The sequence below is a fragment of the Molossus molossus genome, unplaced genomic scaffold, assembly GCF_014108415.1.
Source record: "Molossus molossus isolate mMolMol1 unplaced genomic scaffold, mMolMol1.p scaffold_m16_p_10, whole genome shotgun sequence".
Classification (NCBI taxonomy): Eukaryota; Metazoa; Chordata; class Mammalia; order Chiroptera; family Molossidae; genus Molossus; species Molossus molossus.
Window position 1 is genome coordinate 63,730,336 of NW_023425345.1, and position 72,089 is coordinate 63,802,424.

General features: G+C 42.4%; 1 long non-coding RNA gene and 1 pseudogene across 3 annotated transcripts; both read right to left on the reverse strand.

The window, feature by feature from the left end:
* Positions 1–53,265: 53,265 nt before the first annotated feature.
* On the reverse strand, positions 53,266–56,734 carry LOC118623727 (annotated as a pseudogene).
* A 2,523-nt stretch (positions 56,735–59,257) lies between these two features.
* LOC118624717 lies at positions 59,258–65,957 on the reverse strand. 3 transcript variants are annotated; one of them, XR_004958420.1, is made up of 3 exons: positions 65,879–65,957; positions 60,383–60,506; positions 59,258–59,491 (listed from the first exon to the last, which is right to left on the reverse strand). It is a non-coding gene; the product is annotated as an uncharacterized LOC118624717 (long non-coding RNA). The 3 variants fall into 3 exon arrangements; XR_004958421.1 differs by lacking the exon at positions 65,879–65,957 and adding an exon at positions 64,800–65,077; XR_004958419.1 differs by lacking the exon at positions 65,879–65,957 and adding an exon at positions 64,325–64,535.
* Between the last annotated feature and the right edge of the window lie 6,132 nt (positions 65,958–72,089).

Genomic DNA, 72,089 nt, shown 5'->3' on the forward strand with positions numbered 1-72,089 from the left:
TGTGCTGCTGCAGAAGAGGGAGGAGGCGGAGCTGGGGCATAGTTCGAGCTCCACCATGTATTACTATCAGGACTAGAAGCTGGGCCAGTAGCTAGCTTCCTCCCAGCCCTAGTTTCCTCACCTGTACTATAATGATAAGTGAAAGCACTATTTTTTTTTTTTTTTACTACAATAAGACACTATATACATATGAGGCATAATTGGGGTATTAACATACTCTTCTGTCTAGGTTTTAAGATTCCCCATAAACTGAACCCCAGGCATTTGGGAGATTTCCCCAAAATCTCGGTCTTGAAATTCTCAAGGCAGAGGCTCCCAGGACAGAGCTGGAGCGCATGGAATTGCTTCCAGATATTCAATTTTCCAATTGTGACATTTCCCTATTGGTCTTATTCTGGGTTAGTAAAGTGTCTGTAGTCTGGGGAGAGGGGTCTTTGGGGTCAGAGAGAGGACCTTTGTGATCCTTACCTACAAAGGGGGCGGCCAGAGCGGCTGCACAGGATGAGCTCGCCCAGAGAGAGAAGAGGACGGAGCACAGAGCCCAGGCAGGTCATTCATTAGCATTCTAGAGCCCAGCTCAGTGCCTGCAGTGCAGTAGATGCTTGATGAACATTTTTAAAGTTGTATACCACCACATAGCATGTGTAATTCATTCATTCATTGATTTCTTCACTCCGTAGATATTTGTTAAATACCCAGCAAAGGTCAGCTTATGTGCTGCATATTGAGAGTACATTGACGATCAAGATAAACAGTGTCCTGGGAGCTTACAGTTGGGGGGAGGGAGGTGGGAGACAGACCTTAATCAAAGAACCTCAGCAATATAATCACCAACATGATAACATATAAACTAGTCTAGAGTGTCAGAGAATGGTTTCTAAAAAAGTGACATTTACATTAAATATCTAAAGAGTGGCTGAGTCGGGAAATATTCAATGAATTCTTATCAGCAATGACTGCCGGCCTCTGCTAGCTGCCCCGGAGAAGAGACTCTGATGTGGAATTCTGGGGCAAGAGGAAGCAGGGTGGCGCCAGATATGGGACGCTGGGCAGCCACGTCCTCTTCTGCAAGTGAGTCTAGTAGAGTTTTTTAAATGACCCTGAGCAGGCTTTTTTCTGGGTATGGAAAGTTGCCTTACTTAACGGGTAGTATTGAAAACCCAAGGCTGAAAATTACTTGGAAAAATATTGCAGAGGCACGTGCAAAGTGTCAGCCCCATTTACACAGAGTTGCTCTCCTAAGTCACAGATGTGGGCATGTCTTTGGCACAGTCTCAGTGGAGACCCCTGTGCTTAGAGCCTCTCCAACCCAGCACCTGGCTCCGTCCTGTCTGGGAGAATAGCACACACATCTGGCATTGGGCTAGAGACTTCAGCCCGTAGCTAATGCCTCCCCTTCATATAACTCAACTGTTTCAATGGCTGGTTTTTTACAACCTAGAATGTTATTAATTCTCTTTGCCACTTGAAAGGACACAAGGCTAAGTAAGTTAAGGATTAAAGAGAGTACATGAGCCCTGGCCGGTTGCTCAGTGGTTAGAGCGTTGGCCCACGGACCAGAAAGACCCAGGTTCGGTTCCCGCTTAGGGCACGTACCTCGGTTGCAGTTTGTCCCTGGCCCCGGTGGCAACCACTCGATGTGTCTCTCTCACATCTATGTTTCTCTCTGTCTCTTTCTCCTGCTCTATCTGAAGATAAATGGGAAAAAAAAAAAAATGTCCTCGGGTGAGGATAAAAAAAAACAAAAAACAAATGAGAAAAGCATTTTCTTGTTTCACTTTTGTAATTTTAAAAGAAGCCCTGGCCAGTTTGGCTCAGCGGTTAGAGCGTCGGCCTGCGGTCCGGAGAGACCCGGGTTCGGTTCCCGCTAAGGGCACGTACTTCGGTTGCAGTTTGTCCCCGGCCCTGGTTGGTCGTGCGGGTGGCAGCCACTCGATGTGTCCCTTCACGTCGATGTTTCTCTCTCTCTCTCCTTCCTCTCTCTCCCTCCCACTCTATCTGTACAATAAAATGGAAAAATATCCTTGGGTGAGGATAAAAAAAAAAAAAAGAAAATGCTGCTGAGGAAGATGGGATGGGATTTCCCAGCAGAAATTGTAGGATCATGTTGCAAGGTAGTTGAGTGTCATGGAAAACAAAAGCTATGCACTTTAGTCGGTGCTCACCCGGTCCATCCATTCAAAGGAGCCTTCTCATGGATGCCAGAACTTGCCAAGGCTTTTCTCAGGCTCACTGTGAGGCTACACCTTCCAGGTATGTTTGCCTCCTCTCCTTTAATATCCTGCATAAAAGAATGTTCTATCATAAAGCAGTATGTAGTCCTGGCCAGTTTGGTTCAGTGGTTGGAGCGTGGGCCCATGATCCAAAGGGTGGTAGGTTCGATTCTGGTCAAGGGCGTGTACCTGGGTTGCAGGTTCAATCCCCAGTCCCAATCTGTGTCGTGTGGGAGGCAAGTAATCCATGTGTCTCTCTCACATTGATGTTTCTCTCTCAACCTCCCTCGTTTCCTTCCACTCTCTCTGGAAATCAATGGAAAAATATCCTTGGGTGAGGATTAACAAAAAAATTTTTAAAAATTAAAAAAAAAATAGCCCTGGCCGATTTGGCTCAGTGGTTAGAACGTCAGCCTGCGGTTCAGAGAGACCCGGGTTCGGTTCCTGCTAAGGGCATGTACCTCGGTTGCGGTTTGTCCCCGGCCCCGGTTGGTCATGCGGGTGGCAGCCACTCGATGTGTACCTTTCACTTCGATGTTTCTCTCTCTCTCTCCCTCTCTCTCCCTCCCACTCTGTCTGAACAAAAAAAAAGGAAAAAGAAAAAATGTCCTTGGGTGAGGATAAAAAAATAAATTAATTAACTAAAATAAATAAAGCAGTATGTACATGGGAATTAAAAAATGAATTATGGCCCTGGCTGGTGGGGCTCAGTTGGTTGAGCATCGTCCCATGCACCGAAAGGTCACTAAGGGGCATGCAGGAGGCAGCCCATCAATGTTTCTCTCTCTCTCTCTCAGTTGGAATGCTCTCTCTAAAATCAATAAAAACATATTTAAAAAAATAAATTATGGAAGCAAATATGATACATATGAGAAAAACAGACCATGGTGTTTTATGCTTATGTTTACCATCCTGTATTTTCATCTTGCTTCTTTTTTAATTAATTGTTTTTCTCATCTGTCTTTGAACATATCACAGACCTTTTGGGAATTTGTTTCTTCATATTTCATACTGTTTCTTAGAGAAATTTCATATCTGATACTTTGACATTTTATAACATTGAAGGGGACAGTTGTGTAAAATATTAATTACTTCACATAATACAGAGCTGTGGTGTCTTCTAAATAAATATTTGGGTCACAGCTAGATTACTAAACTACTCAAATAGTTTGAAAGGGTACTTTATTAATATTTGAAATTATTATTCTATTTATCTGCCTTTGTCTCCTGCTCTTTTAATGACCAAATTCTTCCTTTTATTTAGCAAAAAGATGTGTTCCTCCTGTTTTTTTGTTTTTTTGTGTGTGTTTTTTTTTCTGTGTGTGTTTGCAAGTCTGTGAAATCTCTGTCCAGTTGGAATGCTCTGAAAACTGGGCTGGACTCATACAGGGTCTGGCTTGTCCTTGATCTACACAGTTATGACCTCTCATTCCAGGCACTGTTTTTCTTTATTCGATAGTTTTTTGTGTGCCCAAAAGTCTCATAAGGATACTCAAGGAAACAAAAATATAGCACCCCAGGGTTTGGAGAACATCATCCCCAAAGCAAAACACTTTTGTTTTATGACTGCCCTGGCTCTGAAAACAGCCTGTTTTCAAAAGGCAAGAGGCTGAAGGAAGGAAATAAAAGAAGACAATCGTTAAAGTATAAAGAAGACAAAACTGGCTATGATCAGAGAAGAAAGTAGGGAAAGGAAAAAGGCCACTGAGGCTAAAATTTAGCAGGAGATCCCACAGTCTCCTATTTTTAGAGCTTTCCCGTTATTTTCTGTGGTTAGTATTTACACATCTAGCACTTGCAGGGTCAGCCTCATGGAGGTGCTTGGATGAGCAGGTACAGAGCACACGGAGTTAGCCTCCTCTCAGGAACCGACATGAATCCCATTACTCTACGACTTCGGTGGGCAAGTAACAAAAATGCATTCAAACCAGCTTTTCCAAACATGGGAAATGCACTTGAATAGATATTAAGATGTCTCACACAACCCAAGGCAGGGAGTGGGCTGAATGTCTGTAAAGATGCAACCAGAAATCAAGGACCACGGTAGTTATTCTCACTTAGTTGCACTCTCTCTGCATCTGGATCTCTGTGCACTGTGCTTTCTCAGTTCCAAGGCCCCTCGTAATCTGACTAGCGTGTCTCAGTAGCCAGACTGCAAATGTTCAGGACAGAAAAGCTTTTGGCTCATGCCAGCCAATGAATCTCTTCCCTGTGGATCAGGTGTTCCCTCTTATCCAATCAGCTGAAGCCCAGTCAAAGGGGTGGGGCCACATGGTACAAACTCAACTTCAGGGACCCACACCTACATATGTGCAATTTTTTTTTTTTTTTTCAGAAAAGAAGGATTTGGTGAGGTAAAGTCTCTGAAAGCTATTCATTGCATCTCAATGCTTTATTTTTCATGTAATGTGTCAGCTTTGAGAACTATACAGGAGAGAAGGGAAGCAAGAAAGTCCTGGCTTGTCCACTGAAATTCTTGGCACGTAGATTCAGACACCGGCAAGTACAATAGAAAGGCAGCATCAATGTAGGAGAGGAAAAGCCCAAGGGCTGATCGCATTTGATTTCATAGTCATTTTTTCCCCATGGTCTTTAAAAATTATTCTCATTTGGAAATTATTCCAAAGAGATGGCTGTACCCACACACAAAAATATCTACATTGAACATTGTTAGACTTCAGGGATATACACACTTAAGCCACGCTGAATATTATTTTACACTGGTAGAATGGCTAAAATTAAGAGAACCAGCAATTCTAAGTGAGGGTGAGAATGTGGAGAAACAGGAACTCGTACATTTCTGGTGGGAGTATAAAATGGTCCAACTTTGAGAAACTGTTTGGTTACATATAAATCTACCCTATGATTGAACAATTTCACTCCTACATACTGGGAGGGGGCAAAAGTAAGTTTACAGTTTTGGGATAGTGAGATAATACAATAATTAATAAATAATAATATAAGAATAAAATTAGTGTTTCACATACAACTGTAAACCTTTTTGCCTCACCCTGTATATACCCAAAAGAAATGAGTGCCTATATTCACCAAAACACATGTACAAGAATATTTATAGAAGCTTTATTTTTAATAACTCCAAACTAAACAACCCAAGTGTTCGATCATAGTAAAATGGGTAAACAAACTGTGGAATATTTCTATAATGGAATACTACACAGCAATAAAAAGGAATAAACTACTGCTACATGTAATGCTGATGAAGCTCATAGATATATTCTTTTTAAAAAATCCTCACCCGAGGATATTTTTTTCCATTTAGCTTCAGATAGAGTGGGAGGGGGGGAGAGAGAGAGAGAGTGAGAGAGACATTGGCTGATTGCCTCCTGCATGACCCTTACTAGGGCCTTGGACCGAACCGCAACCAAGGCACTTGCCCTTGACTGGAATCGAACCTACAACTCCTTGGTCTGTGGGCCGACACTCTAACCGCTGAGCCAAACCGGCCAGGGCTCAAAGTTATATTCTTGACTGAAAAAAGTAAAAAACAAGAGTATATAGTATAAATAAATACTGATGATTCTATTTATATGAAGTTCAAGAATTATAGTTATTTTATTTCATTTATTTATTTAAAGAATAGTTTCTTGATTTTAGAGAGAGAGGAAAGGAGAGGGAGAGAGAGCGAAACATCAATGTGAGAGCAAAACATTGATCTACTGCCTCCTACACCCCCTCCCGAACTGGGGATCAAGTCCACAACCCAGGCATGTACTCTGACCGGGAATCGAACCAGAAACCTTTCAGTGCATGGGACAACACTCAATCAACTGAGCCACACTGGCCACAGCAGATTATAGTTATTTTTGAGGGGTTATTGACTGATGGGACATTAGGGAATTTCATGGGGTGATTGAAATAATCTATATCTCGATCTGTGTGGTCAATATACAGGTGTAGACGTGTAAAAATTAATCGAATTGCAGACAAGAAAATGAGAGCTTTTCACTGTGTCATACTTAATTTTTTTTTTTTTTTTTTCAAATATCCACTTGTTCTCTTTACACAGAAAGACCTGGTAGGATTTCTCCAGGGCCATAGAGAACGGTACTTGAGCATTAATCTGATGCCTTGACTTTTTTCAAAATACTGCTTCTAAATGTTTTGGATTGATGAGACCATGTGAACAAATAACAGGACTCCCCCTTCAGTGCGGTCTGGAGGGGCAGACGAGACAGGGAGGAGGGTTGGGTGTTTGGCAGCGGGTGTGCGGAGGACAGGGCAGATAAGGGCATGGCACACGTGGCACACATTCCACTCTGGGCCTCGGGGGCGATTCAGGGACAGAAAACAGATTTCCACTGGCATGTTAGTGCAGAGCCTGTCCTGGCTAGAAATACTGGCATCCCCTACCATTCTCCTCCTCTGTGTTTTGACAGGAGCGTGCTTTGTGGCAGGAGGTGATCACGGGGCCGGGGAGGACAGCGGGGCTCTTCCTCATCTTCAGTGACTTTCCCCAAGGAGACAAGTGCATAGCACCCCTTGAGGCACAATCACCAAGCACACCAGAAGTCCACAATCTCCCCTCATGTCCACCTCTGCTGGGGTGTTCCTCAGTGCCATGCCATGTCCTTGACAGGCACTTAATATGAGTGTCCAGGCCCTGGCAAGACTCAGCCTTTCTTTGTGAACCTCAGGGTGGGCCCGTTGAACTAATCTGCAAAGCGTCTGGATCCTGTTTCCGGACACAGGTTAGGTAACTAAGCTTCTTGAGCCCCTCCATCTAAGCTCCATGAGAATGAGGGAGTGAGTTACTCCCTGAGGGATTTGCCTCAGTTCCACAGTATCTTCCTTATGTGAGCTGACAAGGTGCTGTGCTCCATGCCCAGGAGGGGAGGTCACCACAGAGTGGGGATCCTTTTAATTTCTGAAATGGGAGCAGCACATTGTGGACTCAAACAGAAGCTTTTGTGAGATTTCTCTGAGAGGAACTGGGAGCTTTTCTTCTATTTTTGATGGCCTTGTTTTTGCCACTCCCTACATTCTTCCGGGCTTCTCTCTCATTTTCTCTGGGTCCTTCCTACTTTCTCACTGACCTTCGCTAATGATTCTGTTCCACTGGTCGTATCTCCTAATGTCCTTCCCACCGGCACCACTGTTTCTAATAGGAGAACTAGACGCGACCACCCCGCACAATCTCGCCTCTTTTATTCTCCCTCCTCCTCTACCCTACCTCCATTTAGCAGTTTGACTAAACACAGTACATAGAATTCTGAGAGCCATTCACCAATGTATTTGTTAGAAACACACAATCTGTTTTTTTAATTTTTAATTTTAACCAAAATATACCAGCAAGGTAGATTAGATGACCTTGTTTTGTATGCCTTCTAATTTGTCTAAAGAGCATTTTAATCTAATTCTTCTCTTGGTCATAGTCAAAAGGCTGAGAAGTGATTTTTATCTAATTCTTTATCACTGAAAAATTTTCATATCTTTGACTTTTTTTTAAATCTTTACTCGAGGGTATTTTTCCATTTATCTTCAGATAGAGCAGGAAGGAGGGAGAGAGAGAGAGAGAAACATCAATGTGAGACAGACACAACAATTGGTTGCCACCCACACCACCCTAACAGGGGCCAGGGACGAACCGCAACCAAGGTATGGCTGGAATCAAACCTGGGACTCTTTGGTCCGTTGGCTGACACTGTAACCGCTGAGCCAAACCGGCCAAGGCTGACATTTTGTTTTTATTTTGGAAATTTCTAACAAGGACAAAAGGATGACGAACTGCCATGTCCCTACCACCAACTTTAACAATTATCTATGGTTTGTCCATCTTGTTTCATGTATCCACCACACACATGTCCTTTACTTCAATGTTTTAAAGCAAATCTCAGATACCATTTTATTTCTTTGTCCATACTTCAATGTATTCACTGACCTTTAACAATTCACAAACAAACGCAAAGGTAAAAGGTATTAAAAATCATTAAAACTTTTCGTAAAACTGTCCATTTTTATGGGTAAATTTGTTTGGAAATGTAAAGAGCCAATTTATTTATAGGATAGTTCAGTTGTGTTTGTAGTATTCCAGAGCCTCAGAGATAGAAATTCATAACAAAAGGCACCTCTTTTTCAACTAACATTTATTCTTAGTGTTTCCCAGATATATCCACTTACCACAGGGTTTTTACCCTTCTTGAAACCCATGGACTGGAACCAAAAATGACACTTTAAATAATAACTGAAAGGAAAGATGGCCATCACACACTGTACTCTGTGGTTTACAACCAGCAGGGCAACTTATTAGAAGTCTAAAATATCTTTGTTTTTTTAAACATCAAGCTCACCCAGTGCCAAATAGTTATTTGATGTTATAACGTGCAAACAGCCAGAGACAATGGAAGGCACCATGCATCAGTAGGTCAGGACCAAAGAATAACAACGGCAGCTTTCTGTCGGGTGTGTGCTCATTCCCAAGCTCTTCTGGGCTTCCTTCTCTGACTGAGCGGAACTGTTTACTGAGCAGGTCTGGTGTCCCAGAGTGACAGCCTTGTTACACTTAGATAAGAGAGGTCGCAATGGTTTCTACCGTAAAAATGTTTTACTCTGTGCATTCTTTCCTCTTTGAATAAACCTGTTGGCTGGAAGCTGGAAAAGTGGCCTTTGGCTTGCCCGTGTTAACTTCTCTTCCTTTGAGGGTCGGGGGAATAGAGAATGGCCCATTTTCATAATAAGCCTCAGGCCAATGGAGGAGGGTTGAGGGTTCAGCTTGCAATTTGAGACTGTGGCAGCTCCTGATATTTCTATATGAGAGGGATTTATTTTCTTTTTCTTTTCTTTTTAATCTTCACCTGAGGCTATTTTTCCATACATTTTTTTTTTTAATCAAAGAGTGGAAGGGAGGGAGAGAGAGAGACAGAGAGAGACACACACACACCGATGTGAAAGAGATACATTGATTGGTTGACCCTGACTGGGATTGGGGATCGAACCTGTAACCCAGGTACATGCCCTTGACTGGAATTGAACCGGTGACCTTTCAGCCCACAGGATGACACTCTAACTGCTGAGCCAAACCGGCCAGGGCTGTATGAAAGGGATTTGAAAGGCAGTAATCTGAGGGTTTGTTTCAAAATTGTATTCTTCTAGTACTTTATGTAAAATGCCGAAAATGTCAGCTACCTCTATCAAAGACCAGGGGTGTGCCAGATCACTGTAGGGGGAGGGAGCTCAGAGCCTGCCACTGATTCATGTCTGCACACAGTTGAAATCCCATCACCTCTTCTCTCCACCTGGATTTCTGTAGCAAACTGGTCTTACTTCTAGTTCAGGAGAATTTTACCCAAACATTCTAGATCAGACTTTCTTTTTAGGGCTTGTTTCCATGATGATTTTAAATCTAGTGGGTAACTACTGGAATTCCATAAGTTTGACTTCCAAAGGGGCCTTCAGTTCTGCTTGGCAATCCTCTTGCATTTCTTTTATTCTCTCTGAGATGTCTGCCACCTTCTCCTCTTGTCTCAACCACCCTTCCCAATCCTTACAACAAGAAGTATTAGAGGTTACCATAGTTAATATTTTTATATAGCCGTTTAGCTTTATCTTTAAAAAAAAAAATCCTCACCCGAGGATATGTTTTTATAGATTTTGAGAAAGAGAGAGAGAGAAGAGGGAGAAACATCGATGTGAGAGAGAAAGATTGGATGCCTCCCGACTAAGGATCGAACCTGCAACTTAGGTATGTGCCCTGACCAGGAATTGAACCTGAAACCTTTTGGTGCACAGGACGTTGTTCCAACCAACTGAGCCAGTTGGACAGGCCCTACCTTTTTCTATATGGATATACAGACTTTGATTTTATATGAGATCATAATATATGAAAGTTGCTCTTATTAAAATGCAAGATATTATTTGTAATTCTTTATTAAATAATAATAGCTAATATTTATTGAATAAGTGCTTTATGCCTACCACTACTGTGTGTAAGTAATAGAAAGTCAGTTTGAAATGACTGAGGCATGAACATATTGGCTCACCTAACTTGCACTGTGGGTGCTCAGTGTTGTCATGCAAAGGCCAGGTCCTCTCTGTTTCCACGTGCTACTTGACACAGAGGTGGCTTCATTCTTTGAGTGGTTTCTCCCTTGCTTGTGGCCGCGGCATCAATCAGTCATGTTTCTTTGTTCACATCCAGCCAGGGTAAAGAGAGTGCTTCTTTCCAGAAGACCCCAGAAGGCTCTCCTCGTGTCTCATTAGCCCAAACGGGCTGAGGCCTGCCTATCCTTGAGTCACCGTGATGTGTGGGGCGGGATTCCATGACCAGCTGAGACTAACAGCAAGGGGAGACTGGATGTGGTGGAGGCACCCAGCGCCTCTCCATGGCACGCAGGGTATTTTTTTTTTTTTTTTTTATCCTCACCCGAGGATATTTTTCCATTTTTTGTACAGATAGAGTGGGAGGGAGAGAGAGGAAGGAGAGAGAGAGAGAAACATCGACGTGAAGGGACACATCGAGTGGCTGCCACCCGCACGACCAACCAGGGCCGGGGACAAACTGCAACCGAAGTACGTGCCCTTAGCGGGAACCGAACCCGGGTCTCTCCGGACCGCAGGCCGGCGCTCTAACCGCTGAGCCAAACTGGCCAGGGCACGCAGGGTATTTTTATATCCTGCGTTGTCACCTACTTTTCTTATTTACATCTTGTGAACATTTTTTAATTCTTCTTCTAAAATGTGGTTTGTATTAAGTTTCTTTCTCCTTTCTTTCTTTCTTTCTTTCTTTCTTTCTTTCTTTCTTTCTTTCTTTCTTTCTTTCTTTCTTTCTTTCTTTCTTTCTTTCTTATTCTCACCTGAGGATATTTTTCTATTTATCTTCAGATAGAGTGAGAGGGAGAAAGAGGAAGAGAGAGAAACATTGATGTGAGAGGGACACATCAATTGGTTGCCTCCCGCACGACCCCAGCCAGGGCTGGGGACGAACCACAACCAAGGTTCATGTCCTTGACCAGAATTGAACTGGAGACTTTTTGGTCTGTGGGCTGATGCTCTAATCTCTGAGCCAAACCGGCCAGGGATATGTGTGTATGTATGTATGTATGTATGTATGTATTTAATATGCTGTATAACTAGCATCCTAACTCTTACTATCTCATGGAACCTAATAGGTGTGTGACTATGTTGCATATTTAAAATAAATAATTTTTAAACAATAATATTGGCTAATATTTTATGAGCATTTACTATTTGACAAGTATTATGCCAGTAATATCATGTACATTATTGTCAGTAACTTCCCTATTTCCCAAATCCTGTCTTTAATCCCCAGTTCTCAGGAACACTTGAACTCACTCCGGTCCAGCTCCGCTCCACCCCTCCATAGTGCAGTGGTTGACCAGTCAGACTTCATATTGCTAAATCCAGTGGTCACTGCTCTGTCCCCACTGTCCTCCCTCTTTCAGCCCAATTCGGCAGTCTACTCTTTCATAAAACACGTAACTCTTTTCTCTTTCAAGATCCCACACACTTCTGATTTTTCTCTTATTCATACCATCTCAGTTCCATCTCAAAATGTCGCAGTATCCCAGGGCTTGGTTTTAGGCAATCTTCATTGTCCTTCTACACTCTCTCCCTTGGTGACTTTACATACCATCTATTTGCCTCCCAAAGTCATAGTCACATGGGACATGTATCTTCATCAGTAGATTGTCTAACAGCCATGTCAGCATCTCTGCTGGGACATCTAGCAGGCAACGCCCAGTGTTGGGGTGAAAGTAGAACTGTGGGCTCCTCTCCCTCACTCTCCCAACTCTTCCTTCCCCAGCTGTCCTAATCTTGTTCACGGGAACCCCAAATGCTCACTGAAAGTCCTGTCTGAAGACAAAAGTCACATCAGCTATTTCAACAGAAAACTATTGAACTGGTATAAAGTTGTGTTAAACAAAAAGTTTTTCTGGGGAAAAAAAAAGTTTTATTGAGCCAAATGTTAGTCGGGAAAGAACCAGATTCGGGGGCATGCAGTGTGACCCCCCAGCAGGGCTGCGTGGATAAGCAGCTGACATGGGCTCTCATACGTTGTGTTTCAGGGAAGAAGATAGATGTACGTTGTTTTGGAAGAATTTACATTGGGTATTGATGAGGCAGCAAAAAGTGAGGTGAGGGCAGTTCTATAATGGGTGTATGGTCTGTAAAAAAATTTTTTTTAATGACTTTTGATTGGATACAGGCAACAGCCCTGTAAGTTCATGTGTATGCGCGATTCGGTCGGTGGGGTCTGGTTGCTACAGAAGTTGAGTCAAAGCTGCAACATACATTCATTCAGGCGTGTGAGCAGTGTTTCTCTAGTGGGCCCTCACTATTAACTACTTAATTCTTTTTCTTTTTTTCTCTTACTCTCTGGCCCTCTGTAAGGTAATTTAGAACATCTCAGAATTTTTCTCTTGTCAATTGTTAACTAGAAACTAGGACTAAAGTTGCTAACCGAGAGGATAAAAAGAGAACTCGAAGGTGTGGAGGAGATAATTACTGTGGGAAGCAGCTATGGACCTCATGGCTGAGGGAACTAAGGGAAGAGACTGGAATGATTAACAGTTAGAGATGTACAGGACGGGCCCTGGCCGGGTATGGCATTGAGTTGAGAGTCATCCTGATATGCCAAGGTTGTGGGTTCAATCCCCAACCAGGGCACATACAAGAATCTACCAATGAATGCATAAATAAGTGGAATAGCAAATTGGTATTTCGATCTCTCTCTCTCTCTCCTTCTCCCTCTTGCTCAAACTAATAAATAATAATAATAAAAAAAAGTAAAATGAAATAAAAAAGAAATGTATAGAAGGGGCCCCTGCAGAGCTGAACGTCTGACCTCTGAGTTAGGGGCTCTGCCTGGCTGGCACTGCTGTCTCTCCAAAGAGGGCCCTATGAAGTTAGTTCTGCAAGTGTTAAAAACAAAACAAAACAGAACTGACCTAGATTCAACCGCTGCTACCAGAGGAACAGCTGCTGCTCATGGAAGACCCTTTGCTAGGATGACATGCTCCAAAACAGGAAGCAGGTTGGAGGAGCAAATCCTTCTTCCTCCCCAGGCCTCGCATCTTCCTCTGGCACCTGCAACTGGCAGGGCCTAACAGAGAGCCAGCTGGCAAAGCAGAAAAGTGGTTTGCAGAGTTTCAGCCCCAGCATCACAAAGCAGAGTACAGAAGGGAGAGTTTGGACCTAAAGACAATAAATAACCTACAAATTGTCCCAGGGATCTGCCTGGTTGATCGAGCCAAAAACCTAGGGGCAAATGTTGTTTCTTCTTTGTATTCCTCATATCCAATTCATCAGCAGCACATCCTGAAAGTTCTGCCTCCAAAATATATTCTCAGTCTGCCCACTTCTCTCCATCCCGGACACCGCCAAACCCCAGACTAAATCGCCACTGTCAATGGTGACGACTGCCGTGATCTCCTACCTGGTGTTTCTGACTCCTTGCTTCCTGAAACGTATTCTTCTCACAGCAACTGGGGAGGTCTTTTAAAAACAAACACTCTAGTAGCTTCCCACCGCGTATAGAAGAAACCCCAACTCCTCACTGTGGCCTGGACTGCCTCTCTCACTGCGACTCTGGCCTGCTTTCTGTCCTCTGAGCATGCCACGCTCGGTCCAGCCTCAGGCCTTTATGCTGTTCTTCCCTCTGCCGGACCCCTCGCCCCCCTTTCAGAGCTGGCTCCTCACCGTTCACACCTCAGCTCGGACATCACCTTCTCCGAGAGGGCTCCCCAGAACGCCCTTCTGAAACAGCACGAGGTAGAGGCGATTACAATGATATTGTTAATTTATTTGTTACCGTGGGTCATTTCCCCCAGTAAGTGGGGACATTATCACTCTATCCTCAGCACCTAGGACAAATGCCTGGCAAATTAAAAAAAAAAAAAAGATTTGAATCTATAAACTATAGGCTAAACTCTTAACTTTAATACCACATTTTTCACCTTAAATTTATACATGGAACACCTAGATTGCATGCATCTCCAAAGGTACTGTAATTTAAATAAATTTTTCTCTTCCTCTCCTGAGAAAAATGTCCCTTAGTTTTTCAGCCATCTGCTTTGATGACTTTTCATTGCAACTTCTCAGTCATGGAGGAAACCCACAGCCAGCTTTTTGCGTGAGCAGGGCAAACTGTTTTAAGAAGATATTATTTTTCTAAATGCTGCCATCCACCAAGAGGTTTTAGGAAGAAACACCGTAGGTGACATAAACCTTCCTTTCTGAAAAAGAGAACCAAGTGTTGGTTCCGATTAGTGAAGAGAACACAATTGGCTCATCTGAGCTTTCATCTTGAACACGTCCGCTGATCTGAGTGAACTGCTCGGAGTCCAGCTGGTCCCCTTTCTCCGCCACAACTCTCGGGGTCACATGGAGAAGCAAGAAAAACATTCTCAGATCATGTATCACTTTTAAAAATTCAAGTTATTACTCTGGGAGAGCTTTCACAGAGGTAGAATAAGCATTATCTCAAATTTCCCATGAGTACGCCAGCCGTAATGAGAGGTTGCTAAGAAATACTTTATTTCCATCAAAGAACTACTTCAGGGAAGTGGGGTCATGGGTGTTTCCACTGCCCCGGGCTCTAGAACCCTTCTCAACAAGTTCATTTTAGCTCCTTGTGTCTTAGCTAGAATCATAATGGAAAATCTGTACAAGATGAAATATTAATATGTTTCTAAATTATGGGATTATTGTCTGTGCTTGAAGCATTTAAAGTAGCTACGTGAAACAGCTGTGAGCAACTATGGCGAGATATGGTCTCCACTCATTACCTTGCCTCTCGTTACACCACAGTCCTTCGGATGGCCAGCTTTCCCACCATGGACATCTAACACTCTCGGCTCCTCACTTCCCAGGAATTTCTCCCACCAGAAATTGAGTTAAGTGGAGCAGTGTGGGATACATGAGCAAAGGAATTCTGTTTCTGTTAGGAAGAATATATAACGCACTGCAAACATGTTGAACACGTTCTGGTTCCCCGGTCCTACTTGAACGTTTCCTGGCTGATGCCCAGCGGCGGGTTGAGAGCACAGAATGGTAAGCCTGCCTCATACTGTTCTTGCGTAGCTTTGCTAAGCTTGAAGGTGAGTCACTGCTTCGCCCTGGTGCCCATTTTCTCATCACAAGAAGTCAGTTACTCTGGTGTTCTCATACCCTGATGGCAGGGTTATGACAGGGTTGGCATTTTCACCTTGTTCTTATGTCTTTAACTTCCTGAGGAACACTACACTGCCTCGTTTGGCCTTATCAGATTGGCTCAGAATAAAAGCCTGACAGTACTGAGTGTTGCCAAGGATGCAGAACAATGAGAATATTCACACAATGCTGATGGGAATATAAATTGGCCAACCCTCTTGGGAATCCATTTGTCAATATTTAGATAGCTGAAGATATGTCTAACCTCAGATCTAGCAATGCTACTTCTAGGAATAAACTCTGAACATTTTATATAAGAAAACACATAAGAATGTCACCCTGGCCGGTTTTCTCAGTGGTTAGAGCATCGGCCTGTGGACCAGAGTCCCAGGTTCGGTTCCCGCTAAGGGCACGTATCTCGGTTGCAGTTCATCCCCAGCCCTGGTTGGGGTTGTGTGGGAGGCAACCAGTCGACGTGTCTCTCTCACATCGATGTTTCTCTCTCTCTCTTTCTCCCTCTCTCCCTCCTGCTCTATCTGAAGATAAATGCAAAAAAATGTCCTCAGGTGAGGATAAAAAAAAGAATGATCATTATAGCCTTATTTGTCATTGTAAAAATTGAACAGGACAAATTTTGATCAAAAGTAGAACACATAAATTGTGTACTTGATGCCATGAAATACTCTTTAGCAATTAAAATGAACTAATTGGAGCTGCATGTTTCAACATGGATACATCTTTAAAATATAAGGTTAAGCAAAATTTTAAAACACAAGTTGCAGAAAGATGTATATGGTGTGATACTATTCATATTATGTTAAAAAAACAAGCAAAACAATGATCTGTTCTGTTAACAGATACAGTATTACGTGGAAAGATTATAAAAACATGAATGGAATTGGCAAACACCAAATTCAGAGTATACAGGGACTTTGACAGGGTATACAGAAAATTTTTTTTCTGTGTAGTTTATTTTCATTCAATCAACTGGGCTGAGCATCTTCTATGGGTCAGGCATTATGCTAATTGCTAGGAGTTAAACAGTCCCCATCCTCAGAGGACTTAGAATCTAGTGGGGGCTGATCCTTAAACCACCCCTCTAGCCTCATGGCAATTATTTGGGACCTCCGTTACCACCTCTGCTTTATATTGTGGTTTCCGGTTTCATTACACGTTTCCTCCTATGGCAGAAATATCCAGTAGACTTCCTGCAATAATCAAAATATTCTATATCTGTGTAACCCAATATGGTAGTCACTAGCCAATATGTGGCTATTAAACACTTGAAACATAGCTAGTGTAACTGGGTAACTAAATTTTATATTTTAATTAATTTTCATTTAAATAACTACGCGTGGTTAGCAGCTACTATATTGGACAGCATGCTTATAGAGTGTATGCTTTTTTGAGGGCAGGGACTGTGTCTTCCTCATCTTTCTAGCCCTGCTTCACCTTCTTCCCCTCACCCTACCCCAGGACACCTAGCCAGATACTGCCTCTCAGAGAAGACATTTGATAAATATCTGATGAACTGAGTCCTGGTGATGCTGTTAATTAGCAGGTGCTCCAGGGAAATTCACTTCATCTCCGCGTTGTCATTCATCTCTTTATCAAACGCACAGTGTACACCAGTTTTGTTCCAAGCTAAGGGGATAGAAACATAAATAAAACATAGTCCCTTTCATTGAGGAATTTATGGTCTTGTCTGGGCAATAGTTCTTTTAGAAATAAAGCAGAGGGTTAATCTCGAAGTTTTCTAAGATCTCTTCCACCCTAACATTCGATATATACATTCACTGAATTATGCATATGTGCCTAAGATCACTTTGAGAATTCATGCAAATGGACAGTAAATCAGTAAAATGAAGATATCTAACCTTTCAAGAGCCATTTGGTCTCATTCATTTACTTAACAAATATTTACTGAACACCCTCCATGGATGTTCTGATTGCTTCCTCTTTATTCCACTGGTGAAGGAGGGGTTCTTGCCCTAGGATTATTGTGATGGCCAATAAACACACAATACCCAATGCTGGACAGATGAGCTTGAGAGCTGTATATTAACCACATATAGTCACAGCCTGGGAAGAGGATACCACATGCCGCTTAGTGGTTGCCCTAAGGAACAGAGTGAACCATCGGTTACTGCAGAGGTAGGTGTGTAGTATCAAGAGGGTGAGGCTTCATCTTTCTGGTTCCTGTGGGAGGATGTGACTCATTTAAATAATTCCATGGACTGGTAGAGACCCACTACTCAGGGATAAGCAGGAACAGTGCCTGGCCCATTTGATAAGGAAGTTGTTTGGCTAGAGGACCTTATCCATGAGAGCAGAATAGGGTGGGGAACTTGCAGGTAGGTCATTTGAGGCCCTCCTGATTTTATCACAGATGTCAAGACAGCCTTAATTTTAGGACTTACACCACACTCTGGCCTTTTTGGCTCAATGGTTAGAGCGTCGGCCCGCGGTCCAGAGAAACCCGGGTTCGGTTCCCGCTAAGGGCACGTACCTTGCTTGCAGTTTGTCCCTGGTCCTGGTTGGGGTCGTGTGGGTGGCAGCCAGTCGATGTGTCTCTCTCACATCGATGTTTCTGTCTCTCTCTTCCTCCCTCTCTCCCTCCTGCTCTATCTGAAGATGAATGCAAAAATGTCCTCGGTTGAGGATTTAAAAAAAAAAGGACTTACACCACAATGGGCCAGGCACTATACTAGGCATCTTCATGGGAAAGACAAGAATAAGTGGTTCCTGATGGATCTGATGGTTTAAGTTTCAGGGGCATATTGGCCAAATTGGTGGATTATAATGTGGTTTACAATAAAGAAGTGTCTTGCCATCTCTCTAATTGCCATGGGTCCCAGGACCCACGAGAATGGAGAGTGGCTTCTTTTGGCCACTAGAGGGCATTTCCTGCTTTCTGCAAAAGCTCCTGCTTCCTTGGGGCTTAACTACAGTTGTGGGTGTAGTGCATGGATTGATTCTTAACTTTGATACACATCAGAATGACTTGGGAAATTTTTAAAAGATGTCTGTCCCCAACGATTCCGATTCAGCAGGAATAGGATTGAGATTGGGCCTCTGTAATTTAAGAATGTTTCTCAAGGGGAGGGGGGTGCCAATGGGGTAAAAAAGGAGAAACATCTGTAACAACAACAACAAAAAAGAATGTTTCTCAAGTGATTTTGATAGGTATGCAGAGACGAACAACCAATTTATTGGGACAGCCTACATTCTGATTTTCTGGGTTTTCATTTTTCCAGCTTTATTGAGATATTATTGACATATAACACTGCACATTTAAGGTGTACAATGTGTTGATTTGATACACTTGTATATTGCAAAGTGATTAGCACCATAACATCTCTATTGCCTCAAATAATTACCATTGCTTTTTTGTGGTGAGAACACTAAAATCTACTCTCTTAGCAACTGCAAGTATATAATGTAGTATTATTAACTATACTCACCATGCTGCACATTAAACACTCAGAACTTACCCATCTTGTAGCTGGGTATATGAGTATGTAGCCTTTGACCATCTCTCTAACCCTCAGCCCCACCCCTACCCCTCAGCCCCTGGTAACCAACAGTCTACTCTCTGTTTCTCTGAGTTTGGTTTTTTTTAGATTCCACATATGTGATATCATACAGTATTTGTCACCCTGGCCAGTTTGGCTCAGCGGTTGGAGCGTCGGCCTGCGGACCAGAGAGTCCCAGGTTCAGTTCCCGCTAGAGGCACGTACCAAAAAAAAACCAAAAAAAAAAAACCACCAAACATATAGTATTTGTCTTTCTCTGACTGATTTAGCACAATGCGTTCTTTTTTTTTTAATCCTCATCTGAGGCTATTTTTCCATTTTTTGCACAGATAGAGGGAGAGGGAGAGAGAGGAAGGGAGAGAGAGTGAGAAACATCGACGTGAAGGGACACATCGAGTGGCCGCCACCCGCACGACCAACCAGGGCCAGGGACAAACTGCAACCGAAGTACGTGCCCTTAGCGGGAACCGAACCCGGGTCTCTCCAGACCGCAGGCCGACGCTCTAACCGCTGAGCCAAACTGGCCAGGGCGCACAATGCCTTCTTAATGTATATGCTTCTTAAGTATAAAGCACTCAGCATAAAGCTGTGCTGAGTATGGATGCAAAAGCTTCATTGAGTTTTGAAGCAGAGTGGAGGTGGGAAGGCTGACTCTCACCAGCCAGCACTGTGTGCTTGTCATCTGGGCTCCTACAGCCCATGCCGGATACCATATCCTTTAGTTTCTGACTCTAGACCAGCCCCTTTGGCCAGCGAAACCTGTGTGAGTACTGGAAGCTTGGGATGACCAAAAGAGAGAGAAGAATATTGTACCTCCCCCATCCATTGTCCTCATCTACCCTCCTCTATTGTGCTCATCTACCCTCCCCCATTGTCCTCATCTACCCTCCCCCATTGTCCTCATCTACCCTCCCCCATCTGCCAAGCCAGACATTGGCAGATTCTTCTCCTCTGTTAAAACAAAAACAAAACCCACAAATGCTCTCGAGCTTTCACTGCTGCGGGCCGGCCCCTGGAGGAGTCGGCAGTCTGCAAACAGGACCGTCTCAGCAGTCAGGGCTCAGGTAGGGCGCTGTGCCGCGAGCAAATACGTTCACACAGGTCATCATCCCCATTTCCTGACTTCCTCCATCTCATCCACTTCTGAGAAACAGGAAGTAAGGGGCCAGAATAATTGGAAACACCTGATTTTTCATCACTTTAACCTGGAGTCACCAGGCCTTTAATCGTCCTCTTTCAGTTAAGGTTTTATAGTGGCGGTTTTGGTTGTTATTGTTGTTTGTTTTGTTTTGTGAGTGAAATGGGCTCCCTTCAAAATCTTAAATGAGTTCGTGAGTGATATTTTACAGTTGCCTGTTTGAAAATCAGTGTAATTATTTGATTATAAACATTCCTTGAAAAAAGTTCAAAGGAAGACTCCAGGCAAAGAGAGCCACAGAGTTATTTAAGGATTATAGACTTCCTTTTAAAGCAGTTATGCTGAATTATGAAAGATGTACTCCCTGGAAGATAATGCGAGTTCATCTAGAAAGGCAAGTGCTCCACTTTTAGGTAAGCTGAGAGTTTGTTCCTGCCCTCTGGTGACTAACACACACACACACACACACACACTATTCTATTTAATAATTGTCAGGAAATCTTTTTAAAAACTCCCAGGGCTAAATTATAAATGTCCCCTTCCAACCAAGATGATTAAATAAAGGAAGCCGGTGTATCTAGTCCTGAGGGGTGGACAGCAGAGCAGCTGGCTGAGCGTGCCGGGATGTTACCAAGCCAAAGAATTACTTGCACCCCCCCCCCCCATTAAACCCAGCCTATGCATTCCTCAGAGCTTGCTCCCGAATTTTCACTTGCATCACTCACCTCACCACCCTGGAGTAGAACAAGAATTCACTGGATAGTAACCTGAATGAATAGTTTGTCTCAATGCCCAAGACATCCAACCAGATGGGAAGTGTTCTCCACAAGCATGGGCGTGTCAGGGTGTGGACTTGGAAATTACCCTCCCTCGAACTAAACATGTCATTAGAAATGCCACAGCAGATATACCTACTTCAGATGGTGCAACCAGAAAGAATGATAACAATACCATTTATATTAAAATGATACTAATCTATTATGAATCTCGCCTCCTTTTTTCATAGTTGTCCTCCATTTACAAAACATATTTCTAGGCAAATCAAGCTTCTCACGAGAGTATGGGAACAGTAGGGCTTTTCTGGTTTTATAAAGCCAAGTCACAACTTAAACAGCGGATAAAAACAGCTACCATTTTACTGAATGCCTGCACCATGCTAGGGACTTACAAGCTGTCCCTCATTTACCTCCTGACAGCTATTATTTCGCCTATTTTATAGATGGAGAAACCAAGACTCAGAAAAGCTATACAACTTGCTCAAGTCACCCTATAGTAAAGGATGGACTGGGCACCCATGTACAGTTGTGTAAATCAGTCACCACACACCAATGCACCCAGTGGAGGGGATAAATGGATGCTGAAATCCAGCCTGTGATTCACTTGCTGGTCCACATACCAGCGGGGCAGCGCCTGGCCAGAGGGGGCGCCCTTTCCCCATATGAACAAAGGCCCTGGATGGGTTAGCTGAAGACTGAGAATAACCTGGACTCAAACCCATTGGACTGACTCCAGATTCCATGTGCTTCACACCACACTACTTTACCAGGCACATTTCCGACATCAAAGGGTCCCACAAAGGCCCCAGACTATTCCGTTCCTTTCCACTGGCTGGGTCTGGGGACAGGCATAAGGGGAAGGATGAGTCTACCCCAGAAAGTGAGTAGATGCCATCACTTTTGGAGTAGCCTGGCTTTCTGGTTTGATGGGAGGGGTGGTGATTGGGAGCAGCAGCAAAGCACTGTCCTGGAGGTTTTCTTGGCCTGCTTCATGGAGTCACCCGACTGGGAGCCAGGCGGCTCTGGACGAATGAGCGGCTGTAAATGCCCTGGTGAGAGCCAGTGAGCTGACAGACAGAGTTCTCCCCTGATTCCACCACAGGCTGCTGGTTTGACCTTTGGCCAGTCACTTCACCTCAGTGACTTCCACTTCTCATCTGAACATGCAATGATAATAGGTGTCCCTAAAGTCCTCCAGGGAACGGTGCTCAGGAGTAAAACTAGACCCTGTCTTAAAGCAGGCAGACTGTATCCCTGCTGCGTGCAGGCCATCTGTGTGCTGCTTTCCTCTGCTTCTCTCTTCCTCAGCCTCCCCTCTTTTCTAAGCTTTCCTCCAGGAGGGGGAAACCGAGCTGGTGGAAACCAATTAGCATTAGAGATGTTCGGGATTAAAACGATAGACTTTGCCAAAACTATCCTTCTCCCTGAGAAGAGACAGAGGCTTTGCACAAAGGATAGAATCTTTGGGTGAATTTTGGCAGCAGATCAAGGATTCGGGTCTTCCCAGAGCCTGGAAATCGCAGAGGCAGCATGACTAAGGATTAGGTTGCCCTGGGAAGATGTTATGTAGTGTATAAACAAAACAAACAAAAAAAAACACCTATACATGTAAATCACATGTAATATCACACAGTCATTACTTTCTGGACAAGAGACTTCTCACAGCAATTTTGCAAACATTACGTGTTTTTTCTTCTCCTCTTGTTCCAGATATTTAAATATTCTATCTACCTTCAGAGAAAGGGATTCACGGATCCTAGTGTAAGGTGCTTCCTTCTCTCTTTTGAAAGAGAGGGGACAATAATGGCTGATGTTTATACAGCACCTACTCTGTGCTAGCAGTGTAGTAAATGCTTTATGCCTGTTTATTCACTTTATCTTCACAATGGCCTGCTGTAGACACGGTCACCATCACCATTATCTCCATTATACAGATGAAGAAATCAAGGCACAGAGAAGTTAAACAATATGTCACTAGTACATGGCGGAGCCTGGCTTTAGAGACCATGTCCTAAAGCAAGAGACCATGTCCTAAAGCACACCACCATGGGCTCCCGCCTCCTCCTGCATCCTGACTGACATCTCCCAGAACAGACCCTTTGTTTTTCATTAATAGAAAAATAGACTTAGTGGAAAAGATCATCTTTTAATTATTTCATTGGCTCCTGGATTATCTTTATACCTCTGCCCAAATCTCTCCTTCCTACTCTCTTTCTCTCTTCTCGTTTATCCAATTTTACCTATTTAAGGTGAAATTTCTCTTCTGCCCTTGTCTGGAGGTGGTTTCGGGTTCTCTCACCTGTATTTAGAAACTTGTGAAATCAAGGTGACACAGAGTGTCTCAATCTCTTTCTCTGCCTCTCAGCCTGTGTTCAGGCTGACAATGGTTTGTCTATATTTTAATTGCAGTTATATTTAATTATGACCGTGACTGTGGCAGGTGTGATGTTCAGGAGAAAATAAATAGGATGGGTTTAATAAACATATTTCAACACTCATGAAAGGTATTATTCATGTTGACAAATAAAAATACTTTTACTTGGATGCCTAAAGGAAGCAGGAACAGAACCATACATTGTATAGTGGGCAGGCTTGTAATGAGGTTCTCTGTGAGAATTTCTTGTCTGTTTGCATGCCCTTCCTCCAAGGCACAAAGTATGTGCTCTCTTTTGCAAGTGAGATGATTGAGATTTGAAGAGGTTAGGTCATCTGATTCAAGTGGGCGGCGATAAGGCAGGACCAAGTGTGTATGCTCCTCACTGCTGGTTCAGCTGCTGGTCTACAGGCCTGTGCAGACTGGTTCCTTTGCTTTTGATGCCATAAGATATAATGAGCTGGACAATCTTAACTTGCAGATTAGCATCTACCTGTGGAAAGGAAGCCTTCCTTATGCTGATAACCATGCCGCTATGTGGGTCATAAATTTCTTTACGAAACATCAGTCAGCTTGAAAAAAAGAATCATCTACCCCAATTGAGATGGGTCTCAATTGCATTCTGTGCTGCAACTATATATATATGTATGTATATATATATAGTTGTGAGTATGCAAGAGTTTATTCTTGTATTATTATTTATTAATTATTGCATTCTTTTCCACACGAACAACTATAAACCTACTTTTGCACCACCCCATATATTGCACATATGAATGCACACATACATATATGCATAAATGTAACCTCATGTTTTTTTACTGTATTGTTCCTCGGCTCACCTCTTCTCCCCTCTTCTTCTTCTCACATGAGCCACCTCTAATGGAAACCGTGTTGTTTCCTTGCCGGTATCTGTCCATAGTGTCATCGTTGCTCATATAATCCTATTTAAATACACACACACAAATACACATGTATACATTATACAGGTGCAAATCATTTCTCTTTTAGCAAAGGTGGGGTCATATTGCATGCACTCTCCTGCATCATGCTGTCCTCACCCAGCCCTTTCCGACGCAGTGCCCTGTAAGTAAACTTGCAGTCCTCTGATTCAGTCTTTTTAATAGTTTCGTAATATTTCATGAGTGAGCAGTACCATAGTTTACTTGGCTATTCCCCTGTTGATGGACATTCATGTTGTTCTCAGATTTTTGCTTCCAAGAATAATAGCATAATAAATATCCTTGTATTTATCATTTTGTACACTTTTGATTTTATTTCTATAGGCTAAATTCCCAGGACTAAGATTATGGATCCAAATATACAAACATATTATTCATTAAATTTCATTGATTTTTTTAGAGACAGGAAGGGAGAAGGAGAAAGGAAGAGAAACATCGATGAGAGAGAACCAGCAATTGGCTACCTCCTGTATGCCTCCTACTGGAGATCGAGCCTGAAACCTCGACATCGAACGGGCGACCTCTTGGTACATGGGACGATGCTCAACCAACTGAGCCACACCGGCCAGGCTATACAAACATTTTTAGTTAATGTTACATGATAGCTCGCTAAAGAATATTTTCCTTCTCAATTTAAAATAATTTTTTTGTGTGTAAAATACTGCTGATAATTTTTTCACTACTATTTTCATTGAAACATTTTTTTCTAGATATAGAAGTTACCTATTCTGTTCATTACTTTTATAATATCACTTTTTAATTTTATATAAACACGTCTATATTTTCTTCTATAGCGTCTTGCTTTTTCCTCTTCCCCTCTTTCTCTCACCTAATCCTTTTGATGAACACCTACTCGACTTTCCAGAATCAGCTCAAACTCAGACGTCATCTCCTGTGCCTCAACCACCTTTCCTACAGTCCATCCCAGGCGGAGGTGGTCTCTTCCCTGTACAAACTCACTTAGCACATGGTATTGTACTTGTCTGAGTTTGTCAGCCCCACGGACTGTAAGCTTCCACAAGGCAGAATTAGTGTCCTATTCACCTTTATTAAATCCAGCACGAAATGCAGTGCTATAATACATAGCTACTCAATATTTAGTGCACAAACAACATATTTAAGTGCTTTTATGGAAATTCTTACTTTAAACTTAGTTTAAATGACTTAATCAGTGCTTTTAAAAAACAAGCTGATTGCCCTGGCCAGTTTGATTCCCGGTCAGGGATGAATACCTGGGTTGCAGGTTCAATCTCGATTCCTGATGGCCCCAGTTGAGGTTGTGCGGGAGGCAACCAATCAATGTGTCTCTCTCATATCAATGTTTCACTCTCTCTCTCCCTCCCTCTCTTCCATTCTATCTAAAAATCAATGGAACAATATCCTTGGGGGAGGATTAACAAAATTAATTAATTAATTAATTAAAAACAAGCTGGAAACAGAAGATTGGGTTAACTGGCATCTGTTACACTTTTAACAATAAAGATAAATTATACACACACATGCACACACACACGTATTGTCAGCCCCATGGGACTATATATATATATATATATATATATATATATATATTCAGGAATATATATATATATTCCTGAATGAGATAACAATGCATATGTGTGATGTTTTATAAGTATTTTAGGAAAAATATTTAGAAAAAAACAACAGTGTTTATTCATTTCACCACAGACTCTGAATTACTACATAGGGGGAATAGGAACCAATGTGTGTTTTTATAGACATTAAGTCCTTGTTCAAAAGTGCAATGCCTACTTGTATGTTGTGCATAGTTTTGAGAATACAGAATGAGATTGCTATTGATTCAGTTCGTAGATGGCCCCCCTCCTTGAGGCGACTGCTGCCTTCCAGAATTTTCATTCGCTGTTTTCTTGTCAGAAAGTATCCTATTGGGGTGGGGGGTGTCCCATTGGGTAAAATTTCCTCTAGATATGTTTATAATGTACAAATGGGTATATTATCAGATCTTATTACTTTCATATTTTTATCTGTTATTCAATGACTACTGAGGAAGAAAATTTAAGAACATAAATACTAAAAATGAAAAACTTGTCTTTGCAAAAGCCTTTTTTTTCTTAACAGAACCAGTCAACTTGAAAACTATGAGAAGATAAATATAAAGAGGTGATTATCTTGAAACCTAGTGTTTGTTTATACCTCTGTAATATTTGCTGTTCAAAAGGCAACAGTAAACCCAAATTTACTTCAAGTCAGATTCATCTTAAATGAGCATTTAGTTCCTGGCAGATAATAGGTGCTCCTTATTTACTGGATCAAGGACTACTGAATTGTGATAGCTGACAACGTCATTTATAACTTTGTTATATTTAGATTTGTTTTAAAATACTCCCAACATTCTCTAGCTGATGGTTCTTTTTTATAAAAAAAAATTAATCTTCAAAATGTACATTTGGCAGAAACTAATATTGCTCGAGGACCTCAACAGGAAACCTATGTTTGGCTTCTTTCCCTGGCAATTTAGGGCTAAAAGCAGCTTCTAGCAACAAGATTGTGACAGTATTTTTTTAAAGCATTGGCCCATGTAAATTTTTTGTGGTTTTGGTGCCAAGTGTAAACGAACTAAAATGAAATCTAAAAGCAGATTTGTCTCCAAAACTCGACTCAGGAATATAGCCTTAGTCTCTATGTTGCTGGGCAAATGATACGCATACCCAGGAAGGTATTTGGATGTAGGGAGCAGTTCTAAAATACACAAAATGATTTAAATCCTGTGGCACCATTCAAGGCATTTGGAAGAAAAATCAGAGACTAGAACTCACTTACAGAAACTGTCAAACAATGTATCAATTTTTTAACAACAAATTAAAATATAAAATATTGCCCAACCTTCCCTTCAGCCAACATCCCACTCTCCCAACATCTGGGAAACTGGGCAGGGGAGGAAGCAGATTGCTTCTAATTACCCTTTGGCCGCCAAAGATCTCTTAAACTTTCAAGGTATGAGATGGAGCCAGGGAGAATATTAAACACAGTCAAGTTTTCACAAATCTTTCATGGATCGTTAGCTTGAAAAAGAAATGAAAGCAAACAGCTCTATTTGTTTCTTTTGCCCTTGGTATCATTTTCCAAGTACTTGACCCTGATGGAAAATTGTTATTTGGTTGACAACCCTCATCACAGTTCTGTGGGTACTAGAGAAAGAAACAGGTTTTACTGGTCCACCCTACAACAAAGTGGCTCAATCACAAACATGGACCCGGGGATGGAGAGAAGTTAGTCTGGCCGTCAGAGAAATCTAGCTCAGGCATCTGTCAGACGTCAAGAGGCATCTGATATGATTAATTTATAGTCAGTTGGAGTGTGAAGATACATTGAAGGCACAGACAACCTTCCCGAATTCTCTTCTCCTTCCAGAGTCTGGGCTCCATTCTCCTGAACCAGGTGTTTATTGCTATTAAAACGAGAATGCTAACTAGCTAACCATTCACAGTCTTGTAGTTTTCAGAACAGTGAGTTCAAATCGTGCCAAATTTGTTTCTTTTACTAATCTTTTATAAGAGTTTTTGTTAATTGATTGATTTTAGAGAGAGGGACAGAGAGAGAGAGAAAGAGAAAGAAAGAGAAAGAGAAAGACGAAGAGCAAGAGAAAGAGGAAGAGGAAGAGAAAGAAAAAGAGGAAGAGAAAGAGAAAGAGGGGAACAATTTGTTGTTCCACTTATTTATGCATTCATTGGTCGATTCTTGTGTGTGCCCTGACTGGGGATTAAACCTGCGACCTTGGAATATCTGACGATGCTCTAACCAACTGAGCTACCCAGCCAGGGCCTTGTTTCTTTTTTAAGCTAGGAAACTCTAAGGCTGACTCATGAGCCTTCCCTATGACCTTCTAGGTCTGATGAACTTGTGCCTCTCTCGGGTTCTTCATGAGGCTTGTCACCAACACTTAGTAAAAGAACAGGTGTAACAGCATAACAATTCTAGGACAGCTTGCTCTTTTGCAAGTCTTGCACAAGTAGTCTGGAGTCTCACTTCAAAATGGAGGAGTATTTGGAAACTATTGTCTTGGGGCCTTACCCCAAAACGAGTCTGAAACAGTTTCATTTTAACCTTTTTATACTCAGGGGACTTGTGGATTCTTGTCATTGTTTCACTTCCATTAGAAGCTCTACTTTCTAAGTCTACAAAATAGAGTCTAGCATAGAACTAAACGAGATAGCCAATGAAAAGTCCTTAGCATGTACCTGGCATATAATAAGTGCTAAATAAATGCTAGTGTTTAGTATCGCTACTATTAGATATCCTTTTATCTACAGGAAGAACAAAAAGTGAATTTGAGCATCTCAACTGGGTTTAACAATTCAATAAATATTTGCAACCTATTTAGTCCTCTTGATTTCCATGAACTTGATGACTATATATGAGGTAATCACCCTAGCACTAACTCTTTTCACTAATTACCATTGAAAGCTGTTTCATTCCTACTGGCCCACCAATGGGGAAAATCCACTGATTTGTGTAAGAGGTGAAGGGTAATAGATAAAAATATATATCCCTGAGAGAACAGGATGCTCAGTACAACGGCCTTCATTTGAATGGTTTAACATCTTAGAAAGAATTCATTCATACCCCTTTGTTTTAAAGTCCATTTGTCTGATTAAGTGTTGCTACCTCAACTTTTATTTAAATCTTCATTTGCATAAAATATATGTTTCTATCCCTTTTGTCTGTGTGTGTCATTTGATCTGAAGTGGGTCCCTTGCAGACAGCATATACTATATGCATCTTACTTTCTTCTCCCTCCACCCTAGGTCTTTTGATTAAAACATTTAATCGATATATATTTAAAGTCATTATTAATATGTATGCCATAGTGATCACCATTTTATTATTTATTTATATATATATTTTTTTCTTTTTTTTCTTCTTCTTAAAGAAGTCTCTTTAATACTTCTTGTAATACTGTACTTGTTTGGAGGAGATGAGCTCCATTCGCTTGTTATTGTCTGTGGTCAAATTAGTGTTTTTATTTCTTCAGATACATACCCAGAAGTAGAACTGCTAGATCATATGGTAGTCCTATTTTTAATTTTTTGAGAATGCTTCCTACTCTTTGTCATAATGGCTGCACCAATTTATATTCCCTCCAACAATGCACAAGGGTTCCCTTTCCTCCACGTCCTCGACAACACTTGTTATTTCTTCATTTTTGATAATAGCCAATCTAACGGGTGCGAGGTGATACTGTGATTTTGATTTGCATTTCTCTGGTGATTAGTCATGTTGAGCATCTTCTCATATACCTATTGGCTATCTGTGTGTCTTCTTTGGATAAACATCTGTTCAGTTCCTGTGCCTGTTTTTCAGTCAGGTTGTTTTGTTTTTTGGTGTTAAGTTATATGAACTCCTTATATACTTTCTTTTTTAATCCTCACCTGAGGACATTTTTCCATTTTCTGTTCAGATAGAGTGGGAGGGAGAGAGAGAGGGAGAGAGAGAGAGAGAGAGAGAGAGAGAGAGAGAGAGAGAGAGAGAGAAACATTGACATGAAAGGCACACATCAAGTGGCTGCCACCCGCACGACCAGGGCCAGGGACAAACTACAACCGAGGTACATGCCCTTAGCAGTAACCGAACCGGGTCTCTCTGGACCTCAGGCTGATGTGCTAACCACTGAGCAAAACTGGCCAGGGCCCTTTATATACTTTTATATTAACTCCTCATCAGATATACAGTTTGCAAACATTTTCTCTCATTCAGTTGTATTGCCTTTTCTTATTCATGATTTCCTTTGCTGTACAGAAGCTTTTTTGTTTAATGTAGTCCCACTTGTTTAGTTTTGCTTTTGTTGTGTTTGTATTTGGAGTCAGATCCAAAAATTCATCCAAGACCAATGTCAAGGAGCTTATCATCTATGTTTCCTTCTAGGAGTTTTATGATTTTAAGTCCTACTTCAAGTCTTTAATCCATTTTTAATTGATTTTGGGGTATGGTGTAAGATAGCGGTCCAGTTAAATATTCTTTTCATGTGGCTGTTCCAACAGCATTTTGAGTATGTTAGTTTTATATTATAAGCAATGCATCTTGCTGTCACCATCACAGTTCAAAATAAGTGTGTATTCCTTTACTATTCAAATTAATAGTTCAAAGCTTCACTTACACAAGAATGATTTTTATCTTTATAGAGATTTCCTCAATAAGCTAAAATCCCCAGGAGGTTATTCAATCTAATAGCTGTCCTGTTGCCTCACAGAAAATCTGCTTGGTGCACTGGAGTTTCTGCCAATACAGGTGGTGGTCCTCTATGATGGACACCCTGTAATGCATGTAGAGAGAAGTGTTTAAGACTACGTGTCCTGCTCTGGCTGGTGTGGCTCAGTTGTTTGGGTGTCCTCCAACGCACTGAAACGTTGTTGGTTTGATTCCCGGTCAGGATACATACCCGAGTTATGGGCTTGGTGCCCGATAGGGGGCGTGCAGGAGGCCGCCCATCACAGTTTCGCTCTCACATTGATGTTTTTCTCTCTTTCTGCCCCTTTCCCTTCCTCTCTCTCTCTCTAGAAATCAATAAAAAATATTTTTTAAAAGTAATAAAGATGTTTTTACAAGTGCAAATAAATAACTATGCACCTGCTATGCACACACACTCATGCCCGGAGGTTCTCCTTTGGTGATCGAGACACAGATAGTGCTGCATTTAAAGGGGGCAGGAGATGACTGCAAAATGAAGGGGGTCTGACTCCCATGTTCTAGCTCTTTGGTTACACAGCTCTTTCAGCTTACATGTACCCTGTGTCATTTCCCCACCGACAGTGACAGAGTGGCTGGAAGAGGAGCGTCTCTAACCTTAGCCACAGGTAATGATAATTCGGGCCCTGAAGAGAAGCTGCTAGAGATCAGACTGCTCTTTTCCAGTGCTGAACTTCTTTTTGGGGGGCAAGTGCCCCCCTGCTTGGTGGTATTGAACAGGGACCAGTTGAATCCACTAGAGATGTTTGATTGACATGAAGGAAGGGGGTTGGTGCCTGTACCCTCTCCTTCAAATCTCCTTGGCCCTTGTACCACTTTGACTATTTCCTTCCAGCAACATCTGGGGTCCTCTCAAAGGGGCCAAGCAGGTACAGCTTTCCCAGACAAAGAACATCTGTGCAAGGCAACTGGGTAAAGGCCCAGCTAGAAAGAGAAACAATACTCATTAAAATGGCATCCTCTGTTTATGTTTACATGACAGTTTCACTTAAAGGAGGTGGGGGAAGGAAAATTAATGTTCTCCCACACTGGGCATCTTGCTACCTATGTGGTTGAACCACTTAAAAATTTCAAATATCTGATGATTCATGTCAATATTGGGAAGGTCTAAACTCAAAATAGACTTACTGCTACTGACTGGGAGTTAGACATCTAAGAAGCTGGCAGGAGAACAAATCCTCTGGGCCCTCCATGCTGAATGAGCTGAAAAAAACAAACAAAACAAAACAAAACTAAGGAAGCTGCATTATTTTAAGGGTTGACTAACCTCAAGACAGATCTGGAGTTGCCTCATCCAGCACACACCACATGCAGTGATTTGGTGGCGGTTCACAGGCAGCCACTGTTATGGTGACAACATCTCTATCATCATGTGAGAGGAATTCCTGACCCAGATGCCATACATGCTGAGTCACCCGGCATTCCCTGTCACCTACATCTCCCATTGCTGGCTGCACAGAGATGCATTATGGTTTCAGCAGGTGATTTAAGTAATTTGCCTATGGGAGGCGGTTTGTATCACACATAGAAGAAAATCCATCAACATATACAAAGTTGACCATTTAATTCTTCTGCAAGAATTTTGTCTGTTTGTTGATCTGTTCTTTATTTGGTAGCAAAGGATATGATAGAGAAACTGGCTAAACTGTATACTATTTGCCTTTCAAGATTTTGTTGGTATGTAATCTTGTCTTCACTAGATGGAACATGGCAGCAATATAAAATTTTAGGCTGTTTGGAAAATACAAGGTCGGACACATAAAAGAAACTCTGAAATTTTTCAGTTGGAGTCTGGTTCCAATAAAGGTTTACAAAATATCAAAGATGACAAAGCTCTAAGTTGTGGGAAAATTTTGGCTTCCCTTATTAAAAATAGCTAATATTTATGTCTTGTCATATTTTCTTCCCTGTTTTCTATAGGAAACTCCAACCTCTTTAGCCTGAAATACAAAGACCTTGACAATCCAGCCCAAATCCTCATCTAGCTTTATATACCACCCTGTCCTCCCCAAAATCTCCACTCCAATCTCATAGGGACTACCCACCATTCCTTGTATATAATGTGTAACAACATCCATTTTGTTCATAGGATGTTCTTCTGCCCAAGAGGCTCTTCCTACCTCTCCACCTGAAAACTCTTAGCTCAAAGCTCACCTCCTAAGAAAGGCTTTAAAACTGGTCATTCTTGCCTCTGTGCTCCTATAACACTTAGCATTTAATTAAATTATTCTTTTTTACCAAATGGTATTGCGATTATTTGTTTACTCATCTGTCTCCTCTATTAAACCTGAGCTCCTTCAAGGTAAAGACAATATTTCTATCTCTACATCTGCCCTGGGCCCAACAATGCCCAGCACAAGGTATCTACTCAACAAGTGTATATTCATTGGTGTTGACTATGTAGAACTTACTGAACAATCCCCCTTTTTCTGACCCAGAAGCAAAGCATCCAGAACCAGGCTTAACCTGGCTGAGTTCTGAGACCAACCCATAGAACCCAGGAAAATGTGATGGTTATCCAGTGATACAGAATCAAGTGGGTGTTGATGCTTGATCTGCCCTGAACTTATGCCCCGGTTATAGTGCCTGGACTTTGGTCTTAGGAACATATTCTCAACTCATCACTAGATCCATACTTTTGTGTGTCCAAGTTTCTGTTTTGAAAACATGCTGTCCTCAGGACTACCAAAGTGAGGTAGTCAATACAATGGAAATTGCAAGACACGCAGAAGGTAGATAAAAAATTTTACCCTTAATTCCCTATTAAACACAATGCTAGGAGCACCCATATCTATATTGCTTCTAGTTCTTGACTTGAAGGTGAAATTCTTAAAGTATTTAAACCATTCTAGCCATGGCTTCACTTGGCAAGGAGGGCTTTTCTTAGAGATACAGGTAAAGGGAAAAGACGAGAGGATTGCAATGGTTCTAAGTCACAATGGCATCTAGGTCCCCTCTCCTTGAATCTGGGTGTGCATGTGAATACTTTGACCAACTGAGTAAGGCAGAAGTATTGCTGCATGACTTCTGAGGCTAGATCACAAAAGGTCATGCAGCTTCCTCCTCGTTCATTGGAGCCCTAAGCCACTATGTAAGAATTAGGACTACTCTGAGGTGGCCATTTTGCAGAGGCCAAGTGTAGGTGTTTCAGTAGACAGCCCAGCCTTCCAGCCTTCTCTACCAGTGCCATTTGGGACCCTCTACACCAATCATTCCACCAGCTGAATATTACCAAGTGACCTCCATCAATGTCTTCTGGAAAAGAAAAATCACCCAACTGAGACCAGTCCAAATTTATGACCAATATAATCATAATAAATGATGAAATGATTGTTATTTTAAATCACTAAGTTTGGGGGTAATTGTCATGCAGCCATAGAGAAGCAGAGATGGACAATGAAATGCCCTTATCTCTTTTATTGTTTCCCTCACAGAAGACATTGAATCTCTGTAGCATTATTGAGGCTACCAATAAGCACATTCTCCTTTAATTTTTTATAGACACTTAAAAAGCAAGCATGATTTTTGAAATTAAAGAGGCTATCATCAGGGGATTTGGAAATGCAGTATTTCTCTTTCCTCAATATAGACTTGCAGTCCATCTCTGGAAAAAGATACACAGACTTGTGTGCTTATTTAATATAACAGACAATAGTCACAGTGTCTGTTAATTTCATCTGCTTTCCTAGAGAAGGAAAACTCATTATGTGAGACTGTCAAGGGTCTCAGACTCCAAGAAGGGGATTTTTCTCTATCTGTCCCATAATATAAGCCCAATACCTAGTTTCTCCAAGATTTGCATAGTGCCTAATTCATATCTCTAATAGTACTTACCCCTTTCTACTTTGTATTTTAGATGTTTAAGTTTATTTCTATAATAGTCAAAGTTTAATTGCAAAGACAGAATGTATTGTAAGCAGGAAGACATTTTTGCAGGCTATTAAATGACTTGCCAAATTGTTGGGAGGACTAAAAATACACAATCTAGAGTGAACCACACAGCACAGCCAAGACACTAAGTTTCTTGTTCCCCCCTATGTAATCAAAAAGCCACTGGCTCTTGATTCATACCACCACTGCCATGACTAGGAAGCCATGGCAATCAGTAAGTCACCATGATCTGGTGACTGTCTCAGCCCCAGATCTGCACCAGCAGAAGAGATGCCCTGGACCCCATCGCTGAACACCCACAACCAACATTTCAGTGAACATGGTTGTGAGCAGAGAGAGCAGGAAAAGATGTTATGACTTCTAGTTTGCTTCTGCTTTTTCAATTTCCCTCAAGCGTATACTATGAGTGGTTGAATCTAAACCACGTCTAGAACCTAGCAGCAACAGAATCTGGGAAATGCAGTTTTTGATTTTGGTTTTATTTTTTTTTTAGCTTTCCAGGTTGTATAGTATAAAAGACACACTTAAAAGAAAGTGGGATAGATGCTGAATGCCAATCAACAGTATTATCATAATGTATTATTTCCTGTGCTACACTACAAGCAATTTGGATCTACCTTTATGTCACAACCCCCAAAGCACCTAGCAACTTCCAGGCAGTCAATTGCTTGAGATAAGGGCAGGGGGTTAATTAGAAGGCGGAAAGAAGAGGGAAGAATCCTGAAGACCTACATGCCTCTTGCAAGTCCCCACTAAGAAACGGAGTCCTCAAAAGGGCAGGATAATAGGATGTTAGTCTTAAAACTGCCTCTGTCTCAGATATTCTCCATTTTCCCTGACTGCTCTCGGGTCCGTTTTCCACTCACCCCCACCTTGCTTTCTGCCATGGGAAGCTGACCTCTGCAGATGGCTTTACCCTGTGCCCTCTGACTTTGGGTTGAGCTTAGCCAATGAGAGGCACCAGCAAATCAGATGGCAAGGAGAGAGAATTCGGGTTATTCATTCCCTCAGCGGTTTCTCTACCAAGGCCCAGTCCACCAGCCACAGCTGTTACTCGGGTCTGATAACTGCTACTTCGCTTGTCCCTTCAGAGCAGGTAGTGTAAATGGCTTCCCACTGACACTAATGATAATGCGTTACCTTCCTTCACTTTTGCAAGGGCACTCCCTGGTGAACGAGTGTGCCATTTGTCAGCTGCCAGGACACAGGCTTCAGTGTGACTGCCGGAGTTCCCAGGGGCGCCCGCACACCCCAACCTCAGAGCACCATGCTTCCCGCATCCCATGATCCACTCAGTCGGCCAGACCTTCTTCCTCTGGCTGAAGCTGCGCCGGCTTCCCCCCGACCGGTGCCCAGGGCACACCAGGCCATTGCGGCTCCACATACTGGGTCTGTGAGGACAATGACTGCCATTGTCTGGGTTTAGCTGCTCAGTTCCAGACCCTCACCTGCGAAGAGGAGCGTGCAACACCTGTCCGGATTGGTGCAAGCATTAATTAAGCTTAGGCATGTGAAGTGCTGAGTACACTGTGGATGGTTTTATAACTATTAGCTATTCCACAAGCATTTCCAAAGCCTGATGCTCTTTCCATTCATTTTTACTCTTACATCTTCCCTTCTGCTAATTATGTTTCTTATCAGGAGCAAGTTGATATTTTACCTAGTACTATAATCCTGTTATCTTTGTTTCAAGGAGAGAGGAATGAGAAGGGGGGAGGGGCAAGACAGAGGTGGAATATAAAAAGTCATGTTCATCCCTAAATAGAGGACACTACCCTGGGGGCCCTAAAATTTCCCACTTATTAACTCAGAATGAAGAATTGGCAGAAAAAGTCATTCCTGTAGTTTGTGCTTGTGGACAGTCAACAGAGACTTTGGCCTTGGGCTGAAATAGACAATTTCGAGTAATTGCGACAGAATGAAACTAGAGTAAAGTGTGGCCAATCTGCTGATTTCCACAGCACTTTGAGGCCCAGTTGTTCCGGGTCCCCGTCAGATCTCGGACAGATTTTAGGATTTTAGCTAAAAGAGTGGCCGGGACAGCTGGACAGCCTGGCAGAGTTTTAATAGGTTTTGAATCCTGACTTTCTATTTTACCAGACAAAGAAGCTTTTAAAACATTTAGAGGCTCTAATTACCAAGCAATAGTGGAAGACCTCTTAAAGAAGGCAAGCTTCATATAATTATAAAAGATTAAAGTTTTTGAAGAATTTACAGGTTTAGAGAGGATGGTTTAATTGTGTTTGAAAGATTAAAATTTGGTTATAAGATCCAGGTAGAATTCACTAAAATTTTCCAGAAGACTACTTGAAAAAATGGTCTACATGATGAACTATTCTAATATAATCTAATATCTGAAGTCTAAACTGAGTCATATATAAGTCATATATATGCTAGTCATATTTACACTAAAAAGTATGACATTATTCCATAATGATAAAAATTTATACATCAGTGCCTAAACAGTGTTAAGCGAACAAGGAAAAAGGTATCTGTCCATTGACCCAGCTATTTAGGGTAAACATACATCTTCCGTGGAGGCAAGATGGTCAAAATACTAAATAACTGGTAGAGCAGAAGCAGCAACCGAGCAGAGCAGACCTGCCATGATCTGCCTTAAGGCTGATCCAGTAGGTCACACCTGAGACCAACTGCACTTCCAGCCCATGTACCCTCTCCTATCACCTGCCATAGCTGCACCTCCATCCCATGCACCTGCTCCTATCACCTGCCATAGCTGCACCTCCATCCCATGCACCTGCTCCTGTCACCTGCCATAGCTGCACCTCCATCCCATGCACCTGCTCCTATCACCTGCCATAGCTCCTCAGCCTGAAGCAGGACAGCCTCCCATTCAGAGCCTTCCACATTTTCCAAAATGAAACCTAGTTCTTTAGGATTGTTCTATTCTATGCTGTCTACTTTCTCCATTCCACTACCAAAGGCAACTTGCAACTTGACAACTCTCAAGAAGGTGGTGCCCCCAAGCAAGCAGAGCTCACTCCACATAAGAGATGTTGTCTTGAAGGAGGCAGCTGGCTTCAGTGAGTCCTACCTCCCATTTCTTGTTGTAGATGGCTGTCCCCACCTTTGAGAGGGTGACAGGGGGAGTGGAGCGTGAACAGCCAAGTGGGATCAGGCCTGTTAAGATGTCACTCACCACCACAAACCTGGTCACATTGACTTCCATTCTGATCAGCCCAACCAGAAAGGAAAAACAAAGAGTTTCAGTCACTGAAGAGTTGGCTGGCTCACCAGCAGTAGGTTTTTGGTTTTGGTTTTGATTTTTTAACTCAAGTAACTCTTCCTTTAAGCTCCTTGTCTGGGCTCTCATGCCCGCCTGCAGTAGCTTTATTTGCAGTTACCACACCAGATTGAAATCATCTCCTTCCTTGTTTGTCTTCATTGCTCTGTCTCCTTGAGGGCAGGAGGCTTGTCTCCTTCTTCTTTTTTTTTTTTTTTTTGGTACGTGCCACTAGGGCCTAGTGGGAACTGAACCCAAGTCTCTCTGGTCCGCAGGCCGACGCTCCAACCGCTAAGCCAAACTGGCCAGGGCTTGTCTCCTTCTTTTCTGTGTCCCCAGCTCCTAGTCCAGTGCCAGGCACACCGGCCATGTGCTCAAAAACTCTTTGTTGACTTGAACAGAATTAGTCTTAGAATGAAGTGAAGATAAAAACTGAGTTGTATTGAAACAGTGATATCTCTATCCACTTTGTGGTTAATCCAACATAAGAAAATTACTAATTAATTAATTAAATTATATTACTTAATGTTTTATAATTATACATTTTCAATCTAAGAATTTTAGTAGCCCTGGTTGGTATGGTTCAGTTGGCTGGAGTGTCCTCCCATACGCCAAAAGGTGGTAGGTTCGATTCTCTGTCAGGGCACACGCCCAGCTTGCAGGTTTGGTGCCCAGGTTGTGGGAGGCAATAAATAGATGTTTCTCTCTCATATTGATGTTTCTCCCTCTCCTTTTCCTTTTCTCTCTTTAAAATCAATAAAATTAAAACAAAAATTGTAGTGGCTGGTGAGAGAGCATTTGAAACCCATGGACTGAAACTCTCGAAGCATACTTTTAGTACTATATATAAGCATGAATTAAAGTGAAACCAGTATAGAAGAAATATCCTTTCAGTTACTTAGCATTCCCTTTTTAGAAATTATCCATAAAATCATTTTCTTAAAAAAACAAAACAATAGTTTAGCAAGTCTTTTTTTTTTTTTAATCCTCACCCGAGGATATTTTCCCATTGATTTTCAGATAGGGAGGGAGGGAGAGAGAAACATCAATTTGAGAGAAACACATCGATTGGTTGCCTCCCACACAACGCTGATCAGGGCCAAGGATCAAACCGAGGTATGTGCCTTTGATGGGAATTGAACCGAGACTCTTTCGTCCATGGGCCGTCGTTCTAACGGCTGAACCAAACCAGCCAGGGTAACAAGTCTTTTTTAAAAAATGATCCTGGATTAAGATTTTTTACAAATGAAAGTTATAACTATTACTATAGTTTTAAATAAAGATGTGAAAAATAAGAAACAATGTTATCATCAATTTGAAATTTTTTTTATTGATTTCTTATCTATTTTAAAAAGAATACATATTTACTGATGAAGCTTGGAAAAATATGAAAAATCATTAAAAAAACATGATTATCTACAAGCTCATATATAATCAGTGTAAATAATTTGATTTTTCTTAGACATTTCTGTGCATATATGTATTTCTTACATGGTTGACATTATATTATTTATATCTGGCCTTTTTTTACTTAATGTCATGGCTTAAACCTCACTAAAAAATTAAGCGGTGAGCCCTGGCCGGTTTGGCTCAGCAGTTAGCGTCGGCCTGTGGACCAAAGTCTCGGGTTTGATGCCAGTCAAGGGCATGTACCTCGGTTGTTGTTAGATCCCAGGCCCTGGTTGGAGTAGCAGGGGAGGCAACCGACCGATGTGTCTCTCACACCGATGTTTCTCTTCCTCCCTCCCTCCCTGTCTGAAAATCAATGGAAAAATATCCTTGGGTGAGGATTAAAAAAATAAAAAATAAAGCGGTGACACGGCTGCTCTTGGTCAGCACTCCCTCTGGCCTTCCCGTGTGGGTGAGTGCAGGCTGAGCATCTCCTCCTGGCCAGCAGTGCCCTGCGCTGGGTAGAGATTGGTGGGCAGCAGCCCAGTCTCTGGATTGACACACAACGGAGCCTTATTTTTTTTTTTTTTTTTTTTTTATCCTCACCCGAGGATATTTTTTCTTTTTTGTACAGATAGAGTGGGAGGGAGAGAGAGGAAGGGAGAGAGAGAGAAACATCGACGTGAAGGGACACATCGAGTGGCTGCCACCCGCACGACCAACCAGGGCCGGGGACAAACTGCAACCGAAGTACGTGCCCTTAGCGGGAACCGAACCCGGGTCTCTCCGGACCGCAGGCCGACGCTCTAACCGCTGAGCCAAACTGGCCAGGGCGTATTTTTTTTTTTTTTATTACAGTGGTTTTCTTTCCCAACCCCTCACCAAAGCTTGAACTTGAAAAGAGCCACGAGGAGGACCCAGAGGAAAGCAACACATGTGATCCAAACAGCATCTGATGGAGGAGGGAACAAGCCCCGCTTTCCCTGAATACAGAGAACATGGCTGCGAGGCTCCCAGTGGAAGCGGGATTATGTTTAACTTGACCTTCAGTATCGCTTGGGTATCTTCCATGGCCCCTGTTGCTCTCCCCTCCCCCTTCACCACCTGCTCTGTTCCCTGGAAGGCTGCCCGATGCCCTGCTTCCCAGGCTCTCTTGCCCTCTGACTTCTAAGTGGGTTTGGCCAATGGGGAGCCCAGACGAAAGGTGGGCAGAAAAGAGGAGAGGACATTGGCGTGTTCACTCCCAGCTCCCTCCCCCTGGAGTCACTGCAAGTGCTGCAGAACCAAGCTCCCTCTCCCCCAGTCTCTCCCTGGTTCTGGCTTCTGGTAAGCAGACCCTCCCCTCCCCCCTTCAGGCCTGAGCTGACAATTCCTGGGCGCTGCAGTGCCCTTGGGGTTTCCCTACATGCCACCCTTCCTTGAAATAGTCCTCTTACTAAACTCTCTTCCAATTACCCCCGCGGAGGGGGCCTTCTGTTTGCTGTCAAGATTCTGACAGATAGAAATACTTAAACCATATGCCCCTCTTCCAAAGCTAAGTACTTCATTCTGTCTAAGTACTTCAGAATGAAACTGTTACCTGAGATTCCTTACCAGGGTCCTCTGGGGATAATAAATTTATAGCTCTTTATGGTGCTGCCGATGGATACAGTGTATCTAGCTGTTGTCCTGTTCCATTCCATCCTATTCCATGCCTGGGCCAGGCACTCTCTACCGCTGGGCCTGATCCTTCAGCACAAACCAACAAGGTGGTTTGTAGCAAGTATCTAGAAATTCAGGTAACTTTTACCTAAAGTCACACAACGAACGTACACATGTTCACTGCCTCATCTCCTTCATGTCTGGACTCAAATGACACTTTCTCAGTTAGACCTTCCTGGCTTCAGTCCTTTTCACCAGCCTACATACAATTCCTGGCACACAGTAGAGCCTTCAGAAATAGTTTTGAATGCTGCCATGACAAAGCTGGAATTCAGAGCCAGGTCTGCCTGACTTAACCAGTTACAGTAAAAGTAAACAGATAATGGTCTCGAAGAGAAAAGACAACAGTACTGTTTTTGAACTAGACACAACCATTACACAACCTGCTGTAACTGCAACATAAGACAACTAATGAAAGAAAACACAAGGATTCTCACATACTTGTTTTCAAAAGTTCGTTTACTATCGAGACACCCGGGCATATGGGCTTTGACAGAAGTGAGGTGCCATTTGCAATGTCAAGGAGAAGAGTGTTGAGCAATGGAGTTAGGTGCAGACAGTAGCCACCCACTGCTGGCTCGGGTGCAGGTGCTCCTCGAGTGAATGGAGGCTTTCCTCAGCGTCGAGAAGCTGGATGATGAAGGCAGGTAAGCTGAGGACGCGTGGCCAGCTGCGGGGAGCGTGGGTCTGGAAGGACAGACGTTCTGGAACTGAATCCTGATTCGAGCCTTTTGCTTGCTCTTCACACACCTCATGCTGCATTTCCCATGACACTGACTTAGAAGAACGGGAAGGAAACGGAGAGTTCATGAATAGATTGATCGTGAGAAATAAGTACAGCAGGGAAAGCCCATGCTTTTTAATCACATGTACCAGGAAGGTTAATTATTACCATTGATGGGACATGGGCTGTGGCCTCAGACATACACGGCTTTCCCAGCCTGCTCACTCTACCACTCACTTTGACCTTGGTCAAGTTAATCAACCTTTTTGAGCTTCAGTTTCTTTGGTAATATAATGGTATTTATTTTGTTGTAAGGATTATAAGAGAGAAAATCCTTGTTCCTGGTATGTAAGAGGAGCCCGATCCATTAGTACTCAAAGTCACTGTGATACAGTACCAATGATGGTTCTAATGGAGTCCTCTCCTGGCCAGAGGAAATTATAATGTTCTTCAGCACAAGGTCTCTTATCACTAGACAGTGAGAGAGGTGATTCTGAGAGGCAGCCTCAGGAACCCCACCACCCCCACCACCACCAAGATTCTGGGACATCTAACATCACCAAGGGACAATGTGTCCTTCTCACGGGAAGCAGGTAGAATGAAGAGATTGGCCTATGGATTCTGGTTCTTAAGCGAAGCATTACATTCTCTGGGTGCTGCTTCCCATGAGAATGTTGCTCAGTCTTAGTTAAAGGTTACGCCTGCTTGCTATTCTGTGTCTCTATTAGAAATGCACTGAGACCTTCAGTGTCCCAACTGAGACAGGAAAATTATGAGTGGCTGTCACCAGGGGCTAATAATTTACTCCCTGAAAGAAAGTAATAAAATGGGTCAGAACACCTCCCCGTGGGAACCGCAGCCTTCCAGGCCCACCGGGCTCATCGGTAATGCATGAGGACTCCCTGTCTTGTGGACCCCCAATAATCTCTTAGCTACTAGCCACCTGAGGCTGTTTACATTTAACTTGGTTAAACCCAACTAAAAATTCAGTTCCTCAGCTGCATTAACCACATTTCTAGTGTTCAGTAACAGCCTCTGTATCTAGTACCTACCTATTGGACAGCACAAAGGGGAATGTTTCCATCGGTACAAGAAGTCCAGCTGGAGTACACTGCTCAGAGGGTGGAGACAGCTTCCGGCCAGACATTCAGACACCAGACGAGCCCCCGTTTCACGCCAGAGCTGCAAGCAGTGGGCTTAAGATCTGAATGCTGCTTAGCCCTGAATTTCAAGGACAAAACAAGGGACAGTAAAATCCTTTCAGCTGGATCCTTAGTGTCCCTGAACTCCCATGTCATTGTGATTTTTAAAAAAATGAAGTATGATCTAACCGCGGGTGGGGGGGGGGGGGTGACTGGATTTTGCCAGATGTTAAGATAATGGTTCAAATCTCCCCCAAATAGAATTTTGCTGTTTTAGGTCAAGCACACACTTCGAATCCTGAAGACTGTTCCACTCACTTCCTTGCTGAAGGGTCAAACTTATGTTTCAATTTCAGGGGAGAAGATTCTGGAGATTCTCAGCCAGGTCCTAACAGGGCCATGGTCTTAGAAATCTAGGTATAGCTCATGACGCAAGTCATCACATAATCCCTTGTGACCCTCTCTGTCTTTTCCCCAAATGTGTCCCCTTAGTCACCCATCAGGGATAGGGTGCATTGAGCTGGGAAGGTCCATTTTTGATGGTGGAGCAGAATAGTTTCAGAGAACCCCCGTGGTAGCCTGACCACAGGGACACAGGATAAAGCATCTAAAAACCAAAACTTTTGCACCATAAAAAACACACAAGCAAAAACAAAACCTCGTGTTAGCATTTTGCCATTGTCTTATTCTGAGTTTCTCTCTGCCAGTCTTGAGTTCAACTTTAAAAAGCTCCCTTTTGTTCCTGTAGCCTCAGTAGCAGTTGAGCGCTAGGAAAAAAGGTGTGAAAGACTCATCCTGCCGTATCCGTCACCTTGACCAGCCCACAGGTACACAGTGGTGGAGCATCCTCAGGGCCAAATAAAATGAGAGAGGTTTCTGAACAGAAGCCGAGGAGAATCTTAAGTTACCCAAGACCGATCCCATTTTCAAATGAAATAAGTTAAAAGCAAGGTGGTTGCCGCAGAGTTTGGTTAAAGGGCTGGTCAGTTCCCCAAGTCCATGTTTGTGAAGTTCTTTACTTTTTAGAAAACAGGCCAAAGGTCCCACAACCCTTTCATTGTGCAATTGCTCTTTTACCGACTGGGCCTTGCTGTCCTTGGGCACCATGTGCTCGCTCTCAGCGCGGCTCTGCTTCTAAAAACAGCACACTGTGTGTGGCCCGGTGGTTTCCAAAACCTGCAAAGCTGTGGCAGCCTCTCTCCCGGTGAAATCTGACCAGACTCCCAGGATTTCAGAGATAGGAGTGAAGCTGCTCAGGCTGGGGAGGGGAGCCCCAGCCTGTCCCCTTGGAGTCTCCGAGGAAGCTTGGGGGCTTGCAGAACTCCAGATGGACTCAGTGGAAACCTCAAATTAGACATTTCAAGGCCAAGGAGGCTCGAATCAGGGAAGAGCATCATCTGTCACCTGAAGAAGTTTATAAAGGACACTGGAAATCAATATCTCAAGGACAAAGCAAGCTCAGAAATTCCAATATTTAAAAAGAATCACTTATCCACTTATTTATTGTTCTTTTGCCCCACCCATGTGAAAGAGTGGATGCTATGCAGCTTCAGTGCTATTTTAATGGGCCATTCATTGCTACTGCCTTTTACCTTGATGGCTTCTGAACACAAATGTCCATTAGACCAGTAAATGTCCACGTGAAAGATGTTTTTAAAAAGCAAATGACTCATTTTCAATTTACAAAACATTTTACAAATTATTACTTAAAGATTATTGCCTTTGCATTTTATTTTGCAATGCATAGTATTTTGGCACTAAATAGAAGATATTGGTGTCAAGAGCAGTTACAGGACAATAGGGAAAAAAAATGATCATGAGGGTTTTATAGTGTTCTTGGAGTTTACTTTCATGCCCTTAAAAAATTGTTCAAGGCCTTTCTAATTTTCTTCATATTTTAAATTACAACTTAAAAAGTTTTATTGTTTCTCAAAATTTCAACTTATAAATCTTACTATTGCATTTACAAATCTAGAAGGGTTTAATAATCACTTTAAATGAAGTTTTTATAATTTAGTTAAATAATCTTTTAAGCATTTAAAATTGCATTTATAATTTTAATATATCTGTGCTTTGTCTGGTTAGCAAACAAACTCTACCATATGCTTAATTCAAACATAATTCTTATACACCTACTAAATCAAATTTACCAAAAAAAAAAAAAAAAAAAAAAAAGTTAAGCTTAAGTTCTTTTAATTATCCAATTATAATTTATAATCCAAGCAAAATTATCTTATTCCTCTGAGGTCTAATTCAATTAGCTCATTCTAAATTGAAATCACAACTCACTGGACATCTTAATATACCAAATCCTTAAATACGCCAAGTACGTAATATCAAATAGATACATTTGATAAAATATCAAATATATGTTAAATTTTAAACTTAATATAATGAGTAAATAATTTGTGTTTTTTTGTTTGTTTGTTTTTTACTTCATTATTTCTTTATTATAAGTCTTTCCAATGAGGAAATAATTATGTCAGACCAAACTGTATTTAATGTTTGCCCTGGTGCACAATTTCCTATTGTACAGAGAGAGCTTCTGTCCAGATCGCAGGACTTGATTCTCTTACTTAATCCTAATGGGTCTCCTAGAGCCTGAACCTATTAATAGTAGTCATAATAGAGTCCCATAACTTTCAAAAAGAATTAGTGTCATAGACCCTGTCCCTAAGTGTAAGTCACATCGTTACCTAATTCTTCCCTCTATTATTGGAAATCTATAACTCCACTAAAAGTATAACTAACTCTTGCATTTATTAATATGTGGTTTAAATTGCATACTATCATGAGAAGTAGGACCACTTTTCAACAGGTGGTGTTTTGAGGTTAGTCACCTTAATCCAAAAGTGAGTAAAATATAAATAAATGAGAGCACTTTTAAAAAATTTTGTAACTTACGCCCTAGCCAGTTTGGCTCAGTGGTTGAGTGTTGGCCTCTGGACCAGAGAGTCCCGGTTTTTACCACATTAAAAATAATAATAATAAAAAAATAATAATTTTGTAACTTACTATTTCTATTATCATTTTTATTTTTAGTTTTTAAAAATGTTTTTATTTATTGTTTTAGAGAGAGAGGAAGGGAGAGAAAGAAACATTGATGTGAGAGAAAAACATCTATTGGCTGCCTCCTGCACGCCCCCTCACTGGGAATTTAGCCAGAAACCCAGGCATGTGCCCTGACTGGGAATTGAACCAGGACCTCTCAGTCCATGGAACAACGCTCAGCCCACTGAGCCACACCGGTCAGGCTATCTTTTTTGTTTTTTTTGTTTTTATCCTCACCCGAGGACATCTTTTTTTGATATTTTGTTCAGTTAGAGTAGGAGGGAGAGAGAGAGAGAAACATCAACATGAAAGGGACACATCGAGCGATTGCCACCCACACGACCCAACCAGGGCCAGGGTCAAACTGCAACGGAGGTACGTGCCCTCAGCGGGAGCTGAACCCGGGTCTCTCTGGACCGCAGGCTGACACTCTAACCGCTGAGCCAAACCAGCCAGGGCATCATTTTTATTTTTAATCAAGCCAGCTCTTTTATATACATTTTAACCCAATAGCTAAAGTATGGAAGTAAACTTTATATCATTTATTTTTTAAACCCTAATTTAGTTATTAGAAAACAAGTTTTATAGGACTTTTTTTCAAGGAAAGACACATTTCAAAATGTGGTAGTAGTAGTAAACTAAACAATAATAATGGAAATGATTCTGAAGAAATGAATAAATAATACAAGGGTTCAATACTACTTTTACTCAGAGGTGTGATCCCTCCTGTATTGAATTAATTTGTAGCCATAATTGATGAAGTGTTAAAACTACAGGGTTTTTTTGTTTGATTTTTGGTTAATCTTCACCTGAGGATATTTTTTCATTGATTTTTAGATAGAGTGGGGGTGGGGGGAGAAACATCAATGTGAGAGAGACACATTGATTGGCTGCCTCTCACATAATCCCCACCGGGGTGGGGAATCGAACCTGCAACCCTTCAGTCCTGGGGCCAATGCTCCAACTGCTGAGCCAAACTGGCCAGGGCTAAAACTACAGTTTTATCAGTAGAAATGTACCAACTAATGAAACATTGAAACCATCAAAACTTAAGTGACTTTTGCATACCAAATGAAATAAATAAGTGGGAAAAAAAAAACCACTATTCGCAAGAAAGAGTATTGAATTAAAAACAAAAACAAAAACCGAGAAGAACAAATGTTAACTATTTCACAGATGAACAGGTTTTGAGGCTTCTTATGAAGTAGTATTTGAGGTAGATAAGACCAAGCATATATACACAGCTGCCCGGACATGAAGGAGAGACTATCAGAGATGCTGGCTTACCAATGTTGGGTGATACTGTGGCAAAGAAGGTAGTTCAGATGCCATTTCCAATGAAACGACAGTCAACATATTTGGGAACTGACAAAGGGTATGAAAGGCTCACTCAGAAAAAATAAAACCGTCAAAGTATTTTTTTTTTTTCACTGAAACAAGATGAATGCACAAATACTGTTAATATGGCCATCCTTTTAGTATATGTATGAGTTAAACATGACCACGATAGGAAGAAATAGTTCTTTTATTTTCTCAGCTTCGTGGCCAATAAACACAACTGTGAGTGTATGAAACTATAAAGGATTACATTGTCCATAAATGTGTCTGGGACTGGGACTTTGTGCAGGGTTATGTTCTGAAGGCACAGCTGCCGTGGCTGGACAGCATTCTGGATTAGTTACCCAGTCTAGGAAACTTGTGCCGGAATGTAAATCAACATGCCACTTCCTTCATCCAGAAAGTCTCACTACAAAGTCAGCTGAATTAAACATGGGATATTTGGGGAGCTGAACTTTTCTTTCTTTCATAGGGAGATAATTTATAGGTCATTGAAGGATTGAAGACAAATTTTGCTCCATTTTACATAAAAATTTAAAATGTCTAACCTAACCTTTCTCAAATTACTCTAAAATATCTTCTTTCATTCTGTCAGGGTACCTCGGCAAGGCTGGTCTCTTTATTAAAACTCAGCGTCGGGACACTTGGATACGCATCGCTCCCTGAAAGTGGCATCAGCCACCCAACCAAGACGAACGGGTTCACGGGCCAGCTCATTTGTCTTATTAACATCGTGGTTCTTTTCCAAGTGTGCAGATGGGCATCTAACACAGCGAACCCTATTTTTTTCATAGATTTTTGTTTAGGTAAGCCCATGGAACAACCTGAAGTTATGAAGGTAGTAAGGATTGCCTAGGTTAATCCTTTGTCTATACACCTTCAAGAGCAATATGCTCGATTTTTGTAGTTTTTCTCCTCTTTTACGTTTGTTCTGATTCCATTTATTGAAATGTAATTTTACATCTAACAATCTAAGAATACATGAACAAAAAAATATGTGGACTTGGTGCTGGCCAGTTTGGCTCAGCGGTTAGAGCATCGGCCCCAGGACCAAAGGGTTACAGGTTCAGTTCCTGGTCAAGGGCACGCACCTGGGTTATGGGTTCAATCCCCAGCCCTAGATGGGGTCATGCAGGAGGCAACCAATCGATGTGTCTCTCTCACCTCCATGTTTCTCTCTCTCTCTCTCTCCCTTCCACTCTAAAAAATCAATGGAAAAATATCCTTGGGTGGGGATTAACCTAAGTAAATAAATTAATTAATTAAAATGTGTACTAGTAGCCCTGGCCTATTTGGCTCAGCAGTTAGAGTGTCGGCCCAAGGACCAAAGAGTCTTGGGTTTGATTACTGGTCAAGGGCATATACCTGGGTTGTGGGTTCAATCTCCAGCCCTGATCGGGGTCATGCAGGAGGCAACCAAACAATATGTCTTTCTCACATTGATGTTTCTCTTTCTCTCTCCCTCCTTTCTTCTCTCTCTAAAAATCAAGCTTCTTGGAACACACTGCTGAGAGTGAATGGCACTACCAATGGGTGAAGTTCTGAACCTCAAGTGTTTGTGGGCCATATGGGCAGAGCTAGGATGTGCAGGCCGTGTGTGCCAAAGGCCCCGCATAGTGTGAGGTGGGAAAAGGGGGGCAGGCTAGGGACTGAGCCAGCTCATCCAGTTCCATGTTCTAGCATAAACTTCATAGAACCTAGGAATTCTAAATTTGACCAGATTGTTAAGAAGGTGTACTTGTCACCTGGCCGGTGGCTTATTGGTTGAGTGTTGTCCCATGCACCAAGAGGTCGCAGGTTTGATTCCTGATTGGGTCCCATGCCTAGGTTTTGGGCTCAGTCCCCAGTGGGGGTCGTGTAGGAGGCAGCTGATTGATGTTTCCATCTCCTTCCCTCTCACGTCCTCTCTCTCTAAAATCAATAAACTCATATTTAAAAAAAGAAGAAGGTGTACTTGTCAACTACTAGCTGTAGAATTCGGAACTATCTTTCAGGACCTCAGTGTTCTCATCTGTGAAATGAGGATGTTAATAGCACCTACTTGATGAGCTGCTTTTGAGGACCAAATGATCTCATTTATGTAAAGCACTTAGAACAGTCTGGGCATAGAAAGTGGGCTTCTCAATACCATGGGAGTAGCTAAATAACCTGAGGAAGGAATACAGAGCAAGAACAGAAAGCTCAGGGGAACATTGGAAAAGTCTACAGCTACAGAGAGGGTGGAGAGAGTGTTCCAGCACTCAAGATGGGGACTGGCAGGTGGTGAGTGCTCAGTAAATGTGGGTGGAGTTGAAAAGGATCCTGGGAAGAAGACTGAGAAGGAGAATGTAACACACTGAATGCTGTGGAAGGGTCACTGGGGGAAGGGCACCGATGATAGACATTGGAGGCATAGTCAGAAAATACCTTTAAACGGATGTTTCCAGGCACAGGAAGTCAAATGGCAGTAAATTAAAGAAAGAGTGAGTAGATATTTCTCTCTTTAGTTTAGTTTAGTAAGTCTAGTGGAAACTGCTCTTTATAGAAATTAGTGTAAAGAACGAAAAAGATACAGTAGTAGCTTGAAGGGCATATGAGGTTGAACAAAAATTTTTTGAGAAAACAAGCAGACTTGTTGCTGAGAGACAGAAAGCAGTGGGGTAGAAGAGATGACGAAGGAGCGAGAATTAGAGAAGAATGTCAGGAGGTGGAATCAAGAGAAAAGACATGGGGTCGGTGTCTAAAAAGAATATTTTGCCTGAGGTGAAAGGAAACAGGATAATCGATAAAAATATAGATGAGGGGTGATAAGCTGAAGAAGTTCTTGAATTTCATGCAAGGGAACTTTTATTTTCAGAAGAGCAATAAACCTAGAAGCATATTACCACTTGGCCGGTGTGGCTCAGTGGTTGAGCGTTAACCCATGCACCTAGAGATTGCTGGTTTGATTCCCGGTCAGGGCACATGCCCAGGTTGTGGGCCCGATCCCCAGTTGGGGGTAGGCAGGAGGCAGCCAATCAATGTTCTCTCTCATCAAAGTTTCTATCTCTCTCTCCCTGTCTCTTCCTCCCTCTCTCAAATCAAAAAAAAAAAAAAAAAATTAAAAAGAAAGAAGCATATTACTTTACCCGTTGTAGCAGATATCGTAAGTTGGCTCATTCACTCTAGCTTCTGACTAGCCAGCTTGTCTTCCTATACTGGAGAGCAATACTTGTCAAGCCACATACAGCTCATGGGCCAAATTCAGCCTACTGTTTATTTTTCTATTGCCTGTGAGCTAGAAATGGTTTTCACATTTTTGTGTATGTGTGTGGTAAAATATACATAAAATAAAATTTACAATTTTAATCACTTTTAAGTATACAATCAGTGCCGTTAAGTACATTTACGATGTTATACAACCATCACCACTATCTATTTCCAGAACTTTTTCATCATCCCAAACAGAAATTCTATACTCATTAAGGAATAATTTCCCACAGCCTCCTCCTTGCAGCCCCTGGCAACCTCTATTTTACTTTTGTCTCTATGAATATTTTAACTTTATCTCTATTCTAGGTGCCCCATATAAGTTGAATCGTGTAATGTGTGTGTTTTTGTATCTGGCTTATTTCACCTGGCATGATGTTTTCAAGGATTATCCATATTTAAAAGCATGCATCAGAATTTCATTCCTTTTTAAGGTAAATGATATCCCATTGTATGACTATAACACATTTTGTTTATTCATTCATTTGTTGAAGAATATCTGGGTTATTTCCACCTTTTGGCTATTGTGAGTAATGCTGTGAACATTGGTGTAGAAATATCTATTGGAGTCTCTGCTTTCGGTTCTTTGGGGTGTACATCTAGGAGTGGAATTGCAGGACCACATGGTAATTCTATGTTTAACTTTTTGAGGAGCCTCTCAACTGTTTCCCAGTTTGCCACACTTGACATTTCCATCGGCAGTGCACAGGGCTCCAATCTCTTCACATCCTCACCAGCATTTGTTATTTTCCGGTTTTTTCTACACTAGCCATTTTAATGGGTGTTAAGTGGTATTTCATTGCGTTTTATTTCAATTGTGGTAAAATGCAACAACATTTACCATATTAACCATGTTTGATTACATTAAGTACACATTATACTTTAGTATACACATTAAGTGTATTAAGTAGCTTTAAGTACATTCACGTTGTTTAGCAACTATCAACACCATTCATCTACAATTTTTTTTTTATCCTACGAAATGGAAACTCTGTACCCATTAAACAATAACTCCCATTCCCACCTTCCCCCAACCCCTGGCAACCACCATTCTACTTTCTGTCTCTACGGATTTGACTAGTCTAGGTACGTAAAGGGATCTGATCATCAGTTCCACTATATCCAGGTAATTCTAGGACACCAGCGGGGTGTCCTGCAATTCAACTCCATTCTGACGCTACCTACCTGGAGATAGCATCAAGTCCCACAGGTTCAGGGTTCAGTCCTATAAGACAGACCTTCACCAGACCCTGCTTCAAACACTAGTTGTAAGCCCAGGTTGTCACCTGTATTTCTGACCCACCAGGTATAGATCAGAGGTTCCAATGATTCCCCCTCCTTGGGTTTGATTAGTTTGCTAGAGTGGCTCACAGGACTCAGAGACACATTTCACTTACTAGATCACTGGTTTATTAAAAATGATATAATAAGAACAGCCAGATGAAAGAGAGCATAAGGCCAGGTATAGCAGAAAGGGTAGGGCATTTTCATGGCATTTACACGTATTACACTCTTAGAATTTCCACGTGTTCACCAACCTGGTAGCCACATCCTCTTGTTTTTTGTTTTTTTTTTTATCCTCACCCGAGGACATTTTTCCATTTTTTGTTCAGATAGAGCGGGAGGGAGGGAGAGAGAGAGAGAGAGAGAAACATCGACGTGAAGGGACACACCGAGTGGCTGCCACCCGCATGACCAACCAGGGCCGGGGACAAACTGCAACCAAGGTACATGCCCTTAGCGGGAACCGAACCCGGGTCTCTCTGTACCACAGGCCGATGCTCCAACGGCTGAGCCAAACCGGCCAGGGCTCCTCTTGGGTTTTAATGCAGACTTCATTACTTAGGTATGATTGGTTAAATCATTGGCCATTGATGATTGATTCAACTTTTAGCCCCTCTCCCATTCTCAAAGTCAGGAAGGATTGGGAGGGAATAGAATATTCAACCCTTTAATCACAGGATTGGTTCTTCTGGCAGCCAGCCCCAATCCCTAGTTGAGTTCCAAAAGCATCTCATTAACATAACAAAAGACACTTTATGGCTCTCATCGCTTAAGAAATCCTAGCAGTTTCCCTGGCCTGTGTGGCTCAGTTGGTTGGAGCAGTGTCCGTATGCCAAAATGTCTCCGGTTCAATTCTGACTCAGGACACATACTTAGGTTGTAGATTTGGGGTGTGTATGGGAAGCAACCAATCAGTGTTTCTTTTTCATATTTATGTTTCTTTCTCTCTCTAAAATCAATAAACATATCCTCAGATGAAGTTTGTTATTTTTAAGAAAAGAAAGAAATTCTAAGGGTTTTAGGAGCTCTATGCCAGAAACTGGGATGAAGACCAAATATACATATCTTATTAAAATCATAATATCCCAGTACCTCATATGAGTGGAATCATACAGTTTTTATCCTTTTGTGACTGATTTATTTCACTTAGGGTAATGTCCTCAAGATTCATCAATGTTGTAGCATGTGTAGGAATTTTCTTCTCTTTTAAGGCTGAATAATATCCCATTGTATGTATATACTACATTGTACTTACCCATTCATCTGTCAATAGACATTAAGTTGCTTCTATCTTTTGGCTATTGTGAATAATGCTGCCATGGATACCGATGTACAAACATCAGTTCAAGTCCCTGCTTTCATTCTTTTTGGGTAAATATCCAGAAGTGGGATTGAAAGATCATATATTAATCTAAGTTCTAATTTTTTTTTTTTTATCCTCACCCGAGGATATTTTTTCATTTTTTGTACAGATAGAGTGGGAGGGAGAGAGAGGAAGGGGGAGAGAGAGAGAAACATCGACGTGAAGGGACATATCGAGTGGCTGCCACCCGCACGACCAACCAGGGCCGGGGACAAACTGCAACCGAAGTACGTGCCCTTAGCGGGAACCAAACCCGGGTCTCTCCGGACCGCAGGCCGACGCTCTAACCGCTGAGCCAAACTAGCCAGGGCATAGTTCTAATTTTTTGAGGAACTGCCATACGGTTTCCCATAGAAGCGGCACCATTTCCTTTCTCAATAGTGCTCAAGGGCTCTAATTTCTCCACATTCTCACCAACACTTAATATTCTCTGTTTTTTGTTTATTATTTTTTATAAGTCATAACTTTATTAATGATAGAAACAGTACACATTTCAAACCAAGCTGCAGTAACTCTTTTGAAACACCAACATAAAAATAAGAGGTTGTCCTTTTTAGATGGTTACATTGTTAATTCCATAATAGCATTTACAATATCATTACTATTGTTCTTCAGGGCTTGGACTGCTTTTGCTCTTGACACATTTGCTTGTGACATGACCAATTCTATGTTCTTAACTTCCACACCCATTTCATCAACCGCTTCCTCTTCACTCTCCTCTTGTACACTTGGAGTCTATGTGTTTTCTTGAATGTTTGAGACAGCTTCACCTTGAACACTGAATTTCTCAGCAGCTGCTAGCTGTGCTTGCTGAGATACATCTTCGATCTTGGCTTCCCCCAAAACTATGTGGGTCTCTGAAGGTGAGCGCTTGTAGACATCTGGTTTTGTAACGACAGAGGATATTCTTAGATTGCTGGATAGTGACCCTAGTAACCCCTACAACCTATGGAAGACCCAGTTTGGACATAGCCTTTTTTCACTCGGGCTCTGTCTTGTTTTACTGACTGGTTCTTCATGGACTTCAGCTGCCGTGGCCAGCTGGGCTTGCTGTGTGTTTGCCTGTGTGGAATCTTGTTCCTCGAGCCCTGGTACTGATTTCATCCCTGTCAGACACTTCCAGATCCTATCTCAGCCCGAGCCTGTGGCAACTCTTGCTCTGTAGCAGGGATGGTCGCTGTGGCTTCACCGGGCACTTTGTGCAGTGAACACAGAACCAAAGTGGCGGCAGAAAGAGAGCAGGGAGGCCTGGCCCCGCCTGCGCAGAAGGAAGCCAGGCGGAGGGGGACGGACTAGAATTTGCTTCCGGGTCCTGTTTTATTTTTTTTTATTTTTTTTTTATTTTTATTTTTTATCCTCACCCGAGGACATTTTTCCATTTTTTGTTCAGATAGAGCAGAAGGGAGAGAGAGGAAGAGAGAGAGAGAGAAACATCGATGTGAAGGGACACATCGAGTGGCTGCCACCCGCACGACCAACCAGGGCCGGGGACAAACTGCAACCGAGGTACGTGCCCTTAGCGGGAACCGAACCCGGGTCTCTCCGGACCGCAGGCCGACGCTCCAACCGCTGAGCCAAACCAGCCAGGGCCCTGTTTTAGTTTTTTATAGTAGCCACCCTAAAAGGTATGGAGTGGTACTCATTGTGGTTTTAATTCCCATTTCCCATTTCCCCAGTGGCTAATGATGTATATTTTCTTTGGAGAAGTGTCGATTCAGTGTCCTTTGTCCATTTTTAAAAATTGATTTTAGAGAAATATCGATTTGTTGGGCCACTTATTTACTTATTAATTGGTTGATTCTTGCCCAGCTGGTGTGGCTCAGTGGTTGAGCACTGACCCATGCACCAAGAGGTTGCCAGTTCCATTCCCGGTCAGGACACATGCCCAGGTTGTGGGCCAAATCCCCAGTGGGGGGCATGCAGGAGGCGGCCAATGTTCTCTCTCATCAATGTTTCCATCTCTCTCCCCCTCTCCCTTCCCCTCTCTCTATAAAATCAAGAAAGAAAAAAAACCTTTTTAATTGGTTGATTCTTGTATGTGCCCTGACCAGAGAATTGAACCCACAACCTTGGCAATGCTCTAACCAACTGAGCTACCCAGCTAGTGCCATTTGTCCATTTTTAATTATTTTTCTTTTTAAATTTTTCTCAGTACAATTTACATTCAATGTTATTCTATATTAGTTTCAGGTGTACAACATAGTGGTTAAACAATCATATACTTTACAAAGTGCTCCTCCTGATATTTCCAGTACCCACCTGGCACTGTACATAGTTATTACAATATTATTGATTATATTTCCTATCTGTCCTTTACAACCCCATGACTATCTCTTTAAAAAAAAACACTATCTTTATTGTTGAAAGTATTACAGATGTCCCTTGTTTTTCCCCCCATTGACACCCTGCTCCCCAGTCCACCCCCCCACCACTTTCACCCACTGTTGTCTGTGTCCATTGGTTGTGCATATATGCATATAAGTGCTTTGGTTTATCTCTCCCTGCTTCCCCCATCCCCCTTCCCACTGAGGTTTGTCAGTCTGTTCTCTAGGTCCATGTATTTAGATCTATTTTGTTCATCAGCTTATTTTTTCCATTATATTCCACAAAAAAGTGAGATCATATCACACTTGTCTTTCTCTGACTGGCTTATTTCACTCAGCATAGTACTCTCTAGGTCCCTCCATGTTGTCGCAAAGGGTAAGAGATCTCTTTCTTACAGCTGCATAGTACTCCATTGTGTAACCTCAGTTTTTTTTTATCTACTCGTCTACTGAGGGACACTTGGGCTTTTTCCAGATCTTAGCGATTGTAAATAGTGCTGCTATGAACATAGGGGTACATATATACTTTCTGATTGGTGTTTCAGGCTTTAGGATATACTCCTAAAAGTGGGATCACTGGGTCAAATGGAAGTTCAATTTTTAATTTTTGAGGAAACACCGTATTGTTTTCCATAGTGGCTGCACCAGTCTGCATCCCCACCAGCAGTATACTAGCCAGCACTTGTTTGAGGATTTGTTGATGGCAGCCATTCTGGCAGGTAATACGTCATAGTCATTTTAATTTGCATCTCTCTGGTGATTAGTGACGTTGAGCATTTTTTCATGTTTCTTGACCATGAATTGTTTTTTATTGTTGCTATTGTTAAGTTTAAGTTCTTTCTTTCTATATTCTAGATATTATTTATCTTGTAAGATATGTGATTTGCAAATATTTTCTGCTATTCTGTGGGTTGCCTTTTTACTCTGTTTGACAGTAAGTATCCTTTGATGCACAAAAGTTCTTAATTTTGATGAAGTCTAATTCATCTTTTTGTTGTTGTTGTTGTTGTTGTTCAGATAGAGTGGAGGGGAGAAAGAGGAAGAGAGAGAGAGAAACATTGATGTGAAAGGGACACATTGAGTGGCTGCCACATGCGCGACCAACCAGGGCCGGGGACAAACTGCAACCGAGGTACGTGCCCTTAGTGGGAACCGAACCCGGGTCTCTCTGGACCACAGGCCAACGCTCTAACCACTGAGCCAAACCTGCCAGGGCTAATTCACCTATTTTTTGTTGCTTGTGCTTTTGGTGTCATATCCAATAAATCATTGCTAAATCCAATGTCATAAAGACTTTCTCTGATGTTTACTTTCAGGAGTTTTAGTTTCAGTTCTTCCATTTAATTCTTCGATCGATTTTGAGTTAATTTTTATATATGCTGAGTCCAACCTTATTATTTTCCTAGTACCATTTCCTAGTGAATATACTTTTCCTAGTACCATTTTTGAAAAAAGACCATTCCCCATCACATGGTCTTTGTAACTTTACTGAAAATCAATTGATCAAATATTTGAGAATTTATTTTTGGGCTCTTCACATTTTAAGTAGATGAAAAAAATTTAAAAAAAATGAACATTTTGTTACATGTGAAGATTTTATGAAATTCAAAATTCAGTGCCCACAAAAAGTGTTTTATTGGGACACATCCTCAATCACTTGTTTCTGTATCATCTATTGCTGTTTTTGTGCTATAGCAGAGCTGCATGGTGACAGAGACCATATTCTTGCAAATCCTAAAATGTTCAGGTCCTTTAAAGAAAATGTTTGCTCATCCCTAATACAAATGAAAAGCTATAAAATGCATTTTCCAGACTTTCTCATAGTTGGGAGGCAGGCAAGGGACCTAGTTTCCACAAGTTAGATTTATGCACACAGATTTACATGTGGAAATGACTCACAAGAGTCATCCACATGCAGGGAGATCAAATTTTCTGGTAAGAAAATCAGCAGGGCATGCAGTTTTCCAGTGCTGTTGTCAGAGGGAGGGCTCTGGCATCCGAGTCCTAGCATCAGGAATGCTGAGTGGCTGACGATGGCTGCAATCTGTCCTAGTAGGAAGGCCCTATGGAGTGTTGGGGCGTTGTTCCGACTGTGTATGTCCTGGCCTCATTGTTCCTGACTTTGTAGTATGAAGTCCTAGCTCCCTGTCTATTCTGGAGAACCTGTGAGCTATCAAATATTCCTTCAATAAATCTCTTCCTGCTTCAACAGCTGGAGTGATCTCTGTTGTCTGCAGTCAAGACACCCTGACTGCATAGTCAGTGAAGACAATTATATTATACTTGGTAATATTTTCTCAAAAGGTAGTATTTTGTGAGAAACTCTGTTTCAACTGTGACTTTTCTACAAACTTTTATTGTCCATAATCTTCCAGTATTTATAAAATGGGTTTCATGGAATTTATAAATCACAGGGGGATATAATGGAGATTATCAAAGGAATAGGCACAAAATTTAGACACACACAAAGTTAAGACCCTGAGTGAGAAATGTAGTTGAAGTAGCACATTTAATTATAGAAATGTCTCCCGCACAAACTTTGATCTCATTGCATCTGAAAGAAAGAGAGATACATTTCTGTGAAGAAAGCAAAATAATAATAATAATAATAATAATAATAATAATAATTAAGGACCAATATTCTAACTCTCTGGAGCAGAAATCTTAATAACATTGTCTATCATGAAAGCATCTGTTTATCATGGAAATCAACATATCTTGGAGGTGATGGAGTTGAGCAGTTAGGGGAAGAGGTAATGCTGTAGACCCAGAGGTAATAATTCAGAATTCTAATCTCAGTTATTACACTTAGATGCTAAATCACTTCATTCCGAGCTGCTCCCATTTCTTCCAGCAAATGATTACACCCTTGGAAAAACAAAGTGCTCACATTAGAATGTTTGTTTTATTGTCTTTTATGCATGCTCTCTATTTTCCCACAGTCCTGTGGGTGAGTAGCAGTGACATCACCATAAAAATAAAACTTCTTACACGAACGCTGCTACAAGAATGCTCATGATTTCCAGGCCCCTGTTTTATTTGTTTGTTTGTTTCTATGTGTTTTATCTGTCTATTGTTAGAGATTTTTACTTTTTCTTCCTAATTTGAACAAACTGATCCCAACAAGAGAGTAATATTTTTTCTCTCATGTTCACCCCTCCCATAAAAAGGAAAAGTTTTTTGTAATATTATTCTATGTGAGAAAAGTTAGGGTAGAGAAATGAAGAAAACAATTTAAAATGGAATAAAGTAAATAACATAGACATATCCCCAAAGCTGACAAGATGATTCTTAAAGAAATCAGAACAGATGAAGCAAGACAGAGAGAGTAAGCAAGCTAGTACTAAGTGAGAAGTTGATTGGGAAAATAAAGGTCTCTTCAGAGAAAACCACACTTTACAGATGTAAGAAGGGGGTTTTGCTCTTGAAGTCCATGCCCAGTGGACGGTGTCCCCTGGGCCTTCGCCTGTGCCATCACTGTGCCACAACCAGCCGATGACAAGCAACATCAGACATCTGAGAAATAATGAACTGCTTGCCCTTCATTCTCAGCCTACAATTAGACAATTGTGGGTGCAATTATTTGTGTGTACAATTTTATAACAACAGATAATTGTGGCTAAAAACTGCCTGCATTGTGAAAGGAAGATATAATTGGGGCCCCTTTTAATAAGTTAGTGTTTAAAATCTAAGCAAGTATGTAATTTGATTAATGGAAAAACACCCATGACTTCTTTTTCATTACAGTTTGATATTTTAACAAGTGCTTTCCCTAGCCCATTTGTGGGCCTCACTGTAGCATCATTGGCATAGTTCAAACATAGTTAACATTATAAGCAAGAAATGCCACGTCACAGATGGTCCAACCACGGATGCTACACAGACTACACCGGTACTCTGCAGCCAACACAGAAAAGGCACAAACAAAACACTCAAAGTTGAATCCAATAACTTGTATCCTGCTTGCAAAACAAAGAAACCAACCAAAGGGCATCCATCCAGCACGGTGCCCAGCAGGGGGAAGGCACACAGCGAGTTTTTCCTGCACTGATGCTATGTTAAAAATCTCCCTTGGTGCTCCCACATTTGCAACATGCCTTCACTTTAGCCCTCAGTGCTGTGTGGGGTTTTTGTTTGTTGGTTTGTTCATTTGTTTGTCTATGTCTCCCCATGTCTTCTGGGTTAATGAAGGAAAATGGCCATGTCATTTTTATCTTTTATTTCCCCAGCATATTTCTGTCTTTGGTGGCAGAAAACAAACTCAGATTAAGTAAAACCAAAACAGGCAACAGAGAACAGAGGTAGGGCTCTTAGCAGGCCTCTCTTTTCTCCACCTCACGAGTTGGCCCTATCAGCACACAGGCCTCATTCCTTCGGTAGGCGGGAGTCCCCACGCGGGCGGCTGCACACACGGATGGCTCTCCAGTCGGACGGCCAAGGTTGGCACCTGGCTGTCCCAGTACCTAGAATAAATCACTGAGTCTCAGTTTCCATATCTGTGAAGTAGGGAAACAGTAATACCTACCTTATTAGGTTGTTGTAAAGATTAAGTGAGATCATGTGTGTAAGGAACTCATAACAGTGCTTGATACATAAAATGTGCTCAATAACTGTAAGCTACATGAGATGATTTTTATTGTTTTTTAATGGAGGAGACAGGGAGGTAGGTATAACTGCAGACAATTCTAGGCTTATAACATCGTAACTCACCAATCCCAAAAGAAATAGGGAACATTTATGTCCTGGCATCTATAAAAATTTTATAGCATAGCCCTGGCCAGTTTGGCTCAGCGGTTACAGCGTCAGCCTGTGGTCTGGAGAGACCCAGGTTCGGTTCCCGCTGAGGGCACGTACCTCGGTTGCAGTTTGTCCCCGGTCCTGGTTGGGTCATGTGGGTGGCAACCACTTGATGTGTCCCTTTCACGTCGATGTTTCTCTCTCTCTCTCTCCCTCCCACTCTATCTGAACAAAAAATGGAAAAATGTCCTCAGGTGAGGATAAAAAAAAAATTTTTTTTTTCTAGCATACACAACTTTGGGGAAGTGTTTTTGTTTTGTTTTTTTTAACATTTTAAAAAATATGTTTTTATTGATTGTTTTAGAGAGAGAGGAAGGGAGAGAGAGATAGAAACGTTGATGTGAGAGAGAAACATCGATTGGCTGCCTCCTGCACACCCCCTACTAGGGATCGAGCCTGGAACCCAGGCATGTGCCCTGACCGGGAATCGAACCAGGACCTCTCAGACCATGGGACAATGCTCAATTCATGGAGCCACACTGGCCAGGCTGGGGAGATGTTTTGATTAGCTAAGACTTATTAAGGGTTTACTCTAGTCCAGGCTTTCTCTATATTACCTCAGTTAATTTTCACCACAACTCAAAGATGTCAGTGCCATTTTTTATCTTCATTTTACAGATGAGGAAATGAAGGCTTGGAGAAGTTTAGTACAGAGGGTGCAAAGACTGGCAACTTTTTTTCCTGTAAAGAAGAAGATAGTGAATATTTTAGGCTCTGCAGCGTGTGGTCACTGTCACAGTTGACATTGTGTTGTAGCATGAAAGCAGCAGTAGACAACAGGCAAATAAATGAACATGGTTGTATTCTAATAAAACTTTTTGGGGCACTGAATTTTATATTTTCTACAATTTTCATGTGTCACAGAGTATTTTTTATTTTTGTTTTTTCCCAGTCATTTAAAAACCATTCTAGCCCTGGCCGGTTTGGCTCAGCGGTTGGAGCGTCGGCCTGCGGTACAGAGAGACCCGGGTTCGGTTCCCGCTAAGGGCACGTACCTCGGCTGCAGTTTGTCCCCGGCCCTGGTTGATCGTGCGGGTGGCAGCCACTCAATGTGTCCCTTTCACATCGATGTTTCTCTCTCTCTCTCTTCCTCTCTCTCCCTTCCGCTCTATCTGAACAAAAAATGGAAAAATGTCCTTGGGTGAGGATAAAAAAAATAATAATAAAAAAAATAAAAACCATTCTAGGCTGAAGGGCTGTACAAAATCAGGCAGCCAGCGTTGGGCCATTTTTTGCTGACTTGGTCACTTTCCCAAGGCCGCACAGCTGTAAACGGTGGACCCTCACCACTGGTCTGCACATTTAACCACACCAGCCTCTCATTTTGTAAAAATGTATTATTATTGAAGAAATGAGTCAAGAAGACTGTAAGAAACATTTAAGACTTAGAAATAAGCCAAAGGAACTACTGACTATCCTGCCGATGGGATGCTGGTGCCTCCAAGGAAGTGATCAGACTCTGACAACTTTGTATATTGTAGCAAAGCAATAGCATGCCAACAATCCTTGACAGTAGACATGAAAATAAATTATATCTCCCGGCTGGTGTGGCTCAGTGGTTGAGCGTCGACCCATGCACCAAGAGGTCACTGGTTCGATTCCCAATCAGGGCACATCCCCAGGTTGTGGGCCTGATCCCTAGTTAGGGACATGCAGGAGGCGGCCAATCGATGTTCTCTCTCATCGATGTTTCTATCTCTCTCTCTCCCTCCCTTTCTCTGTCTCTAAAATCAATCAATCAATAAATAAAATAAATTATATATGGTTTGGAGATAGCCCTCTCCTCCACTGTGAAAACATCAGTTTTGTATCTATTTGTAAATTCATTTCAATATTCCTGATCTGTAAATATGTCTGGTCCTTAGATTCTTCTTTGAATTGGTTGTAACATTTGTCTGGTTTCCTCAGTAAATTATAAATTAAATAAAATCTTTAACATATATTCATTTGATATCTGAATGAGAGTCAGGATTTTACTTTTTTTTAAAGTATCCTCTAGCAGTTTTAGAGCTCTTCCATGAGATGCCCAATGGATTCAACTGACGAAGCTAGGAGAACTCCAGCAATAGAAATGGTACACCGCATGTACAGCTAAAGTCTAGGCATACCTTTTCTTGAGTTTTAGAAGTGAATTTAAAGTGACAATAGCCCTGGTTGGGTGTGTTAGTGGGTTGGAGTGTCATCCCGTACACCAAAAAGATTGCGGGTTTGATCCCTGGTTGGGTGTGTATGGGAGGCAACTGATTGATGTTTCTCTCTCACATCGATGTTTCTCTCTCTCTCTCTCTCTCTCTCCCTCCTCCCTGTCTCTCTAAAGTCAATAAACATATCCTTGGGTAAGGATTAAAAAATAAATAAATAAAAATAGAGTGACAATAAAACTTTGCTTTCTCTCTGTTGTTCTACTTTTAATTCTATGTCTCTTAGTTTTGTGTTTTGATTCATTTATAGCCAAAACGTTTTTCTCCCGTTGGTGATAGCAATGACTGAGAATTTGGTTTACGGCCTGACTAGTGATTTCTGTAGAGGGATTATGGATTACAGAGATTTATTCTTTGTTAGTCTTTTTTATATTTATTTGTATGTCTATTTGACTATTTTCTGCTAAGTCAAAGGTCAGAGAGAGTTTTGGAGAAGCTACATTGCTGGCTTTGAAAGTGGGGGAAGGGACCACAAGGCTCGGAAGGCGGGTGACATCTAGAAGCTGGAAAAGGCAAAGAAATGCATTTTCTCCAGAGCTTCCACAAGGAATGCAGTCCCTTGATTTTAGTCCATAACCTTTGTGATCTTACAGGAGCAATAGGAAACTAATACAATCCTTTAAGAACATATCCTCCTCTTGTTATAGGCATTAGACAGACATGAGCAGAGCAAGGCCAATGGGCCAGATACAGAGACTCACCAGGGCAGAATGTTCCAGATGCCTAGACAGGAGCAAAACTGGAAAAACAAAAACCTCACCCCCAGGGTAACTTTCCTCCCCTAGCATATTGTTGGTCATGTGGTTTGAGCCCCCTGACTTTCCATATCATTAGTCATGCAGTTTAGACCCCCTGACCTCTTCCTCCCTAAAGATAACATCTCGGCCTCAGTTGTATTTCAGCTACAGGCTCAGAAAAGCAGCAAAACCAGACAAGTGATGCTGTGGCTGCCTGAGGACCAGCTGCATTGACTAATGACCCCCCGCTCCGCCTCCCTCCAGTCAATCAGTAGAAACCATGACCCTGAAAGAGCACACCTGGAAAGCTGAAGAATATTCTATTGAGACCCTCCCCTGACACCTCACCTGATTCCCACCTGCAAGAGAGAGAGAGAAATGACCTCAACACAAAGGGCCCAGTGTGTGCTGTCCTCCAGAAAAGCATGCCCACGCCATCCCCCCTTCTTCCCTCTCATGGACCCCACCAGACTTGCAACCAGGGGAGCAAAGGGCAGTGGCAGCTTGTCCCAGGCTAACCCCTGAACCTGTCTCCAAGGCCCCCTTTTCTCTGACTTCTCAGTGAGCCAAAGCAGCCCAGCCTGGGCTCTCCTGCTGCTGCTTCTATGCCTTTCTTCATTTCACTGTCCTAAGTGTGTTTTTGCTGCGCCAATAAATTCTTGCTTGCTTTGCTGCACTTTGCCTCTTGATTGAAATCTTCACTTCAAGAAGATAAGACCCAAGGTCTCATTGTCTTGCCAGTAACACTTCCAGCAAGATATAACTGAGAAATTCTGTTATGCAACTCAGGCCTGGAAGTCATTTTTGAGAACGATGCTCCTTTAATAAGGTATTGCAAGAGACTTCAAGGAAGTGAGATTGGCACTGTGGAGTCAGTGATCACAAGGCCCTTCCAGGAGCACTATCCTGGTCCTTGGCACAAACTCCAGACTGACAGGTAAAGAGAATTTGTCCAAATTTATAGGTACTCAAAGCTAAGAAGCCAAGCCACCTAGTTGCCATCAGACTTCTGCAATGTGTATAGCTTTGAGTGAACTCCTCAGGTTCTCAAGGTCTCCCAAATGTCCTGAGGGTCTTCCTTTGCCGTCTCCCAGAAAAGCAACCTTTGTTCCCACCTTGAAATACTGCTGTGAATCATGTAAGCAAGGTACTGGGCTGTTTTTTCCAAGGGGTTTTTATTGGCTTCCAATGTCAATCTTAATTCCTTAAAGCTTCCTGGTGACATCCAAGTCTATGCATGTCTCTTTCAAATATGACATTCCATTCAAAGCCTTGATCAATAATACCAATTTCCAAATTGTGATCTATTATAAAGAGAACAGATTCTTATAAAAGTTATGCAAACAAGTATATAGTCATGAATATAATAATTCTCGCTTGTAAGTGTTTCCAAATTCTGGAGGAATCAGGCAGGGAGAGAAATATAAATGTTTCAACTGCTTACGAAGTTAAAATTTACCAAACTATTTTAAGAAAAACAAGTTTCGATCATAGTTGGAAAACAAAAAAGATTGAAACATCAGCAATATTTCAAATAAAAAGGCACAAAAATTATAATTACCCTCAGTTCATCCAGTCCCATAAAAGTAATTCTTGTTCAACCTGAGCATGCCAGTATCTCATGAATCCAGTTATTCCTTGGAGTTCTATAAATCTTCATCCAATTTAAAGGGATGATCTGAAAATTCATTCTTGTCATAGGCAGTTAGACAGACAAGGATGATGGGCCAGGTACAGAGGTCACCAGGGTGGGAAGTCCCGGGTGCCTAGCAACAGAGCAAAACTGGAAAAAGAAGGATCTCACCCCCAGGGTGAGTTTTCCTCCTCTAGCATATCGCTGGTCACATGGTTTAGACCCCCTGATCTTTCATATAAGTGGTCATGTGCTTCAGGTTCTACCCTGACCTTTTCTCCCCTGGCATGCTGCTAGTCATGCAGGTTAGACCCCTTTACAGAGGAAATAAACAAGGGAGCGGGAGAATAGCCTAAAGGCATTAAACCCCCAGGACAATGTAGTTCTGATCTACATCAGTTACCTCTAGGCCTCAGTTGTGTTTCAGCTCCAGGCTCAGAAAAGCAGCAAAACCAAACAAGCGACACCATGGCTGACATCAGAACCAGCTGCATTGCCTAATGACCCCCTTGCCCTGGTGGATACCAGGACCCTGAAAAGACACACCTAAAAAGCCGATGAATATTCTATTAAGATCCTCCATTGGGACCTCCTCTAAAATCCCCACCCTTCAAAGTCCTTGGGACTGGGGATCCAACATCCTCTCCCTCTGGGAGCACACCCCAAGCCTTTCCCTTCCCTCTCTCCCCGCCCCCTCTTCTTCCCTCTAGCTGTGTTGCCTTTCCCCTTCTCTCTCCTAAGCTCCAAGGGCCCTTCTTTTGCCTCTATAGCTTGTTTCCTGAGCCCATTTCTTCTACCACTCACTTCTACCTGTGACTGTATAAATAAACTTTCTCTTAAAGTTTGAGTCTTGGCTCTGAATTTCTTCTTAGCCAGAATTCAAATACCGAGGTTGCTGAACTGAGGTCCAGTCTGTCTCCACAAGACTAACACCTGGTGCACTTTTGCTGCAGCCAGCATACTCAGAAACCTGTATTTAAGAATAAGGGTTGATACCCTGGGCATTGTTGCTAAGTGGTTAGAGCGTTGACCCAAGCACCGAAGGGCTGTGGGTTCCATTCTCAGTCAAGGGCTGTAGGTTTAATCCCTGGTCCCTGCTGGGGCATGTGTAGGAGGCAACCAGTCAATGTATCTCTCTCACATCGATGCTTCTCTCTCTCTTTCCCTCCTCCTTCCCTTCCACTCTCTCTAAAACAATCACTGGAAAATATATCCTCAGATGAGGATTAACACAATAATAATAATAATAAGACTCAAACAGGCTTACAGGGATTCTATGCCTGTGTTTTCTTCTTATGACAAATGACATAAAAGACAGAAGAAAAAAATAACCATCTCCAGGAGGAAAGGATCTATGTCCAAGAAGCTAGTTTCACAAATAGTTTCTCCTAACAATCTAAATTTAGGAAAGAGAAAAAGAGGATCACCACTTGTAAATTCCACGGAAGCCTGTAGTAAGAGATCAGGAAGGCTGACGCTTACCCTCCGCTGGCTGTGGTCACACACGCAGGATCTTCCAGCTGCAGCCGTCCGGGAGCCAACAGTGTCCCAGCCGGCGAACCCCTCGCTGGCTTACCACAACTGTCGGGGCTAAAAAAGTTAATACTTGCTCTCCTGCCTTCTAAATTCTTCTAGATGGACTAATAATCAAGTTAATGTAGACATTAACAAGAGAAAAACAAATTTTTAATACATGTGAGTGGGGAACTCACCAAAGCATGAAATTCCAGGACAGTGAGGCAACACTAGGTATATCAGACATTTTGGACAAAGGAGAAGGAGGGTGGAGACAGGGTCTTAGAATTCAGAAGTGAGAATGGGTGATTTCAAGGGAGTTGAGGAGTAGAGAGAACACACTCGGCAGGCAAACTCTTATTGGCAACTCAGAAACAGTGGGGCGCAGGGGGATCTAGCTAACAGGACTCTGCCTGAAGCCCTCTACTTACCACACTTAATTCAAGTTAGCCTAAAGTGAACATCCTTAGCCCTGGCCGGTTTGGCTCAGCGGTTAGAGCGTCGGCCTGCGGTCCAGAGAGACCCGGGTTCGGTTCCCGCTAAGGGCATGTACCTTGGTTGCAGTTTGTCCCCGGTGGTGGTCGTCGATTTTCCTCTCTCTCTCCCTCCTACTCTATCTGAATAAAAAATGGAAAAATGTCCTCGGGTGAGGATAAAAAAAAAAAAAGTGAACATCCTCAGATTTCCTTCCTGAGCAGGTTTTTCTGTCTGCATCTCTTGCTCGGGAAAAGGGGGGGGAGGGTCAAAGTTTTTTTCTGAGTCCTTGTTTCTTCATGAACAGCTTAAAATTAGTATTCCAGCCCTGGCCAGTTTGACTCAGCGGTTAGAGTGTCAGCCCACGGACCAAAGAGTCATGGGTTTGATTCCCTGTCAAGGGCACATACCTTGGTTTTGGGTTGGATTCCCGGCCCCAGTTGGGGGTTGGGGTCATGAGGGAGGCAGCCAACTGATGTGTCTCTCCCACATAGATGTTTCTCTCTCTCCCTCCCTCCTTCCCACTCTATCTTAAAAAAAAAAAAAAAAATCAATGGAAAAATATCCTCAGGTAAGGATTAAAAAATAAAATTAGCATCCCAAAAAGCAGCTTCAGGGTGACAAAATAATGGTTCCCCTCAAATCCCTCCAAGGTAAATCCCTCCAAGGTAATTCTAATGCACCTTCAAGTTTGAGAACCATCAACCTGCAGCAGTTTCACTAGGTAGTAGTGAGTCTGATTCTGATACTGTTGTCGTTAACTTAGTTATTAATAACAGGAAAGGAGCAAAAGGGGTAGCCAGCTATTACAGGCATGTCATTTAGACAGCTTCACCAGGAAACTACAACTTGACATTCCCTAGGAGTCCAACAAAGACGCACACCTAGTAAAGTTGGGGGGACATACGAAAGGCTCTTTCTGTCAGTCACACCTGAGAACAAAGGTCATTGGCCAGAATGGGCATGGCCACTGTGAGGGCTTGAAATTTGGGACATTTGACTCCTTGAACAAAGGAGTTCCCTCGCTTGTGCTCTTGTGTTTCCGGAACCAGCGGGACTGCTGTTGCTCGGGGCACGTGCTCCCGCATTCCCCCGTGGGGCCCATGGCCGTGTGGACCCCACACAGTGGGCTAAGGGGCTGCAGCTAGCCGGATACTGAACTGGACCTGGCTCCAACATGGGAAGGCAACTCTGGACACTGGCTTTGAGGTCAGATTTACTTGAAACCCCAGCTACACTTCCATGACTGGACCAAGAGAAACGGGACTTTGGAAACCCAGGGATGTAATTCCATGCAAATGAAAATCACTCATTCTCCCGTGCGAGTCTCAGAAAATTCTTTTTCTGGAGATATTGTAAGGATTCCATTCCCAGTACCCAGTGGGGAAAAGGACACCCCCCCCCCCACACACACACACACACACTTTGTCAGATAACAATTCCACTCCATGGTACACTCCGGAGCTGGTGTCTTGAGCCTCTGATCGTGTTACAAACCCAAGGTTTGTGTGCCTGATGCTTCAAAAGAAAGGCCAATATTCAATAGATCAGAGTTTGGAGCAAGGAAAGATTGATTGATTGAGAAGGCCTAGCTTGAGAAAATGGAACAACTAATTCTCAGATCCATCTTAAGAGAATCTGGAATCCAGGCATCTTTTATTGTTAAGGGAAGGGAGGAGGAGAGAGGCCGGGGACTGGGTGCCGGCCATAGACAGGTGGGTGTTCAGAGGAACCCAGGGAAGAGGGCGACATTTCTTAATCCCTTTGCTCAGGTTGGTTTATTGACCTCTGCTGATCTGAAGCCAGTTATGGAGATGCCTGTGAATCTTTGAAAAAAAAAAATCATTACTTTCTGCGTATTTTCCTACCTCTTTGCTGACTAAGAGGCTGCTCACGCCTCAAGCAGAATTCACCAGGGGCTACTAGCCTGCAGGCCATTAGGAAGAGGAAGCGTTTTATTCTGTTACAGTCACAGTAATAATCAGGCGGCCACTCACAAACCGCCATCTGACGCCTGCCTCTTCTCTGCTTCTCTCCTCTGGCCGACTTTTCTGTGTCGAAGGAGTGTGCTGAGTGGACCGCCCACCAGGTTCCCATTGCTGGTCTAAGGATGATCTCGAGCTTGCCAGAGACAGCAGAGATCATGCACACACCCTCAGCAGAAGGAAGTGAAGGGGAGCAGAATTTGCTACCCTAAAATAAGCCACTTTGGCAGGAGCGTTATTTTGAGCTAAAGACCATGAAAGCTCAGCCGATTCAGGTAGAGATCTTTTCCTTCCCCTCAACTGCCTAAATGTACATTGGGAAAGAGGCCGGTACCAAGAACACAGCTATTACCAGAGGACCTATTTACCTAAGAAACGCACCTGCATAACAGGGCAACCTTTGTTTCCCAAACATTTCTTCGGTCTTCCTGTGAATGGCTTGCCTCCCCTTTGCGTCCCCAGCCTCCTACCCCTTTCCTGAGCTCAGAATGTTAAATAAGCTTCAATTGCCTGGCTGCCTTTTGGGTCTCGTAGTTTTATGGGGCTACCATCCATATGCGATTACATTTATTTTTCTTCTGTTAATCTGTTTTATATCCATTTAGTTATTAGACCAGCCAAAGAACGCAGAAGGGACAGAACAGAAAATTTTTCGCCCCTGCAGAAGTCTTCCTGAACCAGCTCTCCAGCAACGCATGTCCTGAAAGACATCCTGTCCCAACTGTGCCCCTGTGATACTGCGATATAATAAGAAATACATTTGACCTTCCCAGTTCCCCAGCAAAGAGCTTTCTAAGTGATCAGAGGTGAAAGGAACATCTTTTGTTATAATAAATATTTTTTTTCTCGGTTCCTAAAATAGCCCTGGTGATCAAAGTGAAAGGAGGATCTTTTGTTATTTATCACCAGCCCTTTCCAACCACAAATGAGTTTGGGTTAATGATGTAACTTTTAAAAAGCCTCTTAAGAGGGCTGATCATTGGGGAGACAACCCTGTGCTTAGGGGGTTGGAATTCTCAGCCCCACCTGCACCTCTGGGGAGGCGAGAGGAGCTGGAGATTGAGTTCATCACTAATGGCCAGTGATATGATCAATCATACCTACCTAGCGAAACCTTCATGAAAATCCCAACCACAGTGAGAGCTTCCTGGTAAGTGAACACATGTACATGTGGGGAGGGTGGTACACCTGGTGAAAGGAACCAAAGTTCTGCCCCCCTGAACCTGCTTTTGGGGATATTCATTTTAAGCTATTGATTAAGAAACAAAAGACTCAGGAAGAACCTTTGACCCTCCCCTTTTCCTGCCCAAGAGATTCAGACAGAAAAACTTGCTTTGGGAAGGCGATCTTAAAATGTTGTTTTAGGCTCATTTGAATGAAGTATGGTAGATAAGAGGGCTCAGGCAGGTGCCTGGTAGCTAGATACCTATGCCCTATTGTTTCTGAGCCTCCCACCCCCTTCTCCTTTGTCCAAAATTGCTTGATATATCCAATGTTGCCTCACTGTCTTTGGAATTTCCACATTTGTTTGAATTCCCCAGGAACATGTGTTACAACTTTAATTTTCTCCTGCTGACCTGTCTGTTAATTTGACGATTAGCTCAGCTAGAAGAACTTAGAAAGTGGGAGGAAAGGTGTCAATGTTCTTAGCCCTGCACTGGAGGGTGTTTGGAAGTTCATGCCTCCTCTGCCTGTCTTGCCCGATGCATTGTTTCCATCTGGCTGTTCCTGAGCGGTCTCCTTTACAACAGACTGGTGCGCACAGTGCTTCCCTGGGTCCTGGAAGCCACGCTAGCAAATTATTGAACCTGAGGAGGGAGACATGGGAATCTTGTTTGTAGCCAAGAAGGACAGAGGTTGTGGTAACACGGGGACCCAACACTTGGAGTTGGTATCTGAAGCGGGGGCAGCCTTGTGGGACTGAGCCCTTAACCTGTGGGGTCTGGTGCTGTCTCCAGGCAGGTGGTGTCAGATGGAATTAAATCACAAGACACCCAGTTGTCCATGGAGCACTGCAGAATACCTTGGTCTGCGAAACCCACACATTTGGTGTCATGAGTGGTGTGAGTGGAGAGATAAATGAAGGTTTCTCTCTGTTGCCATAAGCAGCATCCAAACATGTAGAAAATTGTTATGAGTTCATTTGAGCCAAACTGACAATTGCTGGGAAGCAAAACTGAGAAAAATGCTCTGGACAATGGCAGTTTTGCAGTTTGTTTTATACATTAGAATCAGCCCTGGCCGGTTTGGCTCAGCGGTTAGAGTGTCCGCCTGCGGTCCGGAGAGACCCGGGTTCGGTTTCCGCTAAGGGCATGTACCTCGGTTGCAGTTTGTCCCCGGCCCTGGTTGGTCGTGCAGGTGGCAGCCACTCAATGTGTCCCTTTCACATCGATGTTTCCTTCTCTCTCTCCCTCCCACTCTGTCTGTGCAAAAAATGGAAAAATGTCCTCGGGTGAGGATAAAAAAATAAAAATAAATAAAAAATATACATTAGAATCAAAGAGGAGGCATAAGGAGCGCTACATAAAATCCGTTAGTGAAAGATTAAGGGTGGCTGGAGGCAAAGTGGGCAAATCTCTGGGACTGGATACAAAGTAAAATGGAGAGACAAGCTGTTGTGTTCGTGGGTACGGGATAGTTAACTAACAGTATAGCACACACAGGGGTTCTGTGGTCTCTGCTCAGGTGCAGTGTGTGCCCCGAGGGGTCCAGAAAAGGAAATGACTAACATTTCAAAGGTATGTTATCTTAGATGCAAAAAGGTAATAGACAGGCTCATTTAGGTAAATTTTGAACTTTGTCGAAGAAAGGACAGCTCTGGGCTGTGACTACCATCGGATCGGATCTGCTTTTTGTTAGGAATTGTCAGACACCTTATGTGGTTACTTTCTGTCTCTGAGTTTGTCAGGCTGCCTCCCCTGAGTTTGTCAGGTTGAGTGTGTAACCCTTTTTCGTCCACATATTTGATCTCTCCTTCCCTCCCTTAGTCCTGAAAAATAGGGGCAGTCCTTCAGAACTGTCCTTTCAGATTCACAGACAAAACAGGAATGCTTTCTGATTATATATTTGTTTTCTGGTTCCATACAATGTGCAGATTTTGTTTATAGTCAGGGTAAAAAGGCTATTTCTATTAAAAAAAAACAAAACAAAAATGTTATGAGACAATCATCTCAGTTTTGTGGTGTGTGTGTGTGTGTGTGTGTGTGTGAACACTGGCATGGCACTGGCCGGTTTGGCTCAGCGGTTAGAGCGTCGGCCTGCAGTCCAGAGAGACCCGGGTTCGGTTCCCGCTAAGGGCATGTACCTCGGTTGCAGTTTGTCCCCGGCCCTGGTTGGTCGTGTGGGTGGCAGCCACTCGGTGTGTCCCTTTCACGTCCATGTTTTTCTCTCTCTTCCTCTCTCTCACTCTCAATCTATCTGAACAAAAAATGGAAAAAAATGTTTTCGGGTGAGGATAAAAAAAAAAAAGAAGAGCACTGGCATGTAGTCATTGCCAGTGATAAGATTACAGGTGATTTTCATGGTTTACTTCCTTTTTCTTCATTTCCCATTTTAAACAAAAAATAATTTACAATTTAAACAAAAAGTAAAGATACATCGTACATAACATCCTCCTATTCTTTATTATTTCATGGTGCCTCAATGATCCACCAAATTGTAAGAAAATCATGAGAATCAATCAAGTCTGATTGACTTGTCTGGGGTCCAGAAACACATCA